Genomic DNA, 72,089 nt, shown 5'->3' on the forward strand with positions numbered 1-72,089 from the left:
TCAAACTGTACAGCTCTCAGCACCCCAGTGTGAGAGCTTCAGTGGGATTTGTCTGGGTCAGAACAAGTTGGATGTCTGTAAGATCAAAGCAGGATTATCCCAGGAAAGGTCCTTGGTATTCCCAAAATTCACCCAACTGTGCTTTCTGAGCCTAAGGGCTTTCACCTGAACTTCACAGGGCTCTTGGTGGGAGATTAAGGAGGGGTTATTTTTTATGGTTTTTGGGAGCAGACCCTTGCTCTCTTTTTGCTGCTTGTAGCCAGCCCACTTCCCTTCTCAGAAGCAGCAGTAATGATGGCTCTGGGGTGGCACTGTCACCTGCTAAAGCTGACACTTGGGGTTTTAGTATTGTAACCTCTCTGGGCACTGAGTGCTTTGTGCATCAGTCAGGAGCACTGTCACAGATCTATCCAGAGCACAAATAAAGCTGCCTGGATGGGGGCAAAGCAAACTGCTCTTACTTGCACTTATGTGTCTTTCTATCTCAGGAGATTAAATTGGTTTGCAGAAGTGCCTTTCAGCACTTTGGAAAAATCCATCCTGCTGGCTCTTACCTGGAGAGTGTTACTGAGGGTTGAGTGGGGCTTGAAGATATAAACTGATGGCAAAGTCTCCTTGCAGTGGCCAAGGCTCAGCACGTCACCCAGTGCTGGTGCTGGCCCTGCTCCAAAGTCCTATGATACAAAGGACAAGAAAGAAAAGATTTCAATTTCACAGAATTGCCAGGTTGGAAGAATCCTTCAAGATCATTGAGTCCAACCCAGCCCCAACATCTCAACTAAACCCTGGCCCCCAGTGCCACATCCAGGCTTTGTTAAACACACCCAGGGATGGTGACTGCACCACCTCCCTGGACACACCATTCCAGAACTTTATCATCCTTTCTGTAAAAAAACTTCTTCCGAATATCCAACCTCTATTTCCCTCGACACAGCTTAACCAAGAGCTTATTTGCTCTTGGTCATGCTCTGCTCTGTCTCAGCAGACTGGGAACTGGAACCTCTCCTGCCAGAAGGTCTCAACAGGAAAGTCATCTGTGCCTTGAGCTTTCTGGACTCAGTTACAGGGCCTCCCTTGAGCCTCTCCTCCCTCCTGCATCTGCTGCCAGGGCTTCCCAGCAGTGTCCCTGCAGCTCCATCCAAGAGGCAGTGATGCCTTGGACAGGCTACCAGAACAGAGGCTGGACAGAGATAGAAATAAAGCAGATATTTCTTGAAAGGCCTTCAAAGGATACACCTTGGACAGTGCAGAGGCTACACCCAAGATGGATCACATTAATGAGTTTTTCAGACAGATGTAAGTTTGGTCTCTTTACATATCAGGGGTTAATTGTCCAATTACAGCTTCAGGTAACAGAGTCACATCCCCCCAGTTTGCTCCCCCCAATTCATTTTTTGTTTGCACTTTTTGTGCCTGAGGCTGAGATGATGACTTTGGTTCCCATCTGGAAAAGAATTTTGTCTGACCAAACTGTGAATAGAACTTGCTAACACTTTGAGTGAAGTTCAGAGTTATGTACTAATACAGTACAGGATCTGAAAAATATAAAAGTTAAAACTGAAGACATCAGCAGGAATGAGGTACCTGGGAGGAAGGAAGACACATCTCTGGATAGGGAAAGCTTCCAAGGGGGAAGGTTGAACTCCTTTCCACTTCCCCACTGCACTTTGAGCTGTGAGGAGGACCCACCTTGCAATAAATTCAACATGGCAAAGAGGCAAAAAGTCCCAGCCTCCCATTTCTCTAATGCAGAGCAAACATAAAGAAAGATGGGCAGGGAAATGTGAAGGGAAAATTCTTGGTTTATGTCTGCTTGTATGCAAGTTTCTTTTTCCTTTTCTAAACTGCACCTGATATATTTTTATTGGGCCAAGATGTAAAACCTGAATTTGATTGCAGCCATGATTTCTGACCCACTAAGTGTTATTGAGAATTATCTCTTGAGGCAGAGTAACTATTTAATGCTGCACATCCCTTGTGTTCAGTCATGAAAGCTGCCTACAGGGTCTAACATTTCTAAATTGAGTGATTATCTATTGGTAATTGCACTCTCTAGACAGACCTGGGGAACAGACATATGGTTAGAAGAATGGCTCCATTTTTTTCTCCTTCCTTTTCTTTGGCTGCTCACTGCTAACAACAGCACTCTGGCTGTTTCCAGGCTCTGAAAAATGTAAAATCTGAAGGAGAAAAAAATATTCACAAACAGCAGCTTCCCCTGGCAGAAATGTTGTTACCCCTGTCACTTCAAGGTGCTTTTGTGCCACACAGCCAAGCTGAGTAGAGTTCACACACCGAGGTCTAAAATCAAACTCAGCTTTTTTTCTTCACTGGCTCGACTAGATTGTGCTCTGTTATCTGGACACGCCTCATTTCCAGTACAAATCTGTGCAGGAGGAAATGTGTATGACTTGATCTTTGCACCTTAACTCTGTTTGCTGAGCCTTGCCTCTTCATCTTGCAAACAGGAGTTAGAGACAGCCTTTACACCCTGAGAAAGTCCCCCAGTGTTTATAATAATTCTCATTTCAGCATGACAGAAATATGGATCTCAGAATGTGAACTAGGGCAGCGTGGCTCCTGTGGTAGCTGCTGGCCACAGTGAAGAGTGGTGGCAAAAGCTGTTGTATGAAAGGGTAAATCTTCAACAATAAATCTTCTAAATATACATGGAAAATTCCAGACAGCTCCTGTAGACTTACCCAAGACTTCAGCTGCAAGAGAATTTGCAACTTCCCTGCTAATTATCAATGCTCAAGTACTTTTCAGTGGCTGTGGTGATTCTACTTTGAGATCTAAATGCTTTCATGGCCTAACTTAATGCATAGAAATCTGGAACTAATATGCATATGGGTCCATGAAATCAGTGTTTAAAGCTTTGTACCCACTGAAGCTGTAATAACCCCACAGCTACAGCTCAAGCAGTATTTTGGGGCATCACCAACCCTGTTCCCTGTGGGTAGGATTATGGCAAGTCCCTTGAAATTTAAGCCACCTTCTGAAGCTGTCACTGGAGTGATGCAGTGAGGGATGAAGGAATGCCAGGAGGTGTGGATGAGGATGTTGCAGTCAGTACTGCAGCAAAGTTTTTCTCCCAGATGCAGTTTGTCTGGAGCTATACAAAGCATCAGAACCTTAATTAAGATCTGTGAACTCCTGGCTGTCCTTGGGGTCTTGGAATGCTGCACACTGCTCTCCAACAAGGAATTTTCAGAAGGAACCAGCAAGGAGCTCTCAGAACTGTGGGCCTGTAAGCCAAAGCTTAGAATTAAACACAGGATTTGATCTGAGACCTTGGAAAAGGCTTCCAAACTTAGGTGCTAGAAGTGAGAGTGTGGATTTATAGTTTAAAGCAGAGACATGTTAAGGAATGTTTAGAGTTTTAGAGTTTAAGATACGGAAAAAAGAAGAGTAGTTAAAAAGGTAAATGAAGAGTTTAGAATGCAGGACTGTAGGTTTGTTTGTCATAACATGATTGCCTAAGGTGAAATATTTAAGGATTGGGTCAAAAACATAAATATCCTTGTTGGCAGTGTTTTATTGGTCAATAAATCCTTAAAAGGTCTTGTAACTGGGGGTCCTGTGACCTTCTGAACCATGCAGTGAGGATGTGAGCCAAACTCACCCTTCCTGTCTTTGTAGAAGATAAGAAAATAAACCTCATCATCTAAAAAGTCAGAGGTCCCCTCTCTAACTCATTCAAAATTCCTTCAAAAATCCCCATATTAGTGCTCTAAAGGGATCTTAACAGAGTGTGAAAATCCACTCTGTGGAACCTCTTTAACTCTCACTGCAGTGGCCTTTCCCTGCCTCTAGATCTTGCAGATCACCTGCCTCCCCCTCCATGACACAATACCTTCCTTTATTTCTCCAAGGTGACCTTTGAGACAGGGAGCTGCTTCCACAGGACCAGTGAAGAGTGGTTGTTTAGTGCTGTACTTTTGAATTCCAGCATGACAGTGTTTGGCATGCAGATGCAAATTAAAGGATGAGAAACAGGTGTTTGGATGGGGAAAAGGCTTTTAATTATGAAGAATATTCTTGCTGACTGGTTGTTCTGTGGTTAAATGGGTCTGTCATCAGGCTCCTGTAAATAAACAACACCCAAACATTCAATATTAATTAGAAATGTTACATAGGCATATGCTAATATTGAAGCACCATGACATGTTCACTGGTTTCACAGCTGGAAATAATGGTGAATTTTTAAGAAACACCATCCCAGCTAGAATTGTTTGTGGGGAAAAAAAAAACAAACCAAAAACAAAACAACAAAACATCACCACCCCCAAAAATCCAAAACAAAACAAAAACCCCAAGTTGGCAAATTTCCATGGATAGAAACTGATCTGTGGGTCAGCAGACAGGTCTTGGTCTGATGACAGAGTGTGCCCTACAAGTGAGCTCTGTGTCCTAAAGGAGCTGTCTCAAGATGTTGGTGCATCTGTCTGTGTCCAAATCCCCTTGGCAGGGGAACAGAGAGCTGTGGAGCTTCTGACAGCACCAGAGATGGCTGTGAGCTGCTGCCCCTGAGCCCTCTGCTCACAGCCATCCCCAGGATCACACCCTGTGCCCCAGAGCATTGTCCAAGCACTCCTGAGCTCTGCCAGGCTGTGCTGTGAGCACTGCCCTGGGGAGCCTGCTCAGTGCCCAGCCACCCTCTGGGGGAAGAACCTTTTCCTGATATCCAACCTGAACCTCCCCTGACTCAGCTTCAGGCCATTCCTTGGTCCTGTCACCACTGAAAAGAGATCAGTGTCCTCACCCTTTGTGCAGAGACTTCTTGGCCTTGAGCTGCCTGGGTCTCCCCTGGGTGTTTCCAACCTTTTTCCTTCTAACTTTTTGGACAGCTCTCATATCTTAGCCTTGAGACATTCTCTGCTATGATGAGAAGGAAATTATCATCTCTGTTTTAAGATCTGTAAGGATTCAAAACCTCTGGTGGAAGAAAGGGGGAAATGTGTGGACATATATCTTTAGAATTAATCCTCCAACTGAAATTCAGCCATGAGTCAAAAACCCCAAAAACATTCTGGGAGCTGAAGTTAGAATCATTAAAAGTGACTAATGGTTTACCTTTTAATCACTCTAACATGGACTTTGTTCCAAAGAGCTCTGCTGAAGTGGCTGCAGCCTGCACAGATGGATGAGGAGCAGAATCAGACAGCAGTGGGTCACACCCATGTGAGCAGAAGCAGCAGTCCCTGAATTATGGGGACTTACAAAAGGACTTGAGTAATCACACAATGGGACTGAGCTAAAGGGTTTCATGGGGAGTGGGAAGGGTTTTCAACCTTCCAGGACTCTCACCAGGGTAAATGGCAGCAACAGCCTGAGTTTTTCCCTAAACAGGAGGTTACTAGAAGGGCAATTATTATGGCAGGCTGATTCCTTGGCCCCTTGCAGAGTGGTCTGCTGAGAGCTGGCGTCTTGTTTTTCCCCTTACAGATGGATTTTCAATCATGTGAACCTGAGGCTCAGATGGCTGAGGGTGGCAGAGCTGGCACAGTTAAATCTGAATTTCTTCTCAGCCAGTGCAACCACAAGGCACAACCCATACAGCATCAGCAGTGAGCCTGAGCAGCCTGGTTTATGTTGTGGCTTGTCCCTGGATTAGGTGGGCTGATGACTTTTTTTTATAGTGTCATCTTAGTGTGTGTTTGACTGCTGTAATCTGGCAGCGTGCACCTGATTCAGCCTCTCTGTCTCTGCCTCTAAAACAAACACTTTTATGCTGTCTGAGACTCCTTCCAATTCCTCCCCACACCACATCATTCTCCTCCCTGGCAGCCTTGCACAAGCTAAGGACTGAGGGGAAGCAAAAACCTATCTAGCAAAGACAAATAAATGAACAGCACACATGAAAGCAGTTTGCCTTGAAACTTAAATTGGTTGCTAACTTTCTTCTGGTTTTGGCAGGGAAAACAGATTATTTCCTGTGCCCCAGCCTTAGGAGCTTGGCTGCTTTTCAGTATCTGACTAGGGCTTCAGTGTTGGGAATTTAATTGTCTTCAGCACCTGCAAAGGCAAAGCTAATAAGTTACTGAAGTTTCAAGGTAAAGTTAGATGCTGTTTGGTTTGTTAATTGAATATTTAGCCTGACTTCCTAAGGAGGCAAAGCTTGCTGGCTGTTTGTATATATCTTGCCATTAATTTTAAACAAAACATTGAGTAGGAATGATAGCCAAGAGGCATAAGAAGTGTCCAGTTAGAGATGAGAACTTTTTCCTAGTCCCCAAAAGACAAGAAAAAAGGCATTGTGAGAGCTTTGAGTGGGCAATCCAGGTGGAATTATAGTGCCTGAGGGTCCAATCCACAAGAGAACCTTTGCATCATGTCTGTTTGCATTTTAAGACTTTTCATGAGCCATTTCAGTTGCAGGCTGAATGATTTTGATCCTTGTCATGGCAAATATATAATGTGAGGGCTGAGGGCTCAGATCATCTTCCTGTTCATTCAATTAAATGAATATTTTTGCCTGCTTTTTTTACATGCATTAGACAATGCAAAAAAATGTATCTTGTGAGACAAAGAGATAGTTATGTAGAAGAATGGCACTAGAACCAATGGCACACCCACCTGCAATTTTTCCTACCTCTTGCAACAAAAAAATCCCCCTAAAATGGTCAATATTGAGCTAAGAAGAAATCAATTCCCACAAGTAATAAATACCAGACACTCAGCCCACCAGGGTCTTTACAGTTTCTTTCTATTCACATTTTTATATGCGAGGTGTTGGGCTGTTCTGCAGGAATCAGGGTGAAAGAGGTGGATGGAATGAGAGTTGATTATAGCTAATTCAAGAGATTTTGAAGAAAAATCCTCACAAGTTGTTCTGAGCAGGGTCACACAAAGTGTAATGGGTTCAGTTGCTTTTATTCTTGTGAGCAGGGTCCTGAATCAACAAAGAATTATGCATGCACCTGGCTTTGCAAGCAGAATAAATTTCCACTGCCTGTGCATTTTAAGCTCATTAGCCTTCAAGGGGACTCTGCCCAGAGCTTTGAGTTAATCTCATGTCACTGAAGATCTTCAGAAATGGGTCTAAGGGTGGCTGCAACAGTGAGCTGTGCTGCAAGTCCCCCTCCTTCAACTCCTTCTGCAGAATTTATGCTACTTTGAGCATCATTAGAGGAGGAGAGGTGCGTGTATCCCTGCTGGCATGGCTGTTAAGTCCATCCACAGTTATCTTTCTCCTTCCAGCAAAGAGATGCCAGTAAAATGCTTCATTGGGAATAGATTCTGGGTCTGTGGTAGGAGATAAAGCAGTAAGAAGGACAGTCATTGAGGTTTTATGGGTCTGAAAAGCAGAAACACGTTCTAAAGAGCTGCTCAAGGTGCTGAACCAGCAAGTTGCCTTGGTCTCTGTGTATGATCCATCCCAGAGTAGTTGGGAGCAATGACTGCAGAGGCACTCAGCAGTAAAAAAATGTTGATACATTGATTTCATGTTCTGTATTGACAGTCCAAGCCTTGCAGGTAGACTAGGCTCAGCCCTGGGGTTTATTTTTCACTCCTCCCAACCCCTGTCAAAAGCCCGTGGGTGACTCTCGAGAGGCAGGAGAGTTTGGTGCCGTTTGCTTCAGGCAGCAAAAATGGAGAAGCAATTCCAGCACAAACTTCAGAAATATCCAGAAATGAACCACAGAAATATCCATTTACACAGAGCTGCTCCGACTGGGTCGTTTTCAGGTGAGGGGAGGCTGATGTGGAATGCTCTGCAGCTCCCAGCACAGAGGAGATGTGAGAGTGAGCTCTCCTTTTCCCTGAGAAGGAGAAATGATCTCACATTTCTCTTTTCTTTGGCTCACCCTCATGTGAGGGTGCAGGCAGCAGAGCTTCCAACCTGTGCCAGGCACTGAGAGAAAGAAGGAAGGGCCTGGGATAAATGAGTCAGTGTGCCTCTCTGCGGACAAATTAAATCAAATAAATATAGGAGGGTGTGATCCAAAACTGACAATTGCCAGTTGTCCTTAAATTACCATCATTTTCTGAAATAAAGCTGGTTTTTGGTAGTTGATGTGATGAGCTTCATGTCCTGTGCTGAATCAGAAGGGCTGGACTGACAGATCATCCACTTTGGAAACACATTTTGCACATACTGATTGAAGTTTGTGGATCCATGAACCTCCCAGTAAAATCTGCTGCAGAAAGTCTTTGGCCTTAATTTCTGCACAGAACAAATTCTGCTTGAGTGTAGATTTAATGAAAAACCTTGAAAGTTCAGGTAGAATCCAGATATGCCTTCTAAATAAATCCACTTATCACGAGCAGACAAGCCACCACTTCTTTTTGATTGTAGCAATTAATAACTCCCACCCTTTGTGAGTTTAGGATTAATGTCAGGATTAGCACCAAACACCAGCTCTCCCCTACAGAGCTCAGAAATTTCAATACTGCATTGTAATTAGGCCGTGTGAGCAGCAGAGGGTAGTATATTACACAGAAAAACTTTCATCTGGATACCAGAAGATTTTTGGGAGGGTTTTACAACAGCAGATTGCTAGGAAGCATTTAAAGTGAGAGCAGGACAGCCCCTCTCTGCTGCAGTCCTGCGTGGAAGGGCTGCAGTGTGCCAGCCTTGGCTGCTGCATTGTTTAAAGATGATTTAAAAGTGATATTTATTGATATTTATTTAAAAGTGATATTTATTTGGGTGCAGAAGGTTTGTCTGTGGTGAAATGCTTCAAACTTCTGCTCTGCACAGAGGCCTGATGCTGGGTTTGAATTTTGATTTCCAGGTGTCCAGGCAAAGTTTTTCCAGGATTGCATCTCACCTGTGTCCCCTTCCCACTGGGGAGAGGCTGGAACGTGCCCTGTACTCTTCTCATACAATTTAATTTGTAGCCCACTCAGAGGTCACCAGGGACACTCAGCCTGGGTCTCCAGGGCTGTAGAGCTCACACAAAAAATCACAGAATCATAAAAGCTGGAAGAGGCCTCTAACATTTGTCACATTCATATTTTCTGGAAAAATCCCTTTGCCCAGGATTTTTCTCCTGGGAAGCTGAGAAGCCTCAGAGAAAAAGGAGAACAATACTATCTCATTTGCTTCTCCTGTGTTTTGCTCCTTTGGAATGTGTTTGGAGATTGTTTACCCACAGGTGATTGTTTCATTGGATTCTGCTGTGAGTTGTTTTCACTCTTTGGCCAATCAGGGCCAAGCTGTGCTGGGACTCTGGACAGTCATTAGTTTTCATTATTACCTTTTTAGCATTCAGTAAGTATCCTTTCTGTATTCTTTAGTATAGTGTAGTATTCTTTAATATACTATAGTATCATAAACTAATAAATTAGCCTTCTGAGAACATGGAGTCAGATTAATTATTCCTTCCTGCCATGGGGGTCCCAGCAAATACAATAAACATTAGCCCAGCACCACAGTGTTCACCACTAGACCATGACCCCAAATTCCACAGTTTAACATCTTTTGAACACTTCCAGGGATGGTGATTCCAACCACTGCTCTGGGCAGCCCGTTCCTGTGCCTGACAGCCCTTTCAGTAGAAGAAATTTTTCTTATATCTAATCTAAACCTCCTCTGGAGCAACCTGGGGGCCATTTCCTGTCATTCTGTCACTTGTTACCTGGAAAACAAACTGCCCCCTGGCTACAGTCTCCTGTCAGGAACTAGCAGAGAGCAATATGGTTCACTTTGAGTCTCTTTTCCTCCAGTTTGTTCAGCTGCTCCTCATCAAACTTGTGCTTCAGACTCTTCACAAGCTTTATTCCCTTCTCTGGACATGAAAACATCCAGTGTAAATGTAGCTTTGAAAAGTCCTGCCCTAAGGGGGTTCTGCAAACATCAGCCTGGGTGTAATCTGGGTTAAATACTGTGAGGATTATCAATGTACCCCCCTCTTCCCTCCTTCCATCCACTGAGATGACTTCTCTGCCTCAGAAGAGCAAACCTGTGCCTTCCCAAGCTGCTCCTGCTTTCCCAAGAGTATTTGAAGAATTGAAGTGGTGTACAAGCCTCCTTGTGCTGCTGTTTCACCTCTGCACCTCTCAAGGCTCAGGATGAGTTGTAGCAGTCTCAGTGAAGAACATCTCACCTTGTCATCTCAGTGCCTCTGGGAAGGAGAGCTCCAAACAGGTCAGGGACCGCAAAATTTCTCTGCCTCTCTTGTGACTCAAGAGAAGGAAAATTTGGTAACTGGTGCTGAGGGAAGCTGCTAGAGAACAACTGTGCCCTTTGAGATAATACACGTATATTTACACACTAATATTTAGAGATATATGTGAGAGTATTACTTCTGCTATTTTTTTTTTCAAGGAAGTCCTTGTATAACAAACACTAAATGGAGTGTAGGCATGAGCACAGAGGATTTTTTAGGCGTGCTGGGAAGGACTGTCATCACCTGCTTTCTCTCTTTCATTGATGCATCACAGTAAATATCCCACTGGGAGACATCCCTAGGCAGGATGGTCTTTCTTGCATCTCCTTTTGTATGAATGAGGACAATGAATGAGCTGTTCTTGACCTTTCTGGAAGACCTGAAGACTAATTTAAAATTTTCAGAAAAAAAAGAGAAAACCTTAGGGATTACCTCTATCCCCCTTACACAGAGACAGCTTGAATATGGACAAAATGGCATTTTGCAACACTGTTTAATTAGAAAACCCTTGCCAATTTCTGCTGGCAGTGACAATAGAAAGGAAGTCAAAAGGAAAAGGAAGTCAAAAGGAAAAGGAAGTCAAAAGGAGTTTAGTGATGTTAAGGTGGATGTGGAAGATGGGATGTACAAGCACTGGAGCCCTTCCTGTGCCTGGCTGGGTTGTGCTCTGTTAGAACCATGGTTCTCCCTGCTGCTGACTTTCTCCCTGACACAATAATGCAAAGTAACATGATCTTTTTTGTCTTAATAAAGTGGATTTGTCTCTCCCATTTCCTAATGAGGTTCCTGAACTCCTGCCAAGATGCTCATAACAAGAAATGTTATGAAGCCCATTTTCTAAATGGTTTGGGGTTTAATTTGGTCCTTATGGCCCCGGATAATTTAAGGACTTTTGATCTGCTTAATCACAGTTATTTGTTTTATGGTCTGAGGCCTTTGGGTCTTGCAACAGTCATTCATCCATTTCTTGTGCTAAAATGCTACTTTCTGTCCTTAATCATCATCTTGGTGATAAAGGTGATTTATAACTTTACTTTTCCCTGTTCAGAGGGGGATATGACAGCTACAGTCCCTCAGGTGTTCTGCACCCTCCATCAAGCAAACCATTAATTCTGGCACAGCAAAGGTGTCAACCTGACTGGTTTGGAGGTCCTGAAACACGTGTATCTCCCTTTAGATAAATGAAGTCAATTAAATCTCCCATTAAGATCTCCTACTTCCACAGATGGTCTTCCTTTTTCTCATATGATAATCATATTAAAATTGCATGCAGAGCCATTTGTACATTTTAGCATTAACGTTTGCTGCTCCAAATCAGCTGGGGGAAGAGGGAATTGTCACAGTTTTCATCAGCCTCTTCTGCTGTCATTGTAATCCTTCCAAAGGGAGCCACTGCAGCCCGAGCAATCAGCAGCTAAAATTTGTTTGCATGGGCAGGTGAGAAAAGTAAAACAGCAATCCAGGACTTTCCTGGGACTCCACTGTGAAATGGAAATATGTTTTCTGAGAAATTATCTCTGAAGGAAATGAACAGGACCAGGGGATGCCCTGCCCAGCTGGCTCTTCTCAGATTCTGATAAGCCAATACTTTCAGCAATTGAGAAAAGCAAATTTGAGCCTTGGAGTTCTCTGCTGCCCTCGAATCCGGGACTGGGCAGTGCTGAGTGCCCTCAATTTTCAGTTGTTCTGATGGCAGCATTGGCAGTGTTGGAGAACACAGCAGAATGAGGTTGGAATTGGTCTCGTGTGACAAGTTGTCTGTAATGAAAACCAGCACCTCATACCCTCCTCTCAGAGAGTGTGAAGCTCTGTCTTCAAGAGTTTTGGGTTTTTTCTCTCTTCTTTAATCTCCAGCTGTGACTTGACTTGTGGAAGTTGTTTCTAATTGCCACTTTAAATATATTAATGGCCAATTTTCCAGCAATTTTTCTTTTTGTCAGTGTTTTCCTTCAGCTTCAGGGTGCTTTTCTCTGTCTCTTGTTACAGCCAAGAGGAATTAGGTTCCCCTCAGCTCTCTGCCAGGCAGGAGAAGCCTCATTTCAGAAGAATCATTTTTCATCCACATCTCATCCTCTCACCAGTTTTCTGCCACGTTTCCCATTTCAGCCTCACCCTCTTCTAGATATAGAACAATTTAATTCCTTTCTAAAATGGCTTTTCTGTGTCTTTACCTGTGCCTAAAAATAGATGGGTGCCCACCTTGAGTTAAGAGAGGTCTTACCAAAGGGCTGACAGGTGGATTTTGGGGTAGGGTAGCTCAGCTGGCTTCAGCTCTGTGTAGTTGCTGTGCCTCCCTCTCAGGTTTTCTGAACAAATAAAGTTCATTATGGAAGGACCTGTCTATTTTTTTGGGCATGAGGAACTCAGATTTCATCCCTGTACATGCAAGTTCATCCATGGGCTCCTGAGCTCGGCAGTTTGGGAAGAGGTAGAACAAATTCACCCACAGTTCTCAGTGATTTCATTATCTAAGAAGATATTCCATCTGTGGTACGTCATATACATCATTCCTAGTGGTTTTCTAGGAGAGAAATGCTGTGGATTTACAGCTCAAGGACAGAATCTTCATCAAAACTTAATAAAGATTTAGTTTTAATTCTCATTTATTTTACTTTACAACATTTGCAGACAATGAGCTTTACTGCTTTAATGAAACATTTCTTATTATAAACCTGTCAAGTCTGCTACAAAAAGAACACTGATTATTTTTTCAGTGCATGCCAAGGAGTTTAATTAATTTTTTGTGATCACCTACTTATAGTTTATGCCACAGCTTCCAAAGCAGCTAGACTGGGGGGTATTCCTTTTGCACTGGCCCACTTGAAGCAAAAAGGGCTACACAGTAAGAATACATTGGTGGCAATCTCAGCATCTCTTTTTGGTGCTGGGGAGAGAGATGCTGGGTGCTCAGTAACTTTTGTTTGTGAACTACTATGAAGTAAGGGACTAGAAACAAAGAAACTCAGATCTTGTAGTATTCCATTATACCCTCGGGCAGTTTCACAGCTCTGAGTCACTCTCCTGGTTTGTGAAAGGAGAACATCATGGAAATTCAGCAAAGTGCTAAAATTGATGTGTATAAGACCAAGCAATATGGAGATAACACTTCAACCACTGCTGAAGGGGCTCCCACTAAGTCCTGTGAAACAGAAATGTAGTGAAATTTGACACAAAACAACCAGGCATGACTGTGCAGCAGTTTGGGACAGAGAAGGAAGAAGGGTGCAGAGCACTGGGTGTGTACCTATTTTCTGTACGTAGTGAACAGGGAAAATGATGCAGCTGGAAATGGTGTCCATAAACACCCATCAGGCTGACAAGTCATGGGAAATGTCTAAGTCCTGTCTGAGCCCATAAAGGTCTCCCTGACCTTGGTATCCACCTGCAGTTTCTTGTTGGCTTCATCTTTTTAGTGAGGTTTTCTGGACAAAACCATACCTCTCATATTTTTTTTTAAACCATAGAAAACTGGCCATTTTTTCATTAAAAAAAGACAGCAGGTACTAGTGATATCTGCCTATGCATGAGAGCCTAATAAGAGTTTTGGTTCAGAAGCAGTATATTGTTTTGTGGTCATTTTCTTTTAAGCCTCAGGTGTTGGAACTTGCATTTGCTTTGCTGCCCAAGCCCCTGGCAGAGGGAGTTTGTGGTGTGGCTGTGTCACCTGAGCCCTGGTGGGTGAGAGGAGATGGGTGGGTCAGGTTTCAGGTCAGATGAGTTTTTCCTCTTCTTCATATCCTGGAGGCTGGATCTGGTGCATGGCTGATGTGCAGTGGGAGTCACTGTGAGACCTTCTGCTGGCTTCAGGGGCTCTTCAGGTGGAGTTTCTTGAGAGAAATGAAGTCTCTGACCTGACTGACATCACAAGCTCTGGAAGATGTCTCAATCCATGAACTGTAGGATTTAAACAGCCCCTCACAACTTCCCTCTGAGGGGTGACTCTAGTGCAGCCCACAGTTGTTTGATCCATACAAAGTAAAAACCTAAAAGTCTCAGAAATGGCTTTTGGTTTGAGAACTGGATCAATACAAGTTGGGGCTAAACTTTGCAATGCAATTGAGCCCCTGGCTGCCCACAAAATGCTGCTGCTGTGATGAAAAATGATAATAATAATAATGACAGCCATCATCATTATGGCTTCTGGTAGAGAGATTTAATGGGGAGTGAGTTGAAGAACTTAAATGTCAATAAACTTGCTGTGGTTTCAGAAATGCTCAGGTTCTGCCTTCCAAAGGCAAAGTGGCCAGTGTTAATTTGGCTCTCAGCATTAGAATGAGCTTCTAAGGTGAGGACAGCCTTGCTCAGCTGTCAGAGTGGATCCCATGTGGTTTGCATGTCCAGCCTCTCAGCTGCTGGTTTTTGGGGAGCCTGCCTAGGCAGTGCTGTGTTTTCCTGATTTCCCCTCTCCCCTGTGCTGTGTGTGTCCTGCTGCATGCTGTGGATGTCAGGCTAATGCTGTAAATTACTCCATTGTCTAATTGTTCATAAAAGCCTCATCAAGCCACAAGTCCCTGCAAATGACACCAGGATGCCTGCTCAAGTGGCACATAAGTCAATGGTGACTCTCAGGTCCAAGCTGAAATCTCCCAGTGGATAGAAAAAATAATTATTGGTACTTACAATCTTACCTCCAGACCTTATTGTTTCTGTGTCTTATTTTCAGAGGAAGGAGGGGACAATTACCAGCACTTTCATGGGGATATAAAGTGAAAGTTATTACCCACTGTTTAGTACTTGGTTATTCTTTTTCATTTGAAAATTAGAAATAAAAATAACAGGGAAAAATAAAAACACAAAAAGCCACACACACAAAAAACAAACTTGAAAGCATGAGCTGTTTGGGTAGGATGGGTGCTCTGTCCTACACTGACGCTTTCCCTTAGGTAAAGTCACCTCATAGAGTCAAGAGCCTCCTCAAAATGGTCATGGAGCTGCTCCTTTGTCAAGTAAATTATATCTGGCAAAAAGCTGGAAGTGCTGCTCTTTTTGCTTTACTTGGGGTTGTGTTGGTCACCAGAAAGCAGGGAGTGCATCAGGGCCAAAAGAAGGGGAGAATATCGGAATAGTGTACCTGCAGTGAAGAAAATTCCACTCCAAAATGAACCAGGAGAACAGAAATCTCTTACTGAAAATGATTGAGCAGGACTGAGGATCTTGTTTTGGTGGGGTGTGAGAGTGTGTGGCTGGTGTACAGAGTGGGACACCCTGGTGATCTCCAAATCCACAGGTCCTGCCTTGACTTCCTTCACAAGATCTTCCTCTTGTGGCTACAACAACACAAACACCATCACCCCACTCTAAAAAACAGATTTCCACTGAGTTTTGACAGTAAGTTTCAAATGTATCCTTTTGGGAAGAGGAGAGTGGATAGTCTGACATGGATAGACAGGGGGAAAAATAAAAGTAGTCAGAAGAGCTCAGTTTTGTAGAGATTTTCATCTGACAAAGACATGCAAAGCAATCTTTGCTTTCTCTTGCCCTTTAAACAGTTATGCAGGGGTGGGAGCATCCCCATGTTCCTCCACCCCTGTTCCCTCAGACACCCCAAGTCCCTCCTGATTATGGAAGAAAGATGTGGATACAATGGGTCCCCCACTTTTCTCCTTTCCACCCTCATTCCTTCCCAATTAACCAACCCACAATACTAACATTTTTTTTTTTTCTCCCAGTGGTCACAATTTTGCTGTGTCCATCCCAAAACTTGCTGGTTTCGTTATGGTTATTTGCTATTTCTGATATCTGCAATCTCATTTTTTTCAGCATTGCTGATTTAGTTCCCCAGGTGCTGCTGCTGGCCTTGATACACTTGGATCCCCAAAAGGTCCCTGGTGTTCCCATCCAGGTACCCAGCCAATCTGGCCACTCCTCACAGCACTCTCTGCAGATTTATTGGTTTCTCCCACTGTTGTTTAATACATTCAGCACTTTCCTGTGTCATACCTAGCAGTTTTCCACATCCATCCAGTTATCCAGACCTCCTGGATCCAGAGCTTTGTCCTCTGCCTGCAGCCTCAGCACTCCCAGCAGGACCAGCTGGGCAGGGAGGAGGTATTGCATTGCTTCATTCATTTCAGTGCTGATCAATCTACTCTCTTTAGGCTTTCCTTATTAGAAAAGTTAACTACTTTAACTTATATCTTATTAAAACATTGCTTTTGGGGGCTGAAAAGCCTTTTCAATCTCTCCAAGAACAGAAGGCAAAGGCACATCCCTGTTAGTCCTTGTCACTGAGGCCACTGAGGCTTCACTGCTCAGGATCAAATCTCTCTAACAAGTCCCTTGCTTTATTTCTGGAGACTTATGCCTCAGATTTCTCCCTGGAAAACACTTGTGACAGGACACTTTGCCTTCCTCCTAATCCTATCTCACAGCAAGAAATGTTTAAGTATATTCCAGTGGGTGCACTGGCACTGAAACTCACCCCAGCAACTGAAATCCTTCTGGGAGAGGCCGCTCTTGTGGGAAAATGTCTGATTTTGGAGCTGTGCACCAGTGTTCAGTCAGGCCCCTCACCATCCACTGCTGTCCAGGATAATGCTGTGCAGCTCAGCCTTGTTAATTCTCAGATGAGACTGAGCAGTGATCCGCCAGTGCACATTTACTGGTTTATATGGGAAGGAGAAGAGGAAAAACACCTAAAATTCTTCACTGACTCCTTACTTTGGCAGAAATACCAATCTGTAAAATCAAGAACTGTTGAGTCATTGCTCGCAGATATTATTCAGTACTTCTTCAGGGCTGATATATTTTTTTTCTGGAGACAGGAGTGAAGGAACATATTGAAAAATTTTAAATTTTTTTCCCCTGTTACTTAATACAAATGGCTCTGTGACATTCCTAGGAGCTGCTTGCCCTAGTCAGAACCCCTGCATGTGGCAAACATTCAGGGATTAAACTTTACAGAAAAAAATCCTCAAAATACAAAATCAAAGCAACCAAAAAGGAATTTTACATTTTAAGTTCAATGAAACCAGATCAGGAGGGAAAACTACATGAATAAAGTTCTTCCAATGTCAAAAAATAAATAAGAAAGGGAGGGGAAATGCCTCAAATCGTAGTGATTAGGCATTAATTCTGTGAACTGAGGTCACCCCATACATTGAGCTCCAGTGAAAGAATGGCACTGTAAGGGATGGAAATGTCCCAAATGGCAGATCCTTGGAGGTAGGAGCTTATGGAGGGAAATAATGCTTGGCTATCCATATGTGCACGTGGAAAGCATCCATCGTTATTACTTATACTGCAGGCTCATTATTAACATGCAGCTCACAGCAGCTAATGGCTAAAAAATCAATCTTGCTCATTGAGGAGAATGGGAAAGAAATAATTTTTTCCCCCCTTCAAGAGGTTTGGAAGATAGCTGTTTCCACCATGAAACATTGCTCAAAGGAGTGAAAAAGTAAATAGGGGGAGGGTAAAGGAAAAGAAGGGAAAGGAAGTAAATTCCTGCTGTGAGCAGCAGGCTCTGAAATGCTCTTGTGGTCTGTTTTAGGAGAGAGAAATGGCTCATAATAAAAAAGGTGGAAGAAGCCTCCCTTAACTCTTCAGTTTGGCAAGAAGTTATTGTAGAGTGCCTGGGTCAATACCCACCTAAAACTTGTCCCAGGTGGTAGCAGAGCTGTGGCAATTCCAGAAATGTGATTTGTTTTCTAGATAAACTAAAAGATATTTTCATGTTTCCTTTTCCTTTTCCAAGCTACTTTGACAACTGCTGCCCAGCTTGTTTCACATATTCCTTGGAGCAGGTTAGCACTGAAGATCCCCTCATGATTTAGGACCAACAGTTCCCAGAGCTGAAGAACACATACAACAAAGGAAGGGAACAAAGAACCAGCCTCCAGTTCCCATCAGGCTTTAAATCCAACACCCCAGAATATCCAGGATCTGTTTAAACTGGGATTTCTTGTGGGACAGCAGAACAACTTCAGCTCCTGGCTAACCTGTCTGACTGTCAGTTGGATATGAGTGAAATTATGCTTTGCTTGTGTCACTTGCATCCCCTAAGCCTGAAAGAGACAAAAAATGCAAGTTCTGTTTGTTTTTTCGGGTTCTAAAAATGCTTATAGTTCATTAGCAGGATGTAATAACTTAGAGGAACAAGTTTTATTGTGGCTCACTTGGGGCCTTCCAGGTTTTGTGTGAATGGTTTTATCAAAGTCTCAAACTTCTCCTAGACCAACTTCTCTGACACATTTTTCATGAAGTAGAGCCAGAAAGGAGGAAGTGATTTTGTAGAAATCATAATCAAGAAAGTCAGGAAAAGAAATGAAAGCAGGGTGTGCAGGATTTACACTCACTCATTCCTCTGTCTCCCAAGTAATCTGGGAGGGATTCTGTTTCAGGTATTATGAATGTGCTGTGATGAATAAAGGTGCAATTTAAACATTATCAGTGCAAACTGGGGGTGGATTCAGAGATCACACACAGGCTGCTGAATGGGAGAAAGGGATCTGCTTAAAATTCTGCTCTGTTTTCTGCATGACTCAACGCAAGATTAAGATGGTAGGTGTTTGAATACCTGCACACCTTTTATTTTATAGATAATGTAATTATATTCTCACTTCAACTCACCTATAAAAAGAGCTCAAATTTGCAATAAAAATATCTTTACCCCTTTTCTGCTGATCGTTGCTTAGCAAAGTATTTCACACAAGAGGTTTGTTATCTTTAATAGCACTAAAATTACTTTAAGCAATTACCTGCATAATTTTAAACTCTACAGAGGTTATTAAAATATTCTCATGGCAACTATAAAGAAATATGAAAATAAGTAAAGACTAAATTGCACTTTGTCCCAAAAAGTCATTTGCCTTAAAGCGTGTTTGGTCCTTAATTTCTAAATAGGCTTTCTTCTTTGTTTCCTGAATTGAATATTCTCCTCTATGTTTGACCTTTCACATTCCAACTTTGAAGGTGGGTCTTTTCTTTACAATAACCATTTCAATTTCAGAACAAACAGAGATAACCAAACATATTTGCATGCCAAAAATTCCTGCATGGCCAAGCTAACAATGACACTTCAGAAATGAACCTGATCTTTGAAAGTCTACTCATATGTATGAGGAACCAGAATTTAAGACTCAATCTCATATTCTACATGTGGCTTTGATTACTTTTATTTCTCTTTAGGTAGAAATTTCTTACAGCACCCAGTGGCATAGGCCAGGAGGAAGAACTTTCTAGTACTGGGGTTCAATAAATATTGGTCTGGTTTCCCACCAGGAAAGGGGGAATTGTACAAGAATTTGTAGAATTACCAGGAAAATCTTGTTGCTTTACATCCTAGAAAATGATGCAGAGTAGTGAGAGTCTCTTTGCTGCCTGTGGTGCATCCTCTTTACTGGCCCTCTTTTGATTTCCATCTCCCACATCAACAACGTGGAGCTGAAAGAGTGGCTTTTTATAGAATAATGATGTTGAAGGAAATTAGCATGGTTCTAATTAGGGGATGAAAGGAGCAATTAATTTGGAGAGTTTTGACTTCTGTGCCAGAGACATCACCCCAGCAGACCTCCTGCAGCAGGCAGGAGCATTTCAAAGCACAATGCTACAGCATGGCACAAGTGAACATGAAAGCAAAATTAATTGAGAATAGAAAATCTAGAGCAATTATGTTACAATTTCATTTATTTTTTACATGTTCTGTTGAGATATCAGATTTGTAATATCCACTGCAATTCAGAATGCCATTTTTTTCACAGTTGTTATTAAACCAAGTGGTTTCTTATACTGTTCTTTCCTCCACTGAAGAGCCCAGTCCCAGAAAACCTGGAGACAACATTTCTCCCAAGTTCCTGCAGAGTCCAGGGTGTGGAGGCAGCTTGGTGGTGCTTTCCCCCTGGAAAGCTGTGACTTGAAATCAATTACAACCACAGTGGAAGGGCTGCAAGCTGCTGACTCAAGCTGCCCTTTTCTGGCAGCTTTGCCCTTAGTGCTTCCTTGTCTCCCACCTCCACAGATAAAAGCTGGAATCAGAGATCAGAACTTCCTCAAGCTGTTAAGCTTCTGACATCTGCAAAGCCAAGAGTTCAGAGACAATGTCAAAATCATTATCTGCAGCTGAACCAGAAACATTTCTTTTTGTTAGCAGTCACACAGGGAAGTTCTTTTTCTATTATTTTCATATGGTTTCATGGGGTTTGAGGCCAGAAGGGGTGATTAGATAATTTAATTTGTCTTGCTGGGAATTGCAAGTCACTTCTTCTTTCTTAGATTCTCCCAGGTGACTTTGAAAACTCAAGCATTCATCTCCACAGGCAACCAAACCTCTGGGAAATAGGAATGGACATAACCTCAGTAACTGAGGCTCCTGTGATGGCAAGGAGCTAACTCATAATGCTGTGTGTGACCAGATAAGTCCTAATTCTCTGTCCCCGTGCTCCAGAGACAGCCAAACTCCAAGTGAGCAGCTCTGAAAACCCAGGTGGGAACAGCTGAGGGGAGATTGTTCCTCAGGCACCCATCTGCCAAAGCTTTTGGGTCAGCTCTGATCCCTGAGCTCGTTGGTGGCTGGAGAAAGCAAGAAAGCCTGAGTGCACTGAAATCAGCACAGGTCAGGCTGCCCAGAGCTGACTTTGAAGGCTGCCAGCTCCAAAGATCTCCTTCTTTAACTTGGTGACACCACTTCATTCTGTTAACGTCGCTGCAGGAAACAACAACTCTGTTTCTAAGCTGAATTAGAAACAACAACTCTGTTTCTAAGCTGAATTACTCAGTGTAGGCTTTTCACCAGCTCCATGTTTCATTTCACCTCTCCAAGCTAAAATCAGTAGAATAAGGGTGAGTTTCAGACAGGTGCCCAACAATTACACACCAAAAAGTTTTAGGGTGTGCATCAAAAGTTTTGGGGTACCCACTTGCCCTGCAGAAGAGCCAAGGTCTCCTGTGGGTCCTGTGTGGCTTCTGCCAGGTCTGGGATATCCCCCTGAGACACCCCAAAGCATCTTGGATACCCGTTTTAGGTAATTCATTAGACAACTGTATCCTGCTCTAACCTTCACACTGTAAGACCCACATCACAGGTGTATCATGTGTAAATGGTGTGAGTTCTCCAGTTTTATAAACTATTATATAAATTTTACAAACTATTATATAAATTTTATAAACGATTATATTTCTTATATAAACTATTATATTTTACTAATATTTTTATTAAAAACTTATTTTCATTATATAAACTATTTTATTTATATAAACAATTATAGAAATTAATATAAGTTATGAAATTTATAACTAATAGAAATATAAATTATAAATTTTATAAATATATAAATTATATTAACTTATATAATACTAATTTATTTGTATTATAGAAACTAATACTAATAAACTGTATTAGTTTTCATAACTAGTACTAGTTATAACTAGTTTTCATAACTAGTTCATAACATGAACCTAGTATTTGATTTTTTTTTTTATATAGCACTTTAATCAGAGATTTAAGTGCAGGCATAAAGGATTAAAATAATTAAATCCTGAGAGTAATTAGTCTCCATTCCAGAATCCAGACAAAACTCACGTGTGGACTTGTGGGTCTAATGCAAGTCTAGCAAAGTTTGCATTATTCACTTGTCAAATAACAAATTTTTTATATTAAAAAGGAAAAGAAATGACATCAGGTACATAGAGATTTTCTAGTGTGGCTGCAGTAGTGAGGAAGACTTCAATTTTTTCAGAGGAAAAAAAGTAATTCCTGCTATAGGCTTGGAAAACATCAATGGAGAAGAAAGAAGTCCTGGTTGCATTTCATGATCTTAAGATGGTTATGGACCTTCAAGAAAACAGGGAGAAAACTGGATGTGTACGTATCTCACAGAAGGAATTTCCAGCAGAAACAGGAAATTATGTAGCACTATAAAATCTTATTTAGAATGATAACATACAGTTCTAGTCAAACATATTCAAGAAGGATTAACTAAAATTGAAATAGGCGATGGAGAACATAAATTAAAAAAAATAGGTAATAGCTTTGCTTATTTAGCCTAGAAATCTGCAGTTTAAGGGGAATAAGAGTATATTGACATAATGATGTAAGAGAGACTTTGCAACTACATCAGAATCTTTGGCAGAGGAAGTTTAAAATAAACACCTGACAGCAGTGCAAAAAGCTTGGAAAGGATGGTGGCTGCATTTCACCTGATATTTGGAGGAAGTTAAGCTCCAGAAGGTTGTAGCTCTGCAGTGGCTTTTCAATAGGGACAATAGAGGAGGAGCCTGAGCTTTTAGCTGTAGCACCCAGTTGTACAAAATACATGGAGGAGGGGCAGGCTGAGTAAAGAAATTTCTGTTAATTTTATGTCTTACCTTGAAAAGTATAACTTTTTGTCCTTGATCAAACTAACTTGTGATTTTTTTAGTTTGTTTGGATTTTTCTTTTTCTTTCTTTTTTTTTTTTTTTAAATATATTTCCATTGCACAACACATTTAGGTCAGAACTGATTTGATCTTTTCTATTTATAATCTTGTAGTTGATGACAATTGATGTTCTTTCACTTGGGTTTCAAAGGCATGAACCTCATGATCAATTTATGCCCTGCCACAATTCACCTCAGGATAAGATGTATACCTGGCATCCAGTTCCTGGGTAACAGATCTTCAGGACAGCTTAATGACTGATGCAGCTGTGCAAGTGGTGATGATGAAAAGAAAATCCATATTTCACTTTTCACTCAAAATAGGGGACATTCAATCAGTAATTCCGAGGGAGGACAAAAGCAGAGATGTGAAAGATTTTGGCCTCTGCTAATTTTTATAGCTGTCAATAGAAATAGTTTATGTGGGCTCCTGGATTTACTCAAAGACAGGGTGCAGATGGCCTATTTGTCATTAAAAGAGCATTTTAATGCAAGCTTGACCAGGTCTGAGATGTTATCATTTCAAAACACTGCGAAATGTCACTGACCTTTCTTTACAGAAGTTTGATGATCAGAGATAAAGTGAAGATGAGAGTGTCAGATCTGTGCTGAGGGAAACCGGGAAAGTCAGAGGGTGCACTTTGAGCCCAGTGGCCCCAAATCACCAAATTTTATGCAGGTCTGACTTCAAGCTCAGCAATGAGACACACGGACATAGAGAAAACAAATCACCTGCCTAAGCTGGCCCCACTTTTAATCTCAGTCTGGGATGAGACCCAAAAAGAATAAAGACAGTAAATTGCCTAGAAAGAAAAGCAATATGTACAAAAGTTGCTGTTATTTACTGACATTAAGAAATGTCAGCAGAGAGTTCAGGGCTGGGCAGTGCTCAGATCACTGGCCCCTCTGAGTCACTTAGACTGTGCTCAGGAAGTGATGGTCAAGCTGAACTCAAAAACATGCAGAGAAATACATTATTTTAATCATTGCTTGCAAACCCATAACTTATTAAATTCTGGAACATAAATCTTGCCAGATTTGTAGGAAGGAGGACAGGGAATAACATTAGAAGTCCACTGGAGCTGCAACTTGTCTCAATATGCAAGTAGAGAACAGGAGCCTCAAATTAGATGTGAATTTGCAGTTAAATGCAGTTAAATGCAGTTAAGTGCTCAAATGAGGCTTTGCTTTGGACTCATCCAGTTCTTTTCTGTCCATGCTTTGTTCCATGCAGCAGTGTAGAAGAGGACAGGGAGAGAAGAGCCTGTCTGGAGGTGCTTTTTCAGTGTGGTGCAAGGAGGGGACAGTGAGAAGGGAGATACCCCAGCCAAACAGCACTAACTGAGAATGGCAGTAAAAAATATAAATCTCTACTTTGGTTTGAAGCAGGGAGATGTTTCCCCTGTCTTTCAGGCAACAAAATTCAGGGCAGGCTGTTCTGGTGCAGATCAGAAACAAAATGGTGCCTGAGGTAGAAAATGGCGTGAACTTGAGAAGTAAATAAATTAGTTTTTACCTGCTTTGCTGGGCACATTGCTCTGAGAGCTGGAACCACACCTGGTCTCCCAGGTGCTATTAATGGTCCCAAAGTGACCACAGGGAAGCAGGATAAAGCAAATTAACCTGTTTCTTACCACCAAGCCCACCACAATTACTACCTGTGTGGAGCTTTGGTTGCCCAAAAGTTGAAGTTTCCCTGCAGTCCAGCACCCTGGGCAGGTAATTGGACATTGATGCCTTTCCTTTGAACTGTTTGCTGCAGCACTGGAGGGTTTTGTCAGACATTTTATCTTTTATGTATTATTCACATGGTTTTGGCAGCTGTCCAAAAAACAGTGATGCTCTTTGAAATGATTTCTGATTTTTTGATAGTTTGGTTGTTTTTAGAGAGCATCCTTTCTGCTGGACTTGGGTTGGAACATTTCTTCCTTTAAGGTACTTACAGGTGAATTTCAAGGGGCAGAAAGGGAAGGAGAGAAGTGAGTTGTACCTGAATTAATGAGAAAAATTAAAGGGCAATGTTATAATTTTCCTGTTTCTAACATAACAGCATCCTAGTCAGGCCAGTGATCTATGCCCAGGAGGGAAACCATTTCATTGGCAAAGAGACCTGGCAGGGGGAAGACAAAAGCAGGTGAATTGTTCTCATATATTTGTGGGGAAAAAAAAGCTCATTCTGCAAAGGAGAAAGAAAGCAGGGAAACTCTTGCTGTTCCCAGGCAAAGGAGCCTAAAAGCTAAATTTTTTATTAAACTCTTACACTAAAAGGTCTGTGGGCTCCTTCATCTTCCCAAGAGAAACCTCTCCATAGGATAAGCCCATGGCTGCTCCCAGCTGGGGCAAGGAATGTTTTATGGCTCTGAGCTTGCAGGGAAGCTCAGTCCCACAGATGATTCAGACTGCAGATGCTGAGGCACTTTCATTTCAGGAATCGCTGTGAAATGAGGTTTTGTAGTGCAGCATTGAAATACTCTGGGAAAATCTATCAAGGCAGCTGCAGGATGGGGTCAGCAGGCAGCACAGCGAGGGGCCCAGGGGACTCTAATTTACACAAACTCTCTACCACGAGCAAACACACCAGGGGTGGCATTTAAGTGGTCTCTTCACTCTGGCTGTGCTACCAAAACAAGTAATTTGTGGATGACACTAAACTAGGAGGAGAGCCTGATGTGACAAATGATAGAGTGGCTGCCCAGAGGGAACCCAGATTAATTTGAAGAAAGCGCCAAATTAAACTCTGTGAGTTTTGACAAAGGGAAGCACAAAACTCCATCCTTGGGGTGGAGAAACCAGCTGGGAGTGACTGCCTGGAGAGGAGCTGGGAGGGTGGGGAGGCTCTGGAACAGGTTGTTCAGAGAAGCTGTGGATGCCCCATCCCTGGAAACCTTCAGGGCTGGCTTGGATGGGGCTTGGAGCAACCTGGGTTAGTGAAAGGTGTCCCTGTCCATAGCAGGGGGGTGGAAATAGGTGGTCTTTAACGTCCAACACAAACCATTCTGTGAGCTGAGGGTGATAGGAGGTAAAACACCGTCTATAAAAGGCTGGATCTTGCTGTGGTGGCTCATGTCCTGCACCCAGAAGGAGGAATTTATTCCCCATGGTTGGCCCTGCTTAGGTTGTCCACAGGTGGAGAGGGACGTGGAGAAGATCAAATGAAGAGCCACCATCCATCCAGGGTGTGCTGGGAGGGAGCTGGGCTGGCCAGGGCTGTTGAATGTGATGAAGAGACCAGAAGAGTGATCCTTAACTTTAATCCATAAGGGGTTGCACTACCGTTTTCCCCACCTTTTTTTTTTTTCTTTTTTTTTCCTTCTTTTTCTGAGGATTGATTGACTAGAAGAGCTGATGGCTTGAAGCAAGACTGCAGGGCGTTGAAGCAGCTGGCCATCAGTCTCACAGGAAATGCCCAAGAGTGAGGCTGTTACTGCAGTTGGAAGAGCTTGTTCTAGTGGGTACTAAGTTAAGGGATTTGTTGTCATTTTTTATTTCCTTTGCTGTGAAATAATTTCTGAGGAAAAGGGAGAAGAATCAAAACAATTTCTCCAAGGTGGCAGGAAGCAGAGCAGGGAAGTGGAAATGCCTCAAATGGTTAATATCAGGGATGGATGAAAGTGATTTGACAAGGATTTCAGGAGTTTTCTGCACTCTCACTGCAAGAGATCATCTAATATGAATGATGCCTGAGCAAAATTTTTAAAGGCTGGACAAATGTAGCCATTAGCAACTTCAACCAACCTTGAAAACTTATTTGCAGGAATTTATCTCAGGTTTCATGCATTTGTTTGAAAGCAGATTTTCCTTCTTGGATTTAACAAAAAAATAAAAATTTGCTTATCATACAAAATTATTCAGTGATGTTTCCTGAGAGACTGTTTTCTGACATGCACAGACATTTACTGCAAAAGCAACTTTCGAGATTTGCTCTTCTGAATTTGCTGTTTATGATTTGCTTTTCTTTTCCTTAAGCATTCCTGCCTATGGGTATGAGCCCAGGAGGAAATCTGCAAGAGTAGAAAATCTGCAGAGTATCACTAACTGGCTTTGTAAGATCCATCCAGGGAGTTTTTGCTTTTCATTTTGTTTGAGAAGATTTGGCAAGTTGAAAAAGTAGAAGGTTTAGAAGAAGAGAGACAAGCAATGTTATTATAGTCCCTATTGTCTCTGCCTGGTACAATGTTTATGTGTTTGATCTGAGGTGACATGGCCACGTTCTCTTTTCCTGTCCTCCTGCCCTCCATCCCTCATTTCTGGGACAGGGTTACATCTGGGTTTATAAAAAATATTTGTAGAGTAGTAATAGGAGAAGTTAATATCTCTCCAATCTCACATAAATTAGAGTGAAGCTTTATTGGGTGTGCCAGATGCTGTGTCTTGTTGGATTATCCTGGACTTGCTCCTGAGCTGGCTCATGCAAAGCTGGGCTCCCCTGGTTTTTCAGGGAGTGGACTTCAGTGGGAAAGGAGGATGCAAATTTCCAGGGCCAAAGAACATGGAGGTTGGATCCTGAAACTAACTGAGACCAAAGGAAATGTAGAAGTTGGGTCTGGTGTTGGGAACCCAAGCACAGCAGGTGTTTGGTCCATGGTTGCATCAGCTGTGTAGCTTTCTTTCCAGCTGAGGCTTTCCAGCATCCACACATGTGTGGTGTTTTCTCTTCTTCCCCCTTTGTTTTGCAGCACCAGGTGATCTCTCCTTGAATCAGTTCTACCTTGATGCACTAGTGAGAAGATGCAATCTGATAAAGACTTGGCCCATATTATTTCTTGCCTAGTGATATTTCCCTGACAGAAGTGAATAATTTGTCATTTAAAAAAAATCTACACATTTGTCTGAAGTCTTTTGAGCTATCTGCAGTCCCCTTGCAGCTGTCTCAAAGCAAACCTTTGCATTGCCCATGAAATTTCATTTTTAGTGCTAAGATAAACTTCAAGAAAACGAAACTTTCTTCTTTCTCTCTCTCCTTTTAATTCCCCTGGACAGATACAACTTCAGAAAATGATCTCATCCTGCTTTGTCGTTTTGCCAATATCTTGTGCAAGATGAACATCCCAATAGGTATTTGCTGTAACAAGTCAGTGTGTTTGTTTATCCACTTCCCAGAAGAATATGAAACCTTTTGAAATGCACATCCTTTTTAGTACTTCAATATGAGAGTCAAGAATAGAGTTCCTGTCACTCTGGTCAGGCTGAGGGAGGGGTGGAAGCAGGACAGCAACTCAGCACAGGAACCCATGCAGCCTCTCATGGAAAACCTCATATCCTGTGTTATGGGGGTCACTCTAAACTTATCAGAGCAAAAATGTGCACAAAGATGACACATCTGTGCACATTTAATGAGCACAACCGTGGGACTTTACCAGTATTCAGTGTAATTCTCTTTGTAGTTTATATTCATAGACAATAAGAGGTCCATAGCCTGATCTGCTTCACCTGCTCCCCTCTCTATTTGGTTCTTGAACTTTTCTGTAAAACTTCAAGCTGGACTCTCTTTCCTCTAATGAGATAAAATTGTGCTAAAATAGAAATTCCACCTGCTGTTGCCCAAGATGTGGATTTTTACTTTGGTAACAGCACATGACAATAAAAATAAAAATAAACCATAAACATATACAGGCACATCCTCAAATATAACACCTTGGTTCTACTGAAATTATTGTGTTTAGTTTTGTTGTTTATAAGTTTATTTTTCTTTTGAAAGAAGGAGGTCTGTGGGCAGGTTTTGAACAGACTACACTTGTGTTTCTGTTTGTAGAGGAATCTGGACATGCTGGTTTGGGCATGTTTTCTTTCCAGCATGGACCTTGTCTGACTGCTTCATGTATCTGTCTGTGTTATGGATGTTATGTATTTTATTTGTCATAGAAAATCCTGCTGTGAAAAAAACCTAGAGAGAAAGTAAGGTGCTATAAGTACAGATAGAGCTGGCACCAAAATTCAAGTGTTTTTCATTCTGTTTTGCAACCCTTTGGTAGTAGAGCTCCTCTCCACAAAGGCAACACTTCACCCTACTAGACACTCTCTTTAATACCCCTGAATAAATCTTTTCAGTGACAGCAGAATAATACCCAACTTATGTTGAAGGACTCCCATTTTCACTCTCCTTGCTCTTCAAGTGTTTTTCAGGCAGCCTTGAATGACAAAGGCTGAGAAATAAATAGGAGAGGTCAGGGCAGCATGTTTTTGACAGCTGAAGGAGCTGGGGCTTTGTTCAAAACCCTCCTTTCTCCTCTGTGTTAGCAATTTGAATTATTGCAGCTGAGTGCTGAGCAGAGGCTTGGATGATCCTTGTGGCTTGAGAAGAGGGGGTGAAGCACATTGGTGTGTGAATGGTGCACGTGTGTGGGTCCTGCAAGCACTGCTGGCTCCTACACACACACACACTCAGGTTTTGCTGATGAAAATCCCTCCACTGGCTAAAAAAGGGCCTGACAAGTTGATGGCCCCACTTTCTCTGTCCAAAATTGCCCTTTTGTGTCACGTTGTAAAATGTCATGTGAAAGACAGACGTGGAAAAGTACCCTCCATACAGGCCCAGGGTAATAAATTAATGAGCTATAAACAGCAAAATAGCCATGCCCTGTGCCTCTGAGAGTGGAAGCCTGGCTGTTCACATCCAAACCCACCAGCCTGGAGCTCTTGAGCTAATGGTAAGTCTCTGTGACACGCTGCAGCAGCAGGTCTCCTCTCCTTGCTTACCAGCTGCAGCACACTCCAGGCAAACATCACAGTTAGAAGCCAGGAGCTCCCATGAAGTTTCAGAGGTGGAATAAACCCTGCTGCCTGCACGTGAGGACACTCACCCTGCTGAAATATGGCTGGGGAGACCATGGGCTGTGGCAGAGTCTCTGCTTCAGCTGCCTGCTGTGGGAAGGGGTGAGCTCGGGCACCCCACAGGCTCTGGGGAGCAGAGAGGCACCAGAGGCTCGAGGGGCCCCAGGGACTGGAGAGACACACCAGTGAGCTGGCAGGGCACCTCTAAATCCTGCCAGGAAGGGGGATGCACCCCCAGGGAATGGCACATTCCCAGGGCATGTGGTGGCACTCACTTTTAAAGCAGCCTGGACTCTTTCCTATTACAGTGGTCAGGTTGAACCAGCTGGAGCCCTGACATGATACATCAGAACAATTTTCTGTGCTTTAGAAAGTCATTTGAGCACTCTTCCCACACAGTCTTCACTCATTGCTGCTCTGTGCCTACCTCAGCCATCAGCTGGAGCAATTGGCTTGTGTGGGCTTAGGACTCTGAATAAGGAAAGGGCTCCTGGTTGCTTCTGATCCATTAAGATGAGTTTTAAAATAATATTTCTTAACTCTCACTAAAATTAGTGCAAATTGAAATGCATTTCATGTCATCTCTCTGTATAGGTGTGCAAAGAAGGCACTAAAACTTCAGATTTTCTCATAGGCTGGTGGCTGAGGTTTGGACACTCTCTGGCAAATATGAACTTTTACAGTCAAGGCATTTGCAGAAGCAAATGGGGCAGCCAGATTCAAAGAGTCAGTGTTGGTTTGATCCCAGGCAGGCAGAGCCACTGAACTTTATTTAATCTTAACTATTCCTGAAACTGCAGCTGTGTTTACTCTCACAGAGGAGAGCAGGTGGCATCAGAACCACATGCCCCAGTCAAGAGTTGAGATGAGGCAGCTTTGATGCCCAGAGTGCTGGGAACCCCAGCCTGGCCTCTGGGAATTTACCTTTTGGATCTTCAATTAGAAGGATGCTACTTCACTTGACAAGATCAAAAGCAAAGTTTAGGTTTGTGATCAGCTGGTCATCTCCTTCCTCTCCCTCCCTGTGTGAGGCAGGGGTGGTGATCAGGGCATTAGTAAAATAAACATTTCTCTTTCTTTAACACCTTCCAGTGAGGCCCCCTCAAAGCTGCTGAATTTATTCAGAAAGTTCAACGCCTCTCCTTGAAAAGCTGAAATGTTTGACACAGCCTTATGTGGTGGGAAAGGTTATTTCTGAGGCCACGAGTGCAAAGCCTCAGATGTTTGAACCCTCTCATCTCCATCTGCAAAGAACTTGTTCTTTGATTTCCTTTTCCCTACTTCGCTCTGGCATTGTTGTCAGGAGACTCTGCAAATGTCAAAACCATTATCAGTCACAGGCAAGCAGGCTCTTAATTGAACTTTTATTCTCCTGTCTAACTTGCTGCACTCCAAAGAAAAGGCTACATTGCTAGCATGGAAATGGCCTTTTGGAAATCACTGACTGTTGAAAGTAAATTATCTAAAATTGAGATACATGTGTATATGTATTTATTCCCTCTCAGACTTTTCTTTGATTTTTATATATACATGTACAAATAACATGCAGATTTTTGTATGTTCATAGTATCATTGTGTGTTTACATATATAGTAATAAATTATAGGTCCAAGTGTTTAAATGCACCTTTTCCCTTGCAACTTCACTCAGGCATGTAGCATCTCCTAGCTCACAAAATGTACTCTTGCCTTGTGACAGGAGCCAACAGAAAATAAAGAAGAAATATATGAGGAGAAAGTGTGAAATAACAGTCCTGTTTGTTGCCTTGTGCTGTCTCCATCCTTCTTTTTTATCCTTTGTTCACATTGTTTCCTTTCTCCATTTATGTTGATCGAGGCATGACAGGCAGACCTCATATTCAGCTGCCTAAGTCCATAAATGTCTCTTTGGATGATGCTGTGCTCCAAACAAAGTTCTGGGCAATTGGGACAAATATCCTGAGTCCATTATTAGTCCTTCTTCTTTATTAGGACATTTTTTTCCCCTTTATGTCCCCCAGAATGGTTAGCTCAGGTCTTGTCACATCTGCTTTGGCTTCAGTAGTCTACTGGATGGCAAATGCTGTTTTTGCCACTAGTCCCCCAAAAGGCTCTGAGCCATTAGAGCCTTTTCTGATTTATTTCTTCTGTGCAATCTGACTCACTGTCCAGGCTCTGTGCTTCTGTATTTTGTCTTTCATTTCACAGGAATTTAAAATGTCTTACAAAGAAATAACCCAGTAATGACCATTTAGGAACTGAGCCCTGAACCCAAGGGTTTTTTTTTTTTTGCCTTCTTGAGCTTCCCTTTATCTTTCACAAAATGTAACCTTGGTGAGCTCATTTTTAATAGTATGCAATACCTTCACAACCAAGCAGAAAAAGCTTGTGAAATACATCTCATTTTACTTCTACTCGTACTGAGTTCATTTCTGTAAAAAGTCTGGTTTGGGGTTCCGACATTCAAGCAGTCTCTGGTTTGTATTTTATTTGTATTGAGCAGAGATATTTGCAGTTTCCAGAAACAGAACTTCTTTGCATGAGTCCAGGGTACTTCCAGTTCAGATCCTATGGATGTACAACATCTGGAGGTGTAGCAAAACATTGGCTGAAGATCTGATGTTAATCAGGTTTAGGAATAAAAGTAAAACCTCTGAGACTTTCTGCCCAGGGAAGTGGTGGAACCACCATCCCTGGAAATGTTTCAAACCTGTGGATGTGGCACTTGGGGATGTGGTTTAATGGTGAACAGAGAGGTGCTGGTTAATGGTTGGACTTGATGGTCTCAGAGGTCTTTTCCAGCCTTAATGGTTCTGCAAGAAGGCAAAGATGCCTTTGGTGCCCCATAAAAGCTGGATCCTTTTCCATGAGTGTGCAGTGAGGTGTTGTGTTAGGAGTCAGAAATTTCCCTGTCACTGGTGCCAAAATCATTGTGGAGGCTGTGGAGCCCATGTCAGGTGGCAGCTGTTTTGAAGTCACCATGGAGATTGTGCCAGTGAGGAGCAAAGGCAGGGGCTGCAGCACAGTCACCACCTTGGTGGGAAAACCCCAGAGAGCTGGCTTTCCTCTCTCCATGGAAAACCCCAAATACTGTAGCAGAGTGCCAGAAAACCTTTCTAGATGTGACCCCTCATAGTTTCCACCCCACTGTTCCTCACTTTGTCAGTCGTGCTCTAGACACAGCCTAATCTGGGCCAGCCGTGGAAGCACAGAATGGTTGGGTTGGAAGGGACCTTTCAAGACCATCTGGTCCAGCCTCCTGCTGGGAGCAGGGACACCTTCAACTACATCAGGCTGCTCAGAGAGGTGATGGACACCCCACCCATGGAAACATCAGATGTGAGGTGGAATGGGGTCTGAGCCTGAAGTGTTTTACCACCCTCATTGTCAGCAACTTCTCCCTTTTGTGTAGTCTTAATCTATCTTTTTTTAGCTTAAAACCATAACCCCCATCCTATCCCTATCTGCCCCACTAAAGGTCAGTCCCCATCTTTCTGTCAGCTCCCTTTAAGTACTGAAAGGCCACATCTGAAAGTTATTCAGCTTTCCCCCTCTCCTCAGCTGACACAGCCCCTCTTTCCAAGTAGGGAGGAACTAACAAGCAGCCAAGGAAAAGGAAATGGCAGGCAGATGGTGCTGAGCTGTGACAGTTCTGCTGGCAGCACCAAGAAGCTGCTTTTATTGTTCCCCACCCCATTACACGACTCAAGAGGTACAAAAGGACATTAATTTTTGGATTTTTTTCACCTATGCTACCCACAAACAATAATTAAATCTTGATATGCGCTTTAATGCATTCCTTGCCTCTAATCAGATTGCAGTTCACAAAGAGTTTTTTTGTCTCCCATTGATCCCCTGCATGGGGAAGAGGCAGGGGTAAATATAAAATATGTCTCATTTCTGTGTAAGAGCTCTGTAACTTACACAGATTTCTTTTTTTTTCCCTCTTTGATATCTTCACTAAAATATCTTTTCATCACTTGATGGCAGTAGAGCTATAATGTAAATTTATAGATACTGATGCTGCATGGATGCATCAAAGAAAAAAAAAACCCCACCTCATATTTATGTTTGTCTATGTATTTTTCTAAGAGTCTGTTTTGCATTAAAAGTTTGAAAATATATAAGGCATAGGAAAACTTTGTATTTTCAGAAGGGATTAATGCAGAGGATATTTCATTCATTCACAGTCGTCATAAATAACAGTTGGTGCAACCAAACATCCCCTAAATTCCTTCAGCTGTAACTCCAAACTCTGCAAAAATAAAATCAACTGTCTTCTATGGTTTTTAACTTCTGTGCACTTAATTTGCTTTATGCTGTTAGTGATGTGCTAAAGGCAGCAGCTCTTGTAATTATCAGCCTGTGAGGTTTCACGCGAATGGCAGTGCTAGTGCTTCCTCTTTTACAGTCAAAACATACATATTAAATGCAACAATACTGATATCAAGTTACTCCCAGCTCTCATTACCTGAAACTCACATAAGTCCCTGACAAATAATAAGACTTTGTTATGCAACTAACAAATGCTGATGCCTCTTTGTATCAGCATTCCTACAATCCAGATGAAAGTAATCTTCATAAAATCGCGGCTGTCCCCGTGTTACCCTTTCTGTCTCACCCTGGAAAGTGCAGCATGCTGTGCCTTTACTCCTGGCACAACAAAAACCTGGCTCCATCCCCCAGAGACAAACCTGCAGCCCACCAGGCTGTGTTTAATGCTGCACTGGCTATGCAGCAGTGTGAACTAGTTGCTAACTAAACTGTGAACTAAAAATAAGAGCTGTTTGCCTTGCTTGTCTTTTTCCCCAAGTGACTGGCATGTGTTAGTGGCTCCATTACCTGTGGCAATGAATCCAGAGTCTGCCTTGCCAGAACCAAGCCTTTATTTTGCTGCCTGGATGCTCTGTGAGCTCCAAAATATTTCCTTGCCTGGAGTTAGGAGCATACAATTTCATGAGCTCCAAATCTTGCACAAACCTGACAGTGCCTTCGAGAGGAAAAACACCCCATCCCAGCGCTGATCACCCCTGCCTCATAATTTTACCCTATTTTGATGTCAGACCAAGCTGTTTTTTCCCTCTTTTCTAAACTTCCAGTTCTAAAAAGTTTTGCACAAGTATCTGGCAGTAGCACAGCTGCAATATTTCACCGTGGAGGGCACTCCACTGCAGATATCCGTGGCTGGAAGCAGAGCATTCCTGCAGAGTGCAGGCAGCGTTGCACCGTAACCTCTCTGCAGACCGGGGGGAGCTGTGCTGGCAGGCATCCCCTCCTGCCTCCAAGAATGCATTTCCCCCAGACACAACCATTTCAGCATCTCCTCCTGCTGCTGGAGGGGCAAAGCTTTTGCTCTGTTTGCCCTCCTGGGGGTATTTTTGCAGGGACACCTGAGTGCATCACTGCTGGAGTGTTCACCTGCAGAAGGGATGCAGACCCAGGTCTGGTCCTGCAGCAAAAGCCCCTGCCTCTCCATTTCCCTATGTGGCTGCTCCAGAGTGCATTTCTTATCCTTTCTCTCTCTCACACAGGTCTCTGGTTCAATTAATATTTAATTCTTACACTCACTGGGACACCCTGAACTGGGGAGATGAGGGAAATCTTGTTCCAGGTTGCGCTGGCAGCCTGCTGAACAGCTGCCTGGAGAGGTGGAAGACACACAGCCATTCATCCCTTTCCAATCAGGCAGAGATGGGCTTGAAAATACCTCCTGTCACAGACAGTTCTTGTACATAAACAGATCAAGGATTTTGTTTTCTTTCCCCCACCTGCACAACTCAGAGAGAAGGGACTCTGGTGGTTTGTCTGTCCTCGCTGGGCAGCACCACCCTTTACCCTGCTCTGAGCCTTACCCTGAGAGGTGCTTTGGCAGGGTTTTACAGACCTGACCCTGAGCCTTACCCTGAACACACCTGACCCTGAGCCTTACCCTAAAAGATGCTTTGGCAGGAATTTACAGACCTGACCCTGAGCCCTTTCCCTTGAGGACAGGAGTTTGTGCAGGGGACAGAGCCTAAGTATTTTATTTGCCAGTGCCTTGGCAATAGGGAGGAATGATGAATCTGACTCCATGTTCTCAGAAGACTAATTTATTACTTTATGATACTATATTATATTAAAGAATACTATACTAAATTATACTAAAGAATACAGAAAGGATACTTACAGAAGGCGAAAAAGATAATAATGAAAACTCATGACTCTCTCCAGAGTCCCAACACAGCTTGGCCCCCATTGGCCAAAGAGTGAAAACAACTCACAGCAGAACCCAATGAAACAATCACCTGTGGGTAAACAATCTCCAAACACATTCCAAAGGAGCACAACACAGGAGAAGCAAATGAGATAAGAATTGTTTTCCTTTTCTCTGAGGCTTCTCAGCTTCCCAGGAGAAAAATCCTGGGCAAAGGGATTTTTCCAGAGAATGTGAATGCCACACCCAAGCATGCCCACCACAGCACCTACCTTGCAGAGCTTCTCTCTGAGCCCTGTCCTTGCTCTGAGCTGCTTGTTCTGACTCCAAGCAACCCCCACTTAGCAGGACCTGTCCTTGATGATTCCCCATTCCTCTGTTCAATCCAGTGTTAAGTGAGGCAGGCAAAGGAAAACAACCTCTCTTGATACCAGAAAAAACTGCTGTTATTTCACTCCAAGGTATTTTGACATTAATAATCTTGGGAACATTCAAATAATGTTGCCAGGGGAATGGAGCAATATTTAACTTTCTTTTTACCTTGATCTCATTACTTGCCAGAAAGCCTGTTACAGAACAACGGCTTTTTTGTTTATGAAAAGAGGAAAAAATACTCTATAATTTTAAAACCTGAAATTGCTAAAGACAACACAGAGATTATTTACCCCAAAGCAACAATCTCAACTTCAGCTACAGTAACTTTATAGGAATGGCTGCTACTTTTCAGTTTTCCGCATTTTACGACTGGTGAGAATTTTCACCATAAATTCAGACATTTGCAGTTCCTTTATCTGTCATAAGGAAGTGGTTGGTAAATGAGTGAAGTGCTCCAGTTCCCAGGCATGTTATGATCCAACATCTGCTAAGTCCATGGAAATACTCCCTGTTGACTTCTGCCAGTTCTGGATCAAGCACTTTTCAAAAAGATGGAAAAGGCAGAATATTTTTGCCTCTCTATCATTTAGCAGTAAGAAACTGTTAGTCTGAAGTTCCTTTCCTGTGCCAATGTAATTCCACTGGACTCAGGCCTTCACTGAAATGGAATTAGACCAAGAAATATTGGGATGAGGTATCTGGGTAATGAATTATGTTTGTCCTCAGGAAATTAACTCCCGTGGTGTGCTTCAAATCCCTGCAGGCTGTGGGAGCCCAGCTCTATTTTACATTGTTTTACAGATGACTCTGCTGGTCCCAGTCCCTTCAGAAGGGCTGTGACCTCCCTGCACTAAGCTCAGACTCTACTGAATGTACTTTAATATATTTTGAGTTTGTCTGATTTTTCACCCTTTCACAGAAGAGCATTAGCCTTCTTTGTTTAGATGCTTCCTGAAATAATTTTTGCTCTGACAAGCCCACATTTCTCTGAGGAGAGTCCCCTGCTGCCATTTGCCACCAGCTCTATTTCTGGGGTGCTGCTGGCTGCAGGAGGACTCAGGCTTGGGGCTGATTTCTTTCCTGTGCCATTGCAAATACTCTTGGTGTCTGCATAAAGCAAGCCTGACAGGAATCCACCAGCTGTCTCTGCTGAGGACAATATTGTTAAAGTACTGATTTCTTCTGAGGTCTTCCATGGAGAAAAAAAAAATTAAATAAAAAAATTACTGCTCCCTACATCTTTTTTTCTTCAGAAAGAGAGGGCAAATGCTCCAGGCTGGTATAAGTCACCCTTCTCCATCAATTCCGCTTTGCTTTCATTTCCAACACCAAAATTTGGGGTTAAATGAAATTCCTCCACTCCCTCCCCGCCAAAATTTGTCACCATTCCTTGTTCCAGCCCCCTTTCTTTATGTTACCCTCTTCCTCTTCAGCTCATTTGCAGCATTGCCATCTGTCAGGATGGAGTTACCTCAGTGCACTTGGGGTGTCCACAGCCCTGACCATCCTGTCTGAATGTCCCCAAGCTGTCCTAGTGTAACCCCAACTCAGTCAGAAATTCCTTATGCTTCCTCAGCCATGAGCACATGGGCTTATGAGTGCAGCAATGAAGTCCTTTATTAAGTCTGATACCTCTAAATCAACCCTAAATTGCAAACCCTGAGATTAATAGTTCAAGGTCTAGGTTTCTTTTATGATTTTCAGTATACTCTTTCCGTGCCTTTCCCCCTAAAAATTGCTATAGAAGTGTCAATTTTCCACAAAAAAAATGCTAAATAGTTGGCTTATTTTCTCCTTATTTTTATTTATTTTCTGAAATTGTATCAATCTAGATTTCCCAGAAAATAAACCAGTTTTAGGTTTGGAATGAAAGGGCATCATGCATATCTCAGGAGGACTGAAGCTGATAGACAAAAATGTTTGTCTCAGGGTAAGGCACGACAGAGTGTTTGTACTAGGGAAAGAATTTAGGGTCCAAAAAAAAGGAAAGGACAAAGAAATTGCTGAAGTTCTTTCTCTTGTTCTGTGTATTTTGCATGTGCTCCAGTCCCTGTGAGCTTTTACTGTGTCTGTGGGCTTGGATCCATGTTTAGGGTGTTGAAGCCTGGAGGGGCACGAAGGTTTAATGGGTAATGGAGCAAACTCTGAACTGGTGTCTGGACAGTGTTGCACAAAAACATGCACAGTACAAACTGTTGCAGTCCAAGTGCTTGGCTACAGCCTGAGTTTGGGATGTATATTTCATTTTTTGGCCGTCCCTCCTCCTTCTGCTTCCCTCGTGCCTGACCCAGATCACTACATTTGTGCCAGATTTAATCCCCTATGATATCCAGTAGAATGCTACACCAGTTGTACTCCCAAGTTCACACCCATGTGACTTCCTCTGGGGGATGAGCAGAAGGAACTGCATCTCTGGACTCTGAGCATCTCTCAGATCTCTTAAGAGCCCTCTTTGCTGATACTGAAGTTCCTGGCTGCTGCTTGTTCACACGAGACCCTTAAAACACTTCTGCACCTTTTTTTCTGGTTTCAAGAAGCAGGCAGGCATTTACTTTAGAGAAAAAAGCTGAAAGCCTTTATAGCACCATCATTGCTATTCTGGTGGTGTCTCCCCCATGTCTCCCTGGACTTAGCAGGCAGAAGGTCTTCTGACAGCTTGAGCTTTGCTCTGGTTCAGAGTGAGCAGCTCCTTACATGAAGTCCAGTGAGAAGGGGAAAACTCTGGGGGAAAGAGCTTTTTTTTTTTTTTTTTTAATAATAATTGTCCCATTTCTGTTGAATTTCCTGCCACACCTTTCACACCAGCTTTGCCATGAACAGGGACATGCTGTGTTCTCCCTCCATCACTCCCCACTGGAGCTGCTGCAATTAAGAGAGTTATTTTATGTTCAGGAGGAAGCTTGCTGGCTCTGGCTGGTCCAAACTTCAGAATTATGAAATAAAATGAAGGGGATCAGCTGGTTAAGTTTTCTGGGTTATCCTCAATTTGCAGAGGTGGCTTTTCACAGTTCTGATGTGAATGTGCCTCTGTGCCTTGGAAATCTCTTTTCTTCTGTGTGGGATCCATTTCACCTCATTATAGACATTGAAGATTTAATTGTTTGAGCTGAAAGAGTCTGTGTGGGCTTCCTCTGCTGTTGTTAAAGTGTTTTCCAGTGGGGGATTTATTTCATCTGCTCTAGGATTCTGTTTTACAGTCTCCTTAATACATCACTCTCAGCTGGTGCAGAAAATAAGCAATCCTGTTACCCCTCTTCCCTTTGGCTGTACAGCCCTGCCTGTTGTGCTAAAGATCATTTCCATGAGGAATCTGGATGGGGAATTCAGCTGGCAGAGAATTTCCCTTGGTGTTTTCTGGGGCTTTTGTGGGGTGTAGTGTGTAGATTTTACTTTTGTCTCTGCCAGCCCAGTTTCTGGGACACTACACAGTCAAAGAAAATCTAGCAATGACAAAAAAGAAAAGACAAAGGAATAATTGTCTGAGGCAGAGGGATCTTGAAATAATACCAGCACCCAGAGCCGTGGGTGGAATAAAGGGACTGTGGAATTGCTCCCTTAAAGAAGACAAATGTCTCTTTGGGAGTTGTCTCCTACACCAAATGAGCTTAGAAGATTTCCACTTATGAAGAGGCTGACTTGACTTTAGCCTAAAACCCAGCCTGAGAAGGCTGAGCCTAGATGTCCTTTAAGGGTCCCTTCCAACCCAAGCTGTTCTGTGATTCCATGCTCTGAAGGAGCAGCAATAAGTGCTCTGCTGGCCTGTCTTGGCACATTGACTATCATCACTGCCCCCCTTTGCAGTTTGTCTATCCTGGCTGCAGTTCAGCTCTCCTTCTGCCTCTGGGGACAGCAGGCACATGGCACTGCCAGCCTGGGGGAGTGAGGAGAGGTGGACACACAGAGACAGCACCCCTTTCACAAACCCTTTAAAAAATATTTACACATGGACTTATTCCCACTGAAGTCAGCATTAGTGAAGACCAGAGCTGTTTCTTGGTGTAATAAGGAGTAGGTCCTTTAAAACTGGTGGGGCTTTCCATTAGGTTAACAGGATTTGGGCTGAGCAGCACATGATTTGTGAAGAACTTACAATTTCTGTGTTTCCCTGCACTGTACAAGCAAGAGAACAGGGACTGAAGAAAACCAGGCAACATTTAGAGGCCTCAGTCTCCCATCAGGTTTAGCACAGCGGGGTGCAGATGACACAGGAATGCAGATGTGATGAGAGGTTTCTGTGGCAGCTGAAGTCCACTGCAAAGAGTTCACCAGAAAGCAATCCAGGTAAAGAAATTGCTGCAGGGAACTGCAACAAATAAGAATTACAATAAAGAACCAATGACAAGAAAGCAGAAATGACAGTTTTTTCTGCAAGCAGTTCCTGATTTATCTCCAACCAGAGTTCTTTCCGAGTGAGCATATTAGAGCTTGCACCACATAGCAAAGAAATAATGAAACTTGTTTGAAGTACAGGCATCCTCACTGCCTGACTGATACTGGTTGCTAAAAGATACTTAAATAAGTGAATAGCCTTGAAGCATGAGATGACCAGATGAAGGAAATTGTTCTGAAGTGCTGCCACAGACAAGCTGGCTCTTAGTAACACACACATCCTAATTCTACAGCTAGCACTGAGGAGAAATGCTAGCAGGGCCATACGGTTTTCTCCCCCCTGCCTCTCCTGGCAGCAGGATATTAACTGAGATAATATTTAAGAATGAGCACAACATCCTGTGAGTGCCACACACGCAGTGCAGGCACAGATCACCTCGGCTGGGCTCCCTGTGCCCCGGGCACAGTCTCAGCATGGCTTGTCCCCTGTCCATGACCACCCTGCAGTCGTGCTCAGGAGCGGGGACGCGCAGCCCTGGCTGACGTCAGGCATGAAAACCCTGCTGTGAACCCTCTGCTCCTTTGGGGCACCTTCAGGAGAAAGGCAATTGGCAATTATGGGTCAGCAGGGACACTGCACAGGGCTCAGAGAGCTGAGATGGAGCATGGATGTCCACATGGAGCACCCACACTGGATGGTGCAGGGAGCCCCCGACGCAGGGAATGATTGGCGTCTGACTCCATTGATTCAGAAGGCTGAACAATTGTTTTATTGAAACTATATTACATTAATACTATATTAAAGAGATACTAAACTATACTATACAAAGATACTAAAGAGTACTAAAGAAAAACCTGTGACTGTCTGAGACAGCCAGGGCACAGCTTTCACCCAACTGCCCAAGGAATCAAAACAATCCTCAGCAGAATCCAACTGAAAAATCACTTCCTAACAATCTTCCTATCACATTCCACATGTGCAAAACAACAGGAGTAGTGAATAGAGATAAGAATTGTTTTCTCTTCTTCTCTGAGGTTCCTTGCTGCATTTCCTAAGACAAATCCTTGGGAAGTTGTGCCTGCTGCTCTCTGTGAAGAGAGATGCAGCCGCACTGCTGTGAGAAGCGTGGACATGAAACAAACAACTCCAGCTGGGTCAGGAGCTGGGCCCTTTCTCTGGGAGGATTCAAAGGCAACAAGGATGAAGCCACTGAGGCTATCAGGTTTGATCTCCCTACAGGAAGATGAAGGGCTTCTCCAAGAGACACAGCAGCTTTCTGCAGCATGTTTAATTATCTCATCATAACTTGGCTGCATCCCTTGTATGTTGGGAGGGCTTACAGTAACCTGGGCATTTTCCCTACAGTGAGCTGGAAACCAAGGACTCCAGGTAAGGGAATTGTTTGGCCAGTGGGGCCATGGCAAATTCAGCTAGCAATGACAAGGGCTTCCAGTCACTCTTGCCTCTGGGCAAGAGCTGTGGCACACAGAGTTCAGTGCAAGTGTGCAGAAGATGCCTGGGAAAGAGATGGGAGGGGTGGGGTCATAACAGCTGCATTTTAGGAAAGATCTCCCTCCAACACAACACAATAGCACAGTGAATGAAAAACAAGAGTATACAGTTCTTCGGGTTCAGGCACTGCTTTTAAACAAGCATTGGCTGCTAATTTCTTCATGTCTCCACAAAAAGTAGAGAGACAGTATGAGCCAGGGAGGTGGGGAGGAATGAATAATGTGGCATTCTCTTTTTGCTAAGTGACCTTTTAAAATCAAGGAGCTGAAATCTAAATACCAGGGGGGAGCCTGGGGGAGAAATTACAGACAGCATTGCTGTTCCATGCTCCAGCCCTCCATCAGAAAGGCAGCACAGGAGGGTGAGTTAAAGCACAGAGGAAAGGGTCACTCCTTTTTCATTTAAACAACCAGCACAATCATTTCACATTTGGCAGATCATTACTAAAAACCTACTCATAAATTCTGACTCAGTTGGTTTAGAACACAAAATTACAGATTCAGACAGCTGCACAGTACAATGAAATATTGAAACAAGTAGTATCTTCTGTTTACATTAAATATGACATGGCAAATAAAATGGTTTGCTTTGGTGTTTTCTGCATGTGGGCAGCATACTGAAGCCAGTAACATTTAAACCAGACTTATGCTGCTCTATCTACATTTTGAAGCCTTTGTTAAATTCAGTCATTGTTTTGTGTGTCCTTATACTCCAGGAACTGATTTGCAGACCATTGTGTGATGCCATTGATCTGGCTGATTCTTATTTGCATCTGACTCATGGCATGTCCCTGCCCCTGTTAAAATTCCTAAAGCCAGAGGCCACTACATGAGGAAATCAATTCTTTCTGCAGCAATGCTTGACCTGAGCCTCATGCATGCCTTTAGCAAGTGATCCTTCATTGAGCCTGAGAATTTCCATGTAAGAGGGGCCAACATATCATGGCATGCCAGGAGTGGCCCTGAAAATTGGTATTGCAGCTTATAAGAGGTGAAGTGGTAGGAAGAGGATGTGAATGGATGTGAAACCTGTGAAATGAGGAGGATTCTGTGGCCCAAAACGCTGCCAATGCAGCATTACAGTGTTAAACTCACAGGTGGGTCTGAGCGGGCATTGAAGAGAAGCAGATTTCTGGAGCATCTCTCAAATCTGGTACAGAGGACGGGCTTTGCTAAGTTTTGCCAGACCCAGAGGTCACTGAAGGGATCAGGGAGTTTATTTCTGTCTCCTTGTGACCACAGGCAGCAGGTCACGGCTGGCTGGCTCTGATGGCTTTGAGCAGGGTCCATCCCAGTTTGACCTGCCCTGAGTGAATTGTGACAGAAGGTGCATTTAAGCATCAGAATGACCTGGAGACCTGGTGAATGCTAATGAAAGGTTCTAAGTTTTAATTGTCTGCAGTCACTGGCCTAGTTTGAGCCACCTGCAGAGTAGCAGAAGTCTGTAAAGAGACAGCACTGAAAATCTTAGGCTGTAAAACATCTGCTGGCTTTAAAATGACTTAAATAGATTATAGTCATGCTGTGAAGCTGTTTGTTTCAGTTCCCTTGTTTAGATGATACCAAAGAATTGCATTCGGGGGGGAGGTGATGAAATAGAATTAGATAAATAGGCAGAAGATGCTCTGAATCCTTCCTTTCCTGTGGCAGGCTCTGAAAAGGCACCACCTTTCTCCTGCTGGCGCAGGACTTGGAGACAGCAGGGAGTCAGAGCTGGCATCTGTCACCTCTCTGAAAGTTTGATAATCAGAGATGCACTAGATTATGGCAAAAGCAGCCCCACAGTCATAAGAGGGCTGGTGCCCAACACTGCTCAAAGAGTGAAGCTCTGATGTGATTAGTGGGGTGGTGAGGCACAGCTACGAGGCTGCAGCAGCTCCTCCAGCAGCAGGTCACAAACTGCCACACTTTGTTCAAGTGAGAAAGGTCAGGTAATCAGCATTCAGTCAGAAGGAGAGAAAAAAATGAGGCTGGGATTCATCAGTGTTAAAGCAAATGTTATAAATTATGCATGACCACTCATTTATCTGTGCATTTCCGTTCATAAGACGGTTGAGGTTTTTTAGGGGAGGGAAAAAAAACAAACCCAAATCCAAAACTTCTGCTTTGGCTTAGTGTTCATAAGCTGCCCTTTGACCTGGAACCAAAGTTTTGCCTAAGAAATAATTATCCTCCTAGTCCTAAACAGTCCAAATGTTTCTTAGTGCAAATTTGATAAGCCGAGAGATATACTAATTATTTTTCTGTTATACCATAATCCTTTGACTACTTCCCTCTGATGCATAATTTTGACAACTACTTGCTGAAGAATAACCGATTTTTATAAATCCTGCCAAAAGACATAAAATCTTCACGCCTGAGCTTTCAGAACTCCAGTTGCAAACCCTGCAAGAGTAAGAGACCACAGGAGTTCAGTGCAAGACATGTAAGGGTAATGGATGAATGACATGTGTGTGTATATCAAAGTGAACTTTGCTCTTGGACCTCAAGTCTTGTTGCCTGTATTCTTGAGAAATATTATTGCACAGACCATTTCCCCAGAACCTGAAAAACAGACTAAAGGAGGAATTTGAGTAGCTGTTCATATTGCCACACAATCTTTCATCAGGATCATGTTTTTCCTTCCTAGTCTATCTTCAAATAACTCTGATGCAGAAGACAGATCATCCAGATTATGAATTCAAATGCTTCACCATTCATTAGATTATTTATCATAAAAGCCTAGCCTGTAATTTTTGATATAATTCAATTCTCACTCCTCTGTCAGAGGCAGCAAGAATAGATTATTCTCTCTGCAGCTGTCTGCTTGCTGTCTCTCCTCTCCTCTCCTCTCCTCTCCTCTCCTCTCCTCTCCTCTCCTCTCCTCTCCTCTCCTCTCCTCTCCTCTCCTCTCCTCTCCTCTCCTCTCCTCTCCTCTCCTCTCCTCTCCTCTCCTCTCCTCTCCTCTCCTCTCCTCTCCTCTCCTCTCCTCTCCTCTCCTCTCCTCTCCTCTCCTCTCCTCTCCTCTCCTCTCCTCTCCTCTCCTCTCCTCTCCTCTCCTCTCCTCTCCTCTCCTCGAGTTTTTAGCAGCACCAGCATATTTAACTTGATCCTGCTTGTCCTGCACAGTGTCCCAGGTACTGTGCTGAGGAGAAATGTTTTAAGCAGTTGGATCCCATCCTCTCTCTCTCTCACTTGACTTTTACGGAGGGTTATTATTTTGCACTTGTCCACATCAATTTTTCTCATACTTGTTCATCTCACAAAGCAGCTTTTTCTGTCTTGTAGTAGCAACAAAATAGAACAGGAATTCACTGATGAGAACACTGAAGAGTGCAAGACCCACTGCAAGCGCTGTGACAAACTGCTCAATACATCACTTTAACAGCAAACTTGTGACAACTCTCTGTGTCTGATTATTCCACCAATTTTGCACCAATTCTATGGTTTTTTCTTGCTGAGTTGCTTCTGCCACTTGTTTAGGAGGGCATCATATGGGGTATTACTAAAAGTCTAAAGTAAAATAGGCATTTCTTGCTACTCCTCTCTCCACTGGCCTTTATACTGTTGGTGAGAGAGAGATTGTAATTGCTTTACATGATTTCTTCTTAACAAATCTGTACTAGCTGACATCCATTTCTTCACTATTTGCAAGTAAGATTATTTGTGCATTGTTTACAAACCGCTCAGCTGTTTATTTAAGGAGTAGAGTATTTATATTTTTACTGTCTTCTCAGTGCTGAAGTTACCCCAACATCCTTGCTTTTCCTTCCCCATTTCCTCCATTTCACCCAGTAAAAATGTTTGTATACCCACTCTGCTGCATTTTGTTGTCCATTAAATTATAAGTTAAAAGTAGCTGGGTTTTCCTCCCTGTTTGGCTGAATACTTCTGCACCTCAATGCTCTGGCTGGAAGAAGCCTTTCCCTTTAATTTTCAGACTGGATTTACTTATTTCTGGGCAGTTTATACCTACTTTCTCTTTTGCTAGGTCTGTCTTTTGACTTAAGCAGTTCTTTTCTCTTCTCTGGTGTTTATCCCCAAGGACAGCTCTGCAATTTCATCCCTTTCAGACTTCATTTTTCTAGAGTAAACAGAAGCACCGGTCACCTATTTTATTTTAATGTTTGTTTTTTTTTTTTCCTCTTGCATAAACTACAATATCCTATCAATTCCAGGAATAAATTTTCTGCATTTTTGACTGTAGGATTTCCTCTTTCTTCAGTACAGATGACCTGGCTTGTCCCAAGAACACCAGGTGAGTGCTCAGTGGTCCCTGATGGTATTGTAGCTGAGGGTCACCTTTGCCTCTTCCAAGGCTGCATCTGGCTGGTGTCTCAGTCCAGGAGTGACTCACACCTTTTTAAATACCCTACAACAGAAACCCCCATTTTTCATCCCAAAATGCATGAGATCATTCTGTGCTACAGAGCGTAATCCTTTTTTTATTGTTTTGACAAGCTTCAAAGGCATGTTTATTCCTGTGTGGTTTCCCAATGCTCTTTGCTTTCATGCTGCTCTCCAGCACAGTCCATGACTTAACTCCAACTTTCAATGCAAGAAATGACTCACAGAAATACTTTATTGAGATCACTCTCCTGAGCAGTTTGGGAAGAATAAGCCCTGTTCCCTTTACATACTCCCTATTTCTCTTGCTCCTTCCCTACCAGGACCTTCCAGCTCTGTCTGCCTTCTCTGGAAATTTCTACCACTAGACCAAACCTTAAATACAAAAAGAAGAGGGAGATGTGCTTCACTTCTCACATTTGCAGCATCAAATCTTGTGAAACAAAGCCAAGAAGGACCCTGGCTAAGACCAGGGCTGATCCAGGCTCCTCTTTGCTGTGTCAATGCAATTCTAGGCACAGGATTGTATCCTACAGCAGCTTCTTATTTGAGATTAACATCCCACAGCAAGCTGTACAGCTCTCCATTATCTCTCCTGAGCAGAGAGAACTGATTGCTTTCATTTAATTAAAATAAGATATCATGCTTTGGCCCTCACTCCCACGCACATTCAGCCCAAACTCAACAGCAGCGTTTCTTGAAGCCTGACTTGCGGGGTTAGTTTCTTTCTTGGTTTTGTTTTGTTTTAGTTTGCCTTTTCTTAGCTCTTTGCATTCTTCTAGTTTTGAGTAGCTTATTATCAAATTAATAAGTGAGAATCACCATTTTAAGTTTAGGTAACTTTGCAACAGCCCTGTGCCTTGGGGAAATATATTATCCTGATTTTTTTTATGGGCTGGGAACTGAAGCACAGAAGTAAAGGGTCAAATCTGCCACTGAAGATTTATCCCAGTGCAATTCAGGGAAGCAGACAGCTGTATGAAACTGCAGTTACACAGTGATTAACCAAGCTATTTGATTTGCACTTAATGGTTTATTACAGTCTCCTTTTAGTTTGGCTATATTTACTAAATCTGCTGTGGAGCAGCTTAGGGTCAGGATGCTAAATCAGCATAATGATTTTCAAACACTGTGCTGCTGTAGAGAAAGTCACATATTTTTGCATGTCTGCTCTGCCCAAATGAAATGCCTGATTCAGCAGCAGCAGGGGCTGAGTGCACAGCCAGCAGTGGGTGACACAGCTCCCCAGAGCCAAACCCCTCTGCCTGCCTCCTCCTGGGCACGGGTTATCCGAGGACACACTTTCAAGTGCCAGTTCTTTTGGAGGGAATTAGGCTATCTGAAGTGTGATTTATACCTAAGAAAATATGATAATTGACTCAGAGCTGAGTGCTTTGACCCATCTGACTTTGATGTTTGTGTTCTTTCCCCAGTGCCAGGTCAGGCTCACCGGCGACAGAATTTTCCACTTTTCATCCTTGTTTTGAGTTGACTGAGATCTGCCTTTTCCCTTTCCCTTGGATAGCTGTTGCTATCTCCCTGCCTGTTGCAGAAAAAGGCTGAGCAGGTTTTCATCTTCAGGGGTTCACTGGAGGGCAAGATCAGTGAAAAGGCAGCCAGAAAGATACAAAGGGTATGTTCATATTTAAAAAAAAAAAAAAAAAATCCTTTTGGTTTGCCTGCAGTAGTCCCTGAAAGGATCCTCTCCAAATGGCACCTCTTGTTTATGGGGAAGGGTTGTGCAAGGTGATTCCTGCAGCCAGAAACAATTTCTGGGAGATTTCTTGACTCACTGAGCAAGCTGATTTACAGCCAGTGGGGGCTGAGAAGTGAAACTTTCTGTGTGGGTATTCTTGGTTTAGTGTCTGATGAGGGTTAAAGCCACTGGGCCATAAATATCCTCAATGTGCTCCAGATCAAACCAGGCAGTGGGGAAGGGTCAGGCTCCTGTTGCAGGATAGATGCTGGAGCAGGGGGGAATTGGTTGATTTGTGCTGATTCATTTGGTCCCACTTGATACCCAATAATATTTATGAGCCCCACTGTGCTGAAAGAAGGGGAGACTGCTTCTGCTCCTCAAAACAGTTAAATTGATGCAGTGTGAAGCTCCACCACCCTGTCTGGTGCCTCACCTTGTGGGAGGAAATCCACCCACTGCACTTGGAAGGGCACGGGCAGGCACTGGGGTTGTGCAGGACCTGTCTCTCTAATTACACACAGCCACTTCCTCACTGCTGAGCTGAAATCCATCACAAAATGCAGGGTAACAGCATTGATTTTACCACTGCTGGCATAAAACCACCCTGCTTTTCAGCTGTTGGATAGACCCTGGAGCTGATATTGGTGCAGAGGGGAAGAGGAGCTGTTTTGTTCCGAAAGGCACTGCTGAAAGTCAATGCAGAGAAATTATTGCTCTGTGTCCTTGTAATGACCTTTTAGTTATTTTAGTCATTTTAGTCATTCTCCCATTCTCTAGAAGCAAACAGATTTTGTGGTTTTGCTTATCTACTCATTTGCTCACTCCTCTTTTCATCCCTCTTCTCCCCAGGCTTTAGAGCCAACCAAAGACCGCAGCTCTTTGAAGCCAACTGAGTCCCAGGAGGGATGAGGCTCAAAAAATTAAACCCAGGCTTGTTAACCCTAAATACCTCCCAGGACAGACAGGTTCTGACTGTCTGAGCCTCTTTTCAATCAGTTACAACATAAATGGTGTGGGATGATGACAAACCTTTGGCCGTGGCTCCCTGGGAGCTGGAGCCTCCTGGTGCCACAGGTGTTGGCTGTCTTACCCATATCATTATCTAGCTGGAAAACATGCAGGGATGCTAATTTAAATGTCAGCTCTGCTTAGGATTTTATCATCAAAAGGACATTGTGCAGCTACTATGTGACTTGCACAATTCATCTCAGGGAAAGCCTCCTCTGGTGACCCAAAGTTGGTGGCAGCTCAGCACAGACTGAATATTAAACTGGAATTTTATTAGGCTGCTGTTTAAGGATGAATCCAGCTGAAAGCCACCTCCAGAGCTGCCTGGATCCTCTTCCAACTGTTTAAAACAAGTGTCACTAAATCAGACAAATGGTGGTGCTGGGACACAGCAGGCACTAATTTAACCCATATGCTCTGGGAGTGCTCCTACATCTGTTTGTTCTGGGCAGAACTAAACAGTGGAATTAATTTTTTTTTTCTCCCCCCATCAAGTAAAATTGTATCACAAGCAAGCCATGCAATTTTAAGCCCACTGTGGCAGCTCACTAATTGGTGTTCTTGTAGTGGAAACTCAAACACTGCTGAGCAGTTTGGGGCAGGGCTGTTGGGTTTCCACAGCCAGATTTTGGGAGGGGAGGATGCAGGGATGGCTCCTGTCAGGATCTGCTGGATGCTTCCCTGTCTCCATGGAGCCAATGCCAGCTGGCTCCGAGACAGCCCCATCCCTGGCCAAGGCTGAGTGATGGTGGTGGTGCCTCTGGGGTGATGTGTGTGAGAATAGGGGGAAAAACCTCCATCAGCTGGAGAGAGGAATGAGGATGTGTGGGAGGAGCAGCTCTGCAGACCCCAGATCAGGGCAGAAGGATGGGCAGGAGCTGAGATCCCTCTGCAGCCCTTGGGGCAGCCCATGGTGAGGCAGCTGTGCCCCTGCAGCCCAGGGAGCAACACAGGAGGCTGTGACCCCACAGGACCCCCATGGAGCAGTTTGCTGCCAGGACCTGTGACCGCATGGGAACCCCACACTGGAGCGGTTTGCTGCCAGGACCTATTGTATGCTGGGAAATGCCCCAACAAAGGCAGGAATGATGCATCTGACTCCATGTTCTCAGAAGGCTAAGTTATTATTTAATGATACTATATTATATTAAAGAATACTATACTAAACTATACTAAGGAATACAGAAAGGATACTTAATGCTAAAAAGATAATAATGAAAAGTTGTGACTCTCTCCAGTGTCTGACACAGCTTGGTCCTGATTGGCCAAAGAGTGAAAACAACTCACAGCAGAATCCAGTGAAACAATCACCTGTGGGTAAACAATCTCCAAACACATTCCACATAAGCACAGCACAGGAGAAGCAAATGAGATAAGAATTGTTTTCCTTTTCTCTGAGGCTTCTGAGCTTCCCAGGAGAAAAATTGTGGGCGAAGGGATTTTTTTCAGATAATATGACACCACAAGGACCTGTGATCCCATGGGAACCCCACGCTGGAACAGTTTGCTGCCAGGACCTGTGGCCCCATGGGAACTTCATGCTGGAGCAGCCTGTTCCTGCAGGATTGCACCCCATGGGAGGGACCTACCCACCCACCCTGCAGAAGTTCATGCAGGATTGCCTCCCATGTGAGAGACTCCATGCTGGAGCAAGTGAGGAGTGTGAGGAAATCCTCTCCTGAGGAGGAAGTGGCAGAGACAATCTGTGATGGGTTGCCCACAGTCCCCATTCCCCATCCCCTGTGCCACCAGAGACAAGAAAGTAGGGAATTTGAAACAGATTTGAGCCCATGAAGAAGGCAAGGACAGGAAGGAGGTGTTTCTAAGATTTGTTTTATTTTCTCCTTACCCTGCTCTGATTTGATTGATAATAAATTGATGTCCCCCAGTAGTGTCTGCTTTTCCTGTGACAGGAACTGGTGAGTGATCCCTCCCTGCCCTTTCCAAGCCTTTAGATATATTTTTCCTCCTTTTCCCAGGTTGGGAGAGGAATGCTGGAGTGGCTTTGGTGGGCACCTGCCATCCAGCCTGGCTCATCTAACTACAGCTGGAAATCAGGGATAAACTTGGCTTGGTTGCAGAGAGCTGTGGCATGAAGGAATTACCCTGAGAGAGATGAGTTATTTATAATATAAAGCCAAATTTTTGGTTTCTGTAGGAATTTGCCTCTCACCATTCCTCTCTCCCCATAGCCCTGGCTCTCCCGGGGTGTGCAGTGGGAAGTTACAACCTCTCCAGTGAAACTTTATCTCCTCCTTACCTTCACAGAGCTTGGCCACATTATTGCTGATTTTGTGGAATATTTATGCTTCCCACACTCTCTCTACCCTGTTTGTCAAACATCTTTACTCTCTGCCATCTTGTTCCTTCACTGTTTAATTGTATTTGCAGTATTTTAGTTCTCTTACTTATGAGCTTGTCTTGCTCTTTAATAGTTCAACAGCTGAGAAAGGGATAAGGCAAAATAAGACCAATAGCTACTTTCTATTCTTTTAAAGATGGTATGTAAAGTAGAAATCAATATGACATCAATACCTGATAGCTCAAATAAGTATAAATGTCTTAATTATAGCCAAGGTCAGGTTCCCAAATGCTCAGAATTCAGTGTTTGTATTATCTATTTTATTATTATCATTGTGTGCTGTGATGAATGTGAAGCTTAGCCATAGAAAATGAACAAAGAGTATTCACCTCAACTGAAATTTTGCTATTTTATGTTGAAATTGGTATGAAAATGATCTCAAAATACTTTGAAAGAAGAAATTTTGATTTTATTTTTGAGTACATAAAAATAACCTTAATGGCATATTTCCTTCCCATAATTTTAGTCTGTGTCACTCCAGGTGCATGTGAGCATTACAATGGTACTTTGATCAGATCAGTGCACAATATATTAAATTATTAACACCTTAATGGTATTCATGGTTATTTAGATTGTTATTGAAAAGGGACATCCAAATAAACTAATCCTTATTAAGAAGGGAAGATTGCAATGAACATTTAATTGGCCTTTCTGAAATACAGTGAATATGAAATTTCATCAATAATTCTGCTTCTCACCTAATGACTGCAAACGGAACATATCTTTTTGCAGAGACATTTAGTCTTGATTTAGAAACTCCCAAATGAAAAAGAATTTACCATGAGCCTCAGTAATTTGTTCCAGTGGTTAATTATCATGCCTTAAATATGTACATCTTATTTTCAGCTTGCATGAGGTTTACTCATATATTAATTGTATATTTGATTGTAATTTGCTCTATCTTAGCTAGTTAAATGCAATGCACTTTTTAAAATTCTCTGATTGGATGACATCTTTAAATAACCAACTTAGCATGAATTACAAAGTTTTACAATCAATTATACATATGCAAAAATTCAAGAATTGAACTTCAGCTGAAAAATCAACAGATAGATTGTTCAGCTGTGGTCCTCCAGTTTTAGAATATGGGCAGGAAGGAAATCTCAAAGAATCCTGTTTTTGGACTGGGTAGGGATCACTTCATAACACGGCTTTATCCAAGCATCACAATTTCTTTCTGTTTTCCTGCTGATTTGCTCAAAAAGCACAGAAATGCCTCTAATGTGTAGGAACCTCTGAGCAACCTGAGCTGCTGGAAGGTGATTCTGCCCAAGGCAAGGGGGCAGAATGAGAGGATCTTTAAGGTCCCTTCCAACCCAAACCATTCTGTAATTCTGTGATTTGGGAAATAAGCCCTGATACTGGATTTGGGAAATAGACCCTTACACAGAGACATGGTATAGAGATAATACACATCAGAGATAAAGAGGGCACAATATTTCTGGCCTCTTTTTATTAACTAAAAGGAGAACCTAAGGTGAGAAATTAATATAAAAATGAAATAAGGTGAGTTCTTATCTGTGTTCTATGTGCACACTGATTTGTACAAAAGAATCAGAAAAAGGGAAAAAAATTAAATTAATGTAGATGAAACTTGAAAAAAAGCATAACATCCTCACTGAAATGTTAACCTTCATTGAGATGTGTATAATTCCTCCAGGATTCCCCAGATTCATCTTGCTTTTCAACCAAATGTTTTATGAAGAAAATGATTTACTAATGAGTTTAAATCTTGCCGGTGTGATGGGATTTGGGGAGGGCTGGAAAGGATGCATGCTGTGGAGGCTAAAGTGGCACCAGAAGTGGGACAGGGCTCTCTATTGCAGTTGGCAGGGTCATAAAGCAGGGAACAAGAGGATAAAAGATCAATCTGTTGTTCAGGAAGAGCAGGAAGGTAAGAGAAGGATAGCAGCCATGCTGGGTGGGAGGCATCTGCTCCAATTTCAGTACCCAAAAGGCATCTCTCTCCAATTTAAGTACTCAAAAGGTGGGTCTCTCAATTTCAGTACCCAAAAGGTTTGTCTCTGCAATTTAAATACCCAAAAGATGGCTCTCTCCAATTTCAGTACCCAAAAGGTGGGTCTCTGCAATTTCAGTACTCAAAAGGTGTGTCTCTGCAATTTAAATACCCAAAAGATGGCTCTCCAGGTGGATCTCTTCATGGCTCTTGCGCTGAAGGGAATGAATGAATGGCCCCAGGGAAGCCTGCTGCCAGCCTTTCAGGTGGATAATGTTCATTGCCTTATGTGTCAGTCTCTCTCCACTGGCTACTAAAGAAAGCCTGGAGTGATTACTTTGAGGGCAGATGAATCCCCAGCCGTGAGAATGGTCCACACTCCCTCCCAAAAGATGAAGAAGGAGCAGTTGACTTGTCTGATCTCTTAATAATCTGCTGAGAAAGGGACCAGTGACTGCAGTCTGCTACCAGAGATCTGCAGAGAGGTTTCCTTTCACCCAATTTGTTTTTATTGTAGGACATTTTGCTGTTAGATGACATGAGAAGCCATACAAAATTACTTGTCACAACATTATTACCATCTTTATTTCATGTTGCCCTATTCTGTGCTCCTTTACACTGCTTCAATAAGTCCAACCCTTATAACATTTCTCCAGACTTTCTAATCCTATTTCTCTGTTTCATGATCTGGGATCTTTCATGGTCCTCATTTCATTATGAACTCAATTTCCATACCCCTGTCAACTTTCCAACCTCACTTGGACTCTGCAGATGAGTTCCTGCCAGGGCTCCAGCCTAGAGAGGAGCAGAAAACCTGCATTTAGCATTAGCCTGGGAACATTTTCATCATCCAAAGTTGTGTATTTTTTGTCATTAGCTGGAGGCATCCTGCACTCCCCTGCTCCCACAGGACTTTATCTCCTGAGGTGCATGAGTGCACACACTTCATGGAGCTGCTGAAGAGCTGCAGGGGAGATGCTCTGGATCCCCTTCTCCTCAGCAGCCTGCCCAAGAGATAAAAGGAACAGAGGAACATGGAAATGCTGATTCCTGAATCACTTTTGTGATTCAGGCAGTAAATTCGGCTAATGGGTGTAAATAAAAGGTCAGTGTTCAGAGCAGAGAAAAGGGCGGTAAATTGCAGGATGAGGGGGGATTTTATGTGCCTGGATATAAATCCCTCCCCCTCTCTGGGGAGAGGTAACTGTAAGGATCCTATGGGGACAGATTGAGGGAGTCAGGGTTTTTCAGCCTGGAGAAGGGAAGGCTCCAGGGACATCTTATTGCAGCCTTCCAGCACCTAAAAGGGGATATAAAAAAAAAAGGGAGAGTGACTTTTTTACACAGACAGATAGTGATAGGACAAGGAGGAACGATTTTACACTAAAAGAGGGGAGATTTAGGTGTCCCTGCTCACTGCAGCAGAGTTGGATTAGCTGATCTCTAAAGGTCTTTTTTCCCAACACAAAAAATTTTTTGATTCTATGATTTTATTGTTTCTATTCCTCTCCTGTGGTGCTTTTGCAGCTTTGAAGACTAAATGTCCTGTGGTTGGAGCACCATGAGGTGATTGCTCTTATGAGGAAGAGGTTTCAGTGATGGCCAGGGACTCTGCTGGAGTTCTGATATTATTTATTTACACTGCCAGATTTTCTTGGGTGTTCCAACTGCAGCTAATCACAATCCTATCTCGGGACCATGCACTTCCAAGAAGTCTCTTTTAGCAGTAGTTTAATCTGTGATTTGCACTTCCCATGATTGTCCTGGTAGATTCAAACTCCTCCCCTTCTGTAGTTATCTTCCAGAGCCCTGGTTTTTTCCTGATTGCTTGCTCTGACCTTGTTTTCCAGGACCAAGAGAAGGAAGAAGTGTGTAGGTGTTTAATCTAGTAAATATCACTCTGTGGTTGAACCAGATGACTATAAATGAGTTTCCAGGATGTTTTTGTCAGGTTTCTGCTTTCCCCAGTCCCCATGTTAATAGTACAAAGGAGTCCACATAAAAAATTGCTTTTTTCTCTTTTTGGGTTCACCTTACAGCCTTATTTTAGGCTAGAATGCAACATGTCCTGGAAGGAGATGCTTGAAAACTTGCAGAGGGGTAAAATAAACAGCTAAGATGAATTTTGTTTACTCATTTGTGGTAACTGACAGAGAATCAAGTAGATCATGACCTTATTTCTGATGTTAACAGCAATTTGTTATGAGAATATAGTCTTCAGGCTTGAGGGCTAAAAAAAGACCTGTTTATTTTCTTCTCTATATATTTACATTTCGCTGGGTTTATTTTCTTGTGCTTAGGTTTCTATTGATTGCTGTTTGACACGCATCACATTTGTGTAGTTCATGGTGAATTTCTCATTTGTGTAAGTATTTGCTCACATCAGAGTGCTCCCTGTTCAGTTTTAATTGAATTCCTGGTGAAGTAAATGTTCTTGAGTCACAGATTTTCATCAATAATTATAGTAAAAAGACCAGATGCCCCAGGATGTTTTCCTTTATTTATTGCAGTGAATGTGATTTAGATACATGGAAATACGTGAAGATCCAGTAAAAGAGATAGTTACAGATTAATGCAGAAAGAAAAGAGCAGGGTGGAGTGACAGCACACTCCCTGCATGGCTCCTGCTCTTCCAGTGAGAAGCTGGATATTGAACAGCAAGACCTCTGGAGGTTCTTTTGATCTTTTCTTGGTAACTTCCAGTATTTTTTACCTGGATCAGGTCATCACAGCTGGAACAACCCATGTGCTTGCAGAATCCTTCCTGATTTTTCCTTTGTGGGAATGAGGAATTGAGAGCATGGGATGAGTTTTGCAGCTCCTTCATGCTGGAACTCAGTCTGAGCTGTGGTGAGTTATGAATTGCCTGGAGAGAGGATGGTGCTTGTCTGTGCACTTCCCCCAGCTGCAAAGCACAGTGATTGCCTTACAGAATCGACTGGATTGGCAAAATGTGAGCTCATGGGATTGCCTTCTTAACACAAAGGAAGGAAAACAGAAATACTGCTGGAAATGAAACAGTCCAAAAAATTCAGAAGAAACCGTGATAGCTTCAGCTCACTATACCCATAAGGCCAGATTCAAGCTAAATACACTCTCTGATTTTCTTTTAAAGTAGTGTCACAGATCAAAATCTCCATATTAATGTTTTTCAGCTGACTCTGCCCTGCTCTCTCAGGGCTGTCAGTGGGTGTGCACCCTGGCAGTGACTCCAACACAAACAAGAGAAATAAAATTCCAGGGTTAAAGCTTGAGAAATTAATTACTGAAGTTCCTGCACACATCCTCCCACCACTACCAAGGCTGTTTGCAATGGGGAGAGCCCTTCAAATTAAAATTGCACTTTAGACCAAGACTTCCAGGCTTGTAAAATCAATAGGAATGACTGGTGCTTTTCTCCCACAAAGGTCAAAGGAATGCTTTTAATTATTAGAGGTTGTAACATCCTTGGCCAGGCTGGCCTAATGGCTCCCACTTACATTTGCTTCCATTTTCAATGGAAAAGAATTTGCCTGTTTGCCATATTTAGTTTGCTTTCTATGAATACTCTCATGTAGCAGAGTAATTTCCTCAAAATGATGGATTTTAAGCTGAAGGACAAGTTTCAAAGGCAAATTAACAGTGCTAACACGGAATGTCCCTGCAGTAGCTGCCGAGGACCAGGATACATTTGAAGATTCAGGCTGAGAGGCCCCAGCACTGCAAAACCCTTCGCCCCTCTGGATGCAGGTGTATCACTGTGATATTTTATGAAAATCCTTTGTTAGGATTTTTCTCCTATTCTAGCTGAGAAGCCCCAGAAAAGAAGTGTCAACAATTAACTATCTGATGGCTGTGGAATGTGGTCTGGAGGTTGTTTACCAACAGGTGCATCTTTGATTGGTCCATGTGAGTTGTTTCTACATAATGACCAACCATGGTCCAGCTGTGTTGGGCTCTCTGACAGTCAGGGGTCTTTATTATTCATTCCGTTCCTTTCCTTTCGTTTCTAGCTTTCTGATGGATCCTTTCACTCAATTCTTTTTAGTATAGTTTTAATATAGCATTTAAATATAATATCATAATATAACAAATCAGCCTTCTGAAACATGGAGTCAAGATTCTCATCTCTTCCCTCGTCCTGGGGACCCCCGAACTCAACCACACAGGTGCTGTAGCTGGGCCCTCAGTGTCACACAGATGCAATTTTACCCATGAGTCATTGAACAGCTCAGTATTTACACAGAAACAGCCCAGCAGCAGCAATAACACCCAATGGGAGATCCAGAGATCATAATGCCATGTATTAATTGATAAATAAACCCACAAGCCAGTCTGAACAACGGATAGTGTTCAGGATATGACATGCTGAAATTGGAAACAAGGCAAACTGCTCACTACACAATATTTATGCCTGTCTACAGGATAGGGAAATGTGAATGTTGAACTACAGAGGCAGAGAAAATTGGACGTGCTCCAGGGAGCTCATGATCCATGAATTTCATGAGATGAAACAGATGGATGGAGCAGACACATGGAGAGGGTAGGAGGAGGTGGGAGGATGTGTTAAAGGAAATGGCTTTGTAGAATTATCAGCACTTCATTTTCTAACACAGATCTCCCTGTGACACCAAAGATGTCGCTGAAAACCAGGGTTGGGCTTTTTCTTAACAAACAATGTCTGAAGGAATTGGAGGAATTTTAAAAAGTGATGAATTTGGAACTCTAATGCAAACCATGAGGAATTTGAGATGTTTGTCCTTCTGACACTGCACTCAGGAATTTTGCTCAGTCTCTGCTCCTGATGCTCAGAAGGTAATGGACAGAGTCACTGATTAAAATGGGCTTTGGAATTAAGCCCTACATATTTACTGTTACTGAGCTTATGGAAATAATTAATTAGTTTTTATAAAGCCCTTGGAAATATGTAAGTGGAAAAACTTAGTTATAAGGTATTAAAAATTAAAACTAAAAAGAATTAAAAAAACCCCAAAATCTTGTCAAAAAACCCCAAACAAAACAAAGAAACCCCAAACCAAACCAAACCACCACTGACCAAAAACCCTACCCAAAACACTGTCACATCTTCACACTTGTCATGGTTAGATACATTTACATGTCCCTCTTCATGTGACAAGTGACCCTGACACCTCCAGAGTTATTGTTGTGCTGAATCACAAGGGCTGTCTATGTGTGAAATATTTCTATTTATTCTTGCTAGAAATGTCCTAAAGTGTTGGTTGGGTACCCAAGGCAAGGAACTCTCTTTCAACTAGCCCTGCCTGTTAGAAATTAATTGTTCTTTCCCATTCTAATTCTTTCCCAACTTTTGTATCTCTGCAGAGCTGGAACTTGCTTTTTGTACATCTCAACCATCAGATTGTAGAACTGCAGTATTTATTGATGGATGTTTAGGAAGTACCTGAGCCTCTGATGTTCTGTCTGTGTACCTTTGGGTAGTTAATACAGGTCTGGCTCAGAGAAAGCCCTGCAAGATTGATTCAGGTTCAGAGGTGTTGCCTGGTGTAACCTGAGATCCCCAGCACATGTGGACATCTGTGCAGACCAATAAATATGATATAGGATTAATGGGAGAGCTGTGCCCTTCTAAAGCAGGTGGTGGAGACCTGCACTGGGGCCTCTTAAATCACATCAGAATCTTGTTTCAGCTGCTGAATTGTGCCCTCCATCTCTGGTGTCTGTGATGGAAATTCAGACACGCAGTGAATGTACAAGACTGTGATTATGTGCCTTTAATCTGAGATCAGACCAGTCTCATCTAAGTGTGCACTTGTCCCCTTCCCTTGCTCTTCACTCTTCTCCCCAGTGCTCCTTGGGAATCATCCCTTGCCCAGTCTCTGAGATCCAGGGGTTAATTCCAAGGCAATGCAGCTGGCAGAGCCCTGGCATGCAGGAACACCTCACAGCTCAGCACAGCACTATAGTAAAATCAGGACCCCCCACGCCTGGGAATGATTGGCATCTCACTCCAAGGCTTCAGAATGCTGAACACTCACTTTATTAAAACTGTACTATATTGCATTACAACTGTATTAAAGAGATACATACTGTAATATATCATACTTACTACTAACCCAAAACTCGTGACTGTCTGCTGACAGCCAGGACACAGCTTTTTGTGATTGGCCAAGGAAACAAAACAATCATCAGCAGAATCCAATTACCAAATTCCTTCAGGTAAATAATCTTCCAACACATTCTACATGTACAAAACAACAGGAGCAGCAAGCAGAGATAAAAAATGTTTTCCCTCTGTGCTACTCCAGGAAAAAACCTGAGAAAGAGAATAATGTCTCTGTTCAGAGGGCATGTGAATACCACACAGCACTGCTGCACATTCACCTGTGTCCATGCCACATCCACATCCCCATCATTCCACAGCCCCATGTCCAGCAGGTGTGAAGCAACTTGCCAGGAGTCTGCATTCCCAGGAGTGAAGCAGCTCCTGCACAGCACCCCAAATTCAGGCCAGTGGAAGGTGGGAGTTTGCTTTGCTTGTTCCTTTCATACACATCACCATACAAACTCTCTGTCTCCTCCATATAATGTTCAATTTTTTTCCAAACGATTTTTGAGAGCTTTTTCATCCTTTTGTGGCTGCCTACATGTTGTAGATGCTAACCATGAGGAATCCAGTAATGAAGAGGCTTCTTTCACAAAGATCCTTATTTACTGACTGCTCTTCATCTTCTTTTGAAACTCCAGAGAGAAAGCTCTGCTAAAATCCCTTCAGAAAAATCCCCACGAGGCAGAGGACAGAGGTGGGAGAGAAGGGACAGCAGATGTGTTTTGCTATTTTTATTAAACATGTTTCTCTGATTCACAACAGTGAACTTGTGCCTACATGTGACTGAAGGAAGTTTGCAAACTCTTTGCTCTGGCTGTTGCTCTGCTTCTCCCTTTCATCTTGCTGTTTGTCATACATTCACTTTCTGCCTCTTGTCTTTTCTGACATTTTCACTATCTCAGGGGGGCAGCACTGGCACTTTCACACATCACCATAATAGAAATAAAAGCTTGAAAGATCTAGATCTGAGGCGTGCCTATTCCTGGGGCATTGCAATGAGACATCATGAAAGATGTAGCTTGGCTGGATACTCAGGAGATCACAAGAAACCTGGAACCATAGCTCCTGAGAATAACTGAGCTGATGAAAGCAGACAAACATCTCTGCACTTGTTTTTCTGGTGAAAAATCCTGTCAGAAATTGACATTTTTTCCTGTGTATGTGGTTGAGATGAAATTCTGTTTTCCAGTGGGGAAATAATGTTTTATTTAGGTTTTTTTGATGAATAGCTCTGGCCTGTCTACATTGACACATACTTCACACAATGCATGTGAAAACACCCCAATGAATCTTTCCAAAGTCCTGAGGAGTTTCAGCTCAGGATGAATTAAAACAAGTATATTTGGGTCAGATCCTCCATCAGCCCAGACTGGGCCAGTTCTGATACAATCAGTTAAACCATATCAGTTTACATTATAAAATATGACACAAAATATCATACTGAGACCTACTAAAGGCAATTCCAGTAATCAGTGCTGCTGCAGGCATGGTTCAGGGATCACCAGTCACTTTTGCAATTTGCACCTGTGTCAGGTAGCAGAGCAGCTCCTGAGGTAACTGGGAGTTAACTCTGTTCTCTCTGTCCCATTGCCAGAATAAAAATTACCCAACTGGTGTCACACACTGGGAGCAATTTCTTCCTGCTTGCAAATCCCATCTGCAGGAGCTAAGGCATTTCCCAAATATTTTACAACCAAGAAATAAACTATATCAAAACTAATCCAATATATCAAACAATTTTGGATAGCTTTACGTGAATATCTGACTACTAATCTTCAAGTACTTTAGGGGGAAGAAAGAGAGACCTATTTAGCATGTGCTGATGTGTTGTTGTGACAGGTGATGCAGGCAGAAGCCCATTCCCAGATGGAAGAGCTTCAGCAGCTGGATCTCCCAGCACAGTGCCTGGTGATGCATCCCCACCTCCATCCTCGGGGGCAGCTGGCTCAGGATGCTCAGATCTGAGTCTGCCAGGGCTGCTGAGATTCTGCTGGCTACAGGATGCTCACACACTTGGGGCCCTGCAGCTCTATCTCCCAGCTGCTGGTATCACCTCAGGGTTTTAAAAAATACCTAAAAATACAACACCTTCACTCTCAGCTGACAGAAGGGATTCAGCTCTCCAGGTGCTTCTAAACCATCCCACAGCACAGGGGTGTGGTGGCAGCAGCACTGGGGCTGAGGCAGGCAGCAATCCTTGTTAATTTGGGGGGGTTGGCAGCCTGATGTTAGGGCTGCAAGAGCAGGGAAAGGAGCCTGAGCACATCCAACCAGAGACATTCCTCCTGAGCCATGAGAAAATAATAGCTTGACATTTGTGAGTGTCAATAGCACAGGGAGGGACAGCAGAACAGTGGCTGATTGCTCTGTTCCACGTGTGCACAGCAATCTCCTTCTGATTCCAGCTGCACATGCATTTCCCTCTGATCATCAGGAGTTGAAGGTAACTTGAAGGAACACACCCACCAAGCCCTCCCATCCCTCCTCAATTTAGTTAATGAGGTCATTATAAAGATGCATGAATGTCTTGCAAGCAAGGGTTGAATTTTTATGCCACAGTGGCAATGTCTTTCCTAGAAAAGCTATTAGGGAAAAGAGACTGCTTATTATACCTTTTAAAGGAATTTTCATCCCTTTACCTACTCTGAAGAGACTTGAAAATAACATGTATGTACTGAGGAACAGAAATAGTTTAGAATAACACAGTCTGAGAAATCCTTCCTGTCACAGGACAGTGGTTTCCCATTTTCTGCTGAGATTATCTCCTCTGTCCTGCATCCAGGAACACCTTCCTCAGGGACAGAGATGATGCTTCCAGCCTTTCTCAGACCATGGTCCTTCAGGACAGCAGTGGGACCTGGTCACAGCTTTGTGTCCTGAAGCCCTGTGAGTTGTGTCATCCTGTAGTCAGGAAAGAAAGAAAAAATATCTAGAAAAACACTGCATATTAAAGGAGATCTGCTTATAAGTGCTCCAGCTCAGACACTTGTAGAGGGTTGATCTCCTTTTTGTAATTTTTTCTGAATTTTTTTTAGGTGTTTGCTCACTGGGAATAACTTTGTTATGTTTGTCTAGTTCCTGACCTGTTAAATTCCTGAAGCATGGAAATGGGAAGATTCCGGCACTGTGGGTATGCAGGAATCAGCACTTTCTGCAGATTAAATTGTCTGCAATGCCATGTTTTGGGTCTACAAGGGAACAGGTTTCAGCCCTAAGAAAAATCTCATTGTGTGGGCAGAAGCAACACAAGCTGCAGGCACATGCTGAAGCTGTGTGTGTGTGTCTGGGCAGAGATTTTTTGTTTCACTGGTTTCTTTTCTCAGCTGTCAGCAGCTAAGGTTACAGGATGAAAGAACACACCTGCAGAAGCTGCCACTCCTACATCTGGCACTCAGACCACCCTTCCCTGCCCTTTCCCATCACAGAGGAAGCCCCCAGCAGCTCACCAGCCCTTTTCTCCCACACTGCAGCCAGTGACACAAGCAATGTCTGAGAGGACAAGGGGGAGCAGTTTGAACTAAGAGAGGAGAGCTTCAGGTTAGATATTAGGAAAAAATCCTTCCCTGTGAGGGTGGTGGGGCCCTGGCACAGGGTGCCCAGAGGAGCTGTGGCTGCTCCATCCCTGGAAGTCCAAGGCCAGGCTGGATGGGGCTGGGAGCAACCTGGGCTAGTGGAAGGTGTCCCTGCCCATGGCAGCGGGCTGGAACTGGATGATCTTTAAATTCCCTTTCAGCTCACACCATTCTGTGATTCTAAAATGAAATAATCCCCCCTGTGTGCACAGAGGTGAAGCACATGGGCTTCTGAGCTGGGTTTGCACTTATCAGGTGAATTAGAATTTACTTTGGCTTTCCACTGGGAAATGAATTAGTGTCATCCTGCCCTGGAGCCATGTTAAGTGCACAGTAGCTCTGACATTGCTGCTGTGCACTCAGCTGATGCATGAGTCACTGCATCCCTTGACTCAGAGAAGTTTTCCTCATTGGCACTTGAAAAACAAGCACGAGGGGAGAGGAGAAAGAGAGAGAGGTGGAATCTCTGTGCTTCTGTCAGAACTGAAATGAAAACTGTGCTGTTCTCAAAGGACAGTGATCCCTCCACCCACAGTCTCTTTCCAAAATTTCTGCAGCTCAAAGGATGTTCTCCTTCTCTCCTTCACTTCAGAAATGGAAGAAACAATCATGGAAAAAGTCAAGCCCAATTGATAGCTTTCCACAAATATTTTGCCTTGTTTACTGAATTGGCTGAGTGGTTCTTCCAAATCACTTCATTGAGGTGGTGATCATAGGGTTTATTTCAAAGTCTTGAACCAGGTTTTATTTTACATCACATTCAGGTGTTTAATCTGTGACTTCAATCATCCCCTTATATTATTTGTTTGTCATCTGTTAGGATGTGTTTGTGCAGTTCCCAGAGCAGAAGTATCCCGATCTTCAGAGTCCCCAGAAGCTGCAGTTGGAGACCAGTCAGGTCTGATAATCAGATTATTATTTCCATATTATCCCTCCTTCAGTGAAACTGTAATTCAGGCATGTTCATGGCTTCAAACCTACCCTGGATTAAATTCCTCTCTGGATAAAAAGCTGATATTTGTGTGATGAGCACACATTAATATAGATGACAGATACTTTGTTCAGGTGTAACCTCACTTCTAAGAGGTCACATTCCATTGGAAGTGCCTCGGGGTTTAGCATCTCCTGACTTTTTCCTTTTGCCTTGGAAGAGGAACAGGAGGCAAAGAGTTTGGTCTTTCAGTCTTTGCTTCTCCTTATTGATAAATGTCCTCCGTATTTCCATACTTCAAAGGAATGTCCTTTTGCCATGATGAATAGCCCTTTTAGGCCCAGAATCAATTCAGACCTTTTCCATCCCAGCACTTGAAATTCTTGGGAGGATACTCCAATCTCCATAGTCCTGTTCATTGTTATGCGACTGCATCAGCATTAGAACAGAAATCAATCTTGATTTACATTTTGCTCTTATCCAGGTGCTCAGAGCAGCAGATTTTCAATGCTTAGTTAGTGGACTTTGCACTAAATAAATTTTTGGGACTTTTGCTAGTCTAGTGACATAAAGTCTGGAAATTATTGTAAACTTTGACAAGTATCAGCTCTGCTCTATATTAAGGCTGTTCCATCCTTTCAAAATACACTCTGATTCTTAGTAATAGTTGCTTTTCCATTTTTATTCTCTCCTCTTTGTTTCCAAATTGTAATTCTACAGCTACTTAATGAAAGAGACTCTTTACCAGTTTTGTTTTTTTTTTTTTTTTTTTTTTTTTTTTTGTACACACTACAAAAAGGCTCTGAAGGCCTAGAAGAAACACAAGGAATGACACTAAAAATATTTTTAAGGATAATGTCTTCCTTGTGCCAACAGGTAAAAGTCATTCAAGGTAGTAATTATAGAAAAGAAAATAGCTTGAAACCCTGTTCATCCTTGGTATTGCCCTGCCAGGTTCAGATTGCTATTCCCAAACAAATCCACTCAGATATGAAAAATACAGGAAAACCCATTCAAGCAATTTCTAATTATATTTAGTTGCTATTAATACCTTGAACCTTCTTTGATCTGGAATTATCCTTGCAGAATATGTTGGAAGATCTCTGAGTAAACCCAGCCATCTGTAATGTCAAGGTGCATGAAGCAGTCCCTGAATCATTATTCATGGTGCTGGCCCTCAGCCAGGACCTGGAAACTGGGATAATTCTGGGAGCCATCAGCACAAGGCAAGAAATATAAGCATAAAAAACTCTTTTTTGAAGAGTTCAACTCAATTATGGAGAAATATGGCAAAAAAGTTCAAATATATATACACACACATATATATATATTTATGCAGTTAGATTCATACAACACCACAGAGGAAAGAACACTGAGTTTCCAAAAAAAATTTAAGAAGATTGAAGCCAGTATAAAAGCTACTAGGCCAGTCTGTCTTGGATGCATCTTCTCTGAGCTTTAGAAATTAAACTGTGATGATGTGAAGGTCTCTCTGCATCTGCAGAATGGAACCAGAGCATTCATGTGGCTCCAGCTGAAAGGACACTCATTGTTTATAGATAAAGCAAACAGCTGTGCAGAATTTCTCACCAGATCTTTGTCTTCTGAGGTTTTGTAGCCAACATTATCATGTCATCTGATTATTTTTTAACTGTGGAGGTGTAAATGTCTTTGCTTCTAATGCCTCTTGCCTACAACCTTTAATTTTCATATTTTTTTGCTTTGTTGTGGGTATTTTTAACCTCAGCTGAGAAAGAAGAATGAGTAAAGCATTGTAAGGGCTACTCAAGGGCTACTACAACAATCTGTCAGGAGCAGTCTGCACTTCATATTCAATGTGCTCCTTCTTCATGGTTTTGGCTTCTGTTTACTGCTGGTAGTGCTCCAGAAATGGAGAGGAACAGAGGTATCCAAGGGCGTTATTTAACCCATTCTTCAGGAGGCATCTCAGATGAGACAGATGGTTTAGCTGCTGATTTTAATTTGGTTTTTTTTTTCATTGACTGAGGTCAGATGTGATGTGGGATACGTGTGACTGGGAGAGGATAAAGGGGGGAGAGAACAGATGGGATTTGTAACCAAGTCTCTTCATAATGTGTGAAATTTCTATTCAAAAAAGTGAGAGAAATTAGTGGACCTCACAGCATGTCTGGTCCTGTTGTAGGCATCATCTCAGCCTCCCCTCAACTTGATTTTCTTCTGTCCTAATTCCAGAATTTCCTCTTGCCCCCAGTTGTATGATACCCCACAGCACATCTTCTTAAACCCTACTGAGAGAGATGGAGCTCAAAATATTTAAGAAATTGCTGGAAAGGCAACAGTCTACTGTCTAACAGACTGGAGTAATACAGGATGCAGTTTGTCATGGATCCCTCCCAGGAAAAACCTAAATAAATGTCATTCATTCTTTGAACTGACAAAGTTCAAAGACAATGACTTTTTCTCATTGGCAATTTTCTTTCTGCCCCTTGCCCTGAGACTCCACTCCCTTCTAATTTTCTTGTCTTCCCTGAATAATTCCAATGTAAAGCTGAAAAAGTAGGTTTTTGCCTCATTTTTTGTTTAAAACTTGAGATTTGTTTGTTCTTTGTTAAAAATAAAAGATAATAAAGAATTTGCAGTGGCTTGAGCTACACACCTTAAATATTCCTAGTTTTGAATTCACCATCTAGAATAAGTTGAGGGGGAAGAACCTGAGAGGAAAAATTACTCTTTTAACAGTAATCAAATAATATTGAATAATCTGTTTTGTTAGTGGAAAGAAAAGTCCTTAAATTTTAGACCTTTATAATTAGATCCTAAAAGAAGTCAACTTCAAGGCACATGGCTTGATCCCATCAGATGCTGTTAAGGTGTGTTGGTGATGGGCAATGAGAACATGGGAATGAGGAGCTGGACAAAACTCAAATTTCTCTTCAAGTGCACCTGGACAAGAATAATGGTGTTTGGAGATATTAGGACGTGGCCAACTGTTTGCTGATCTCATCTTTCCTCTGGCTGAGGACTTAAGGGGTTGATTTGGTAAAGCAGCCCTTTAAAGTCATGGCTGTGCGACACACCAGCATGAGCTTAGGAAATTTGCCACTTAAGGACAATTCCTTTGTCACCAACTGTGACAGGACACAGAGCTGGCAGTTCAGAGCCAGATGATTCTTTGGGTTGTGGAGGAATCAAAACTGCTTCTGCAGATTGAAAGGGACCAGCAATTTAATGTCTTTTTGAAAGATTTGTAGCTTCTAAAATTCTTTCTTTGATAGTCTCCATTTCTATTTAATCAGCAGTTATTAAATATGTTCCAGAAGATTTGCTGAAGGCTGAATATTGCTTTCTTCTCCTTCTTCTGCAATAAATGACTGAAACAGAATAATTTGAGGGTTTGCTTTAGTGACAGCATCTCATTGAGAAGAATGATCTCAATGCATATAACGTCCCCACAAAAGAGAAGAGGAGGCTGAAGGAGGTGACAAACCAATCACATTTTCTACATTTCTCAGTTTGTGTACTTTTGTCTCTGGTGGTTTTTTTCCTTCTCTTTTTTTTGGGGTTTGCTTTGTTTTTAGCTAAAAACTGGTTGGGATTTTTTGATGTTATTTCATTCACAAGGGTGAGGGTGCTTCAGTTTAACAATTTAAACATCAGGTGTATTAAGGGAGCTGTTTTGCTCCTTCAGCATCAATAGACAAGGACCTCAGCACTATTACATGTCCAGTTTAATGAGATTATTCCCATGTAAATGACAACTTAACTACACTGGAATGTCTTACCTGTGTCAGTGAGACACACAGTAAGAGAAGGACAAGACAATTCCTCTGAGATACCAGAAATCCATGTAAAAATCCCTATCCCAATGAACTACAAACTCCATGAAGGCTAAAATGCCCACCCTCAGCTAAGCAGGCAGCATCCCTTTAGGACAAATGGGATGAAAATGAAATCCAAATACAGATCAGCAAAATTTTTAGTAAGTTCCTGAAAGAGCATGCCACAGGCTATCTCACATTGAATTTCCTTAAGGCTTATGAAAAACTTGAAAACCCCTTCATTTTGTCTCAGTACACAAGGGAAAAAAAGTTTTCACATCTCAAACTATGTGTGAGCTGAAGAAATCATTGCTGCCCACTTCTGCAGAGAATCTCAAAAGCCAAATGCACTCCCGGAACATAAAGCATTGGCTCTATAGTGTGAAACAGTGTCATAGACAGCTAATAGAACCAAACAGTTCATGTAACATTTACATTTCATAAACATAAGATATTCACTGTGTGGATGTGTGCTGATCATCTCACATCTCAGCTAATAAGCCAAGGATCTCTTCACAGCTGATAGGAAGAAAAAGAGACATTTTTAGGGCACAATTAATTTGCTGTATTTTGCAATGTGCTTTAAAGTGAGATGAAGTGCCTATTTGTCTCTGGTGGGTTTGTGGGAACCTATGGGGACTCACCCAAGTGAACAAATCTACATTGCAAAAGTCTACAGTCGGTCTGAAAAATCACCTCCTCAGTGCCTATAACACAGAGGAGTGCCAAGTTCTAAAGAAAGCCTGTAACTATTTTTACTTTATTTTATAAGGGAAGTTTCTCTTAATGAGTTCCCTTTTCAAATCTAATCCCCCAGCTTCTTGTTTGGGAAGATTTCTTCAGATAGACTCTTGTATCATTAATGTTCTGGTGTAGGACTGCTTTTTTACAAAGTCTCCAGCTATCATTAGTGCAGATATCCTTCATCTATAATGCACTTGCAGTGGTTCCCATGTGTCCTTGCTTCTCTGTTACTTTCTCATTTGTGTCAAGCCCTGAGCACTGGATTAGGATGTTTGGCTGGGAAGCCTCCATTTACTGCTGCCAGCGTGGATTTTTTCTGGTGGCACTTTGCCAGGTCTTTCCCTTGGGGTCTCTGCTCTGCAGCCCGTGAGCTGGTGGTTCTGTGGTGTGCTCTGAGGGCTTATTTGCACTGAAGGCAGCTGTACCCCCTTTTCTTTTTTAATGCAAGGGTGATGAGTGAGCCTTGGCTCAGGCTGAGTTTGAGTGGCTGGCACTGGGGTGCACCCAGGGCCTTTGGGCTGTGTGGACCCTCCAGTCCAGTTGTACATGTGATTTATAACTGAATAAGTCACATATACACATGGACTGGAGCGTCCATTTGCTGTTTATCTCTGTGAGATAAACAGCAATGTCCTTTAGACCATTTTAAAAGAGGATGGATGGGAAGCTGGGGGCTCAGAGTGGGCTTGATTTGCTTTAACACGTGAGGTTAGTGCCTGTCCAGGTGCTCCAAGCTACCTGAGATATCCTCATGCTGGCAGGGCCCAGGAATGTCTGAAGAGGTATCCAAAGCCAGGTGAGCCATTCCAAGATATCTAAAATAGCACCAGGCATGCACTGAACCCTTCCTTTGCTCCATCCCCAGGTTTCTTTCACTTCTCCATCACAGCCTGTGTCACTGCTTGTGCTCCCCAGACTTTCAGTAGCAGAAATAAAGTTTTGTTCCTTGGATGTGGCATCAATGGACAGAGCACTTCAATGCCCTTTCTGTCAGCTGTTGCCAAAGCCACAATTTGTGGAATGTGCTTCTCACTTCATTTGAAGAGTCCTGCCACTCAGGCCTGGACATTGGTGGTGTGCAGGGACAGGGACAACTCACAGCCTGGAGCAGAGGGGTCTGATCTAGGCTGGATCTTCAAGCACAGCAACAACTGATCAACACGGTCCTCACAGCAGTGTATTTCATTGGCTTATTTTAGCCTAGTTGCCCATGTGCTTCATTTGACCTATGCTATTCTATTTAGCTTCTTGATAATGCTGTGTTTTCCTCAGAAACCTTTTCCAAACACAGTCTGCTGTTTGGTGATAGTGCAGTTCCAGTACGTCCTGTGGCCATACTGTTTTAATTAAAGATGAAAAAATGCATGTTCCTTTAGTGAAACATTTCTAATATAACAGAATGGTGACACAGGTTCTGGCATAATAAAAAGGGTGACATTTTTGATATGTTTTTTATAGCTTGTCTTGCCTGCTGCTGGTTCAGGAACAGGTATCAACTAGAGAGACAAATAATGTCCATGGCAGTGTCTGAATAGTAACGTGTTTGAACTGACAAATGAAAGTTAACCCTCCTCAGAAGCCACACTACAAGCACAGAGGGACATGTTCTGGCTCACCCCGTGTGCTTGCAGTGCAGTGAGACACTCAGTGTGCTTTCAGTGTGCATAATTAATAGCAATGACAAGGAAGTACATGAGTAGTACTAAAAATAATAAAAGGCACAGGTTGTTCAGAGCTCCAAGTCAAGCTGTTTCAATCCTGTTGTCTTTGAGGTGAATCCTGAGAGACCTCAAGACTTGACTTTTCTTTTTCTTTTTTTTAAGAGAGAGATTTCTGGATATTTGCTTTTTTGGATTCAGTGCTGTGGGTGGGAAGGGAGATGAGAATATCTGATGGGCTTTGGGAAGAGTGGACAGAGGAACAGGAGGTAGACTGAGAAGCTGAGTAGAGTCTGGAAGCAATCTGGGGATATTTTCATGTGATTGTGTTGTTGCAATCCAGTAGGGGCAAGGAGAGGAGCTGAGTGGGGGACAACTTTCCATGGGATGGGACAGCAGGTCCAGGAAATGAGGAAATTAATTATTTCCTGAGTTGCCACCTTTGGGTGCCGCAGGAGTGGGGGAGGACAGAGATGTGGGAGAAGATGTCTAAAGTAGATGGCAGGAGATGGAAATGCTTTTGCTCTCCCCATGGCTGGAGGATGAAGCCAGTAGAGGCAGAATTAAAAGGTCTGCCTCTGTTCCCTGGCTGCAGAAGCCCAGGAAAAGCAATTCCAGCTTTGGAAGAGGTATTAGAAATCTTCTGGACAAGCTGGAGCCCTTCTTCAGTGAGAGAAAATAAACCCTGTCTGAGCAGCCTTGTCCTGCTTTGGGTCCTGTCCTGGGGGGGAAACCTTGGAGGAGACCTTGGTCCTGCAGCTGCCACCTGGCTGGAGCTCAGGTTGCCTCCTTTAAACTCCTCTGGAAGATAACAGCACTGGATGATGATTTTGTTCTTGGAAAATCCAGTTTTTGGTAATGTTTCTAAGAGCTGATTACAGTTTTGCCTCACTTCACACCCTCAGATTTCCTCTGGCCACCCCACCAAGTGAGAACAATATTTATAAATATTGTAACTCTGGACTTGCTGTCTTTAAAGATGGAAATATTTATTGAAGTTTGAAGATCAAAGGCTGAGGGGAGAACACTCTTCACTGAATTTAGGAAGCTTATATTTTGCTCCCTAAGGAAAAGGCTGCCAATTCTAATTTATCTGACATTTAATTCTTACTGTTCTTAATTTTTTATGAAAAACATATTCATTTAATTGTGTCACCTCTGGCCTGTGTGTATGTCACAAAAAAGAACTTTTCAGTTTAGCAGTGGGTAGCAAAGCAGTGAGAGCTCTCACTGATAATGTCAGTGTAGCTTGCAAAGACACTAACTGTGGGAGGTGATGCTTTATTTTGGGGTGAAATTACACAAGATAGCAGCATAGGCTTGTAGTTTTAGAGAAAATTCCTTTCCCGAGAGGATTGTGCCTTTAGCATGGAATTTAGCTAAGCTGCTCCAAGCCTTTACACAGTTTTCTGAACTCAAGAATATTTGCTTTCAATAAAACAGGCAATAATAACTCTGGAGATTAATTGCTTGGTAATATGCACTGGCATATAGTGATAGCATCTGTGTCTAATGGAAATACAATGGAAATGGGCCTTTGTGGATGAGTTCAGCTAAAACAAACAACTAGAAAACAATCTGGATTCCTGGCTAAGGCCAGGAGAAGAAATGAAAATTAATGTGCAGAGAGATTATCCCATGTGCTGCCTCTGCTGTAAATGTCCTGTAGCAGCACCAAAGGCAGCTCATGTGTTTCCAGACTCTCCCTGTGCCATGTGCTCCCTGTGAAGCAGATATCCTGGTGAGAGCCGAGATTCCCTCTCCCTGCATGGCAGGTGTCCCCAGCACAAGGACATCAGGGGCTTTGTGCCTTGCAACAGCCTATGAACTCTCCTGCCTTGGTCAATCCCCAAGCCCTCAGCCCTGGAAACATTAATTACTTACCATAGAGTCATCCCTCCCAAAGGGAAAAAGAGTCTTCCCCATGGACTTGGTGTCACAACTTCCTCTGGTTTCTCCTTCCCCTGTCACTGGCTTGGTACCCCCAGTGACCACCCCACTACCCCTGGTGGCCAGGCCCCTCTGCCCTCCCCTTAGCTTTACCCCTTGCCCCTTCCCCTTTATAAGCTGCCTGCTCCATGTGGTTCATTCTCTTTCCCCGGGTTTGTCCTTCAGCCATGGTGTTACCCTGCTGGAATAAAACCTTGCAAAAGAGCCTTTCTTGCCTCTGTTATTGAGCCAGCTTCAGTGAGGGTTGAGTGGAGGTTTGGCTACTTTGCCTGAATGTTAGCCTGCTTTTTGAAAGGAGAGGCTTGCTGGGGATGAGAGATAGGCAGCAGCACCTACCACTTTAACACCTGCATTTTTAATTGGTGCCCAACGTGGGGCATAACACCC

General features: G+C 42.9%; 3 long non-coding RNA genes across 3 annotated transcripts; 1 reads left to right on the forward strand and 2 right to left on the reverse strand.

Annotated features, from left to right (window-relative positions):
- Positions 1-19,727: 19,727 nt before the first annotated feature.
- On the reverse strand, positions 19,728-21,077 carry LOC135300128 (uncharacterized). The gene is made up of 2 exons (XR_010362010.1): positions 20,975-21,077; positions 19,728-20,877 (listed from the first exon to the last, which is right to left on the reverse strand). It is a non-coding gene; the product is annotated as an uncharacterized LOC135300128 (long non-coding RNA).
- Positions 21,078-21,748: 671 nt separating this feature from the next.
- LOC135300130 (uncharacterized) lies at positions 21,749-24,049 on the reverse strand. The gene is made up of 3 exons (XR_010362011.1): positions 23,988-24,049; positions 22,684-22,738; positions 21,749-21,888 (listed from the first exon to the last, which is right to left on the reverse strand). It is a non-coding gene; the product is annotated as an uncharacterized LOC135300130 (long non-coding RNA).
- Positions 24,050-61,592: 37,543 nt separating this feature from the next.
- Positions 61,593-62,259, forward strand: LOC135300131 (uncharacterized). Its single transcript, XR_010362012.1, has 3 exons — positions 61,593-61,714; positions 61,830-61,933; positions 62,123-62,259. It is a non-coding gene; the product is annotated as an uncharacterized LOC135300131 (long non-coding RNA).
- The last annotated feature ends 9,830 nt before the right edge of the window (positions 62,260-72,089 follow it).

Source organism: Passer domesticus, chromosome 4, assembly GCF_036417665.1.
Source record: "Passer domesticus isolate bPasDom1 chromosome 4, bPasDom1.hap1, whole genome shotgun sequence".
NCBI lineage: Eukaryota > Metazoa > Chordata > Aves > Passeriformes > Passeridae > Passer > Passer domesticus.